At 30.6% G+C, this 72,089-nt stretch overlaps 4 protein-coding genes across 6 annotated transcripts; 1 reads left to right on the top strand and 3 right to left on the bottom strand.

Annotated features, from left to right (window-relative positions):
* Nucleotides 1-4,694: 4,694 nt before the first annotated feature.
* Nucleotides 4,695-8,765, bottom strand: LOC109788500 (putative calcium-binding protein At1g02270). Of its 2 annotated transcripts, none has more exons than XM_020347238.3 (11): nt 8,414-8,765; nt 8,053-8,253; nt 7,862-7,966; nt 7,670-7,775; nt 7,096-7,316; nt 6,910-6,986; nt 6,704-6,818; nt 6,473-6,598; nt 5,848-5,958; nt 5,626-5,733; nt 4,695-5,287 (listed from the first exon to the last, which is right to left on the bottom strand). In XM_020347238.3, exons 1-11 carry the CDS (start codon nt 8,414-8,416, stop codon nt 5,045-5,047), a joined length of 1,416 nt encoding a protein of 471 aa, XP_020202827.1. In that variant the 5' UTR covers nt 8,417-8,765; the 3' UTR covers nt 4,695-5,044. The 2 variants fall into 2 exon arrangements, with proteins under 2 accessions (XP_020202827.1, XP_020202826.1); XM_020347237.3 differs by having other exon boundaries at nt 4,695-5,290; nt 8,414-8,763.
* A 23,538-nt stretch (nt 8,766-32,303) lies between these two features.
* MEE49 (Ribosomal RNA processing Brix domain protein) lies at nt 32,304-36,038 on the bottom strand. The gene is made up of 11 exons (XM_029269265.2): nt 35,681-36,038; nt 35,511-35,591; nt 35,106-35,201; nt 34,819-34,902; nt 34,650-34,719; nt 34,422-34,504; nt 33,967-34,046; nt 33,570-33,668; nt 33,362-33,470; nt 32,675-32,764; nt 32,304-32,581 (listed from the first exon to the last, which is right to left on the bottom strand). Exons 1-11 carry the CDS (start codon nt 35,918-35,920, stop codon nt 32,543-32,545), a joined length of 1,071 nt encoding a protein of 356 aa, XP_029125098.2. The 5' UTR covers nt 35,921-36,038; the 3' UTR covers nt 32,304-32,542.
* A 22,459-nt stretch (nt 36,039-58,497) lies between these two features.
* Nucleotides 58,498-60,906, top strand: LOC109788499 (chlorophyll a-b binding protein, chloroplastic). Its single transcript, XM_020347236.3, has 4 exons — nt 58,498-58,658; nt 59,021-59,244; nt 59,870-60,384; nt 60,705-60,906. Exons 1-4 carry the CDS (start codon nt 58,603-58,605, stop codon nt 60,720-60,722), a joined length of 813 nt encoding a protein of 270 aa, XP_020202825.1. The 5' UTR covers nt 58,498-58,602; the 3' UTR covers nt 60,723-60,906.
* A 1,178-nt stretch (nt 60,907-62,084) lies between these two features.
* LOC109788502 (putative inactive purple acid phosphatase 29) lies at nt 62,085-65,807 on the bottom strand. 2 transcript variants are annotated; one of them, XM_020347241.3, is made up of 4 exons: nt 65,227-65,797; nt 64,478-64,872; nt 63,725-64,187; nt 62,085-62,430 (listed from the first exon to the last, which is right to left on the bottom strand). In XM_020347241.3, exons 1-4 carry the CDS (start codon nt 65,597-65,599, stop codon nt 62,417-62,419), a joined length of 1,245 nt encoding a protein of 414 aa, XP_020202830.1. In that variant the 5' UTR covers nt 65,600-65,797; the 3' UTR covers nt 62,085-62,416. The 2 variants fall into 2 exon arrangements, with proteins under 2 accessions (XP_020202830.1, XP_029125097.1); XM_029269264.2 differs by having other exon boundaries at nt 62,334-63,310; nt 65,227-65,807.
* Between the last annotated feature and the right edge of the window lie 6,282 nt (nt 65,808-72,089).

Below are 72,089 nucleotides of genomic sequence, written 5' to 3'. Positions count from 1 at the left end.
TAAAATAATTTTGGGGTAGTTACTTGAAGGGGCAATTCAAAAAATATTTAGGATTAAGTCAGAAGTAACTTGTTAAAAGAATACTTGTATCTTTTATTTAAAGATAGTGAGACTCAATATAGTTGGATTGAGAATAGAACATATTCTCTCGGTGGTTGAGGTGAACCAATATAAAAATACTTAGTGTTTCATCTGACTTCTCTTCTTGCTTCATCTAACTAACGTTATTACTTCACTATAGAAAATGTGTGAGTTTTTGATATACACTATTCAACCCTTATTCTAGGGTTTATATTTTCTCCATATGTAAAAACTTGGGAACCAACTTTCGAGATAACTCAGTTTGGAAGTCTCAATCTTGTCTTCGTGAACATAGGATGTATCTTGTATGACTTAGCTATCCTGGCTAGACCTTGGTAGTATGTCCTCCTAATGAGAATATAAAGAGTCTGACACAACATGTACTCGTAGGCTACTTTACATGTATTGCTAGGGACAATGAACAAGTGTGATATTTTTACTAGTACTACATGGATGATAATATGTAGTCCATATTCTTTGCATAATACATTATAATGTATTTGTTATTATTTATTACGATATGACTAAACAACTGATGATAATGGTTATTTGTGTGTGTTATATCTTGTTGTATGTGTTATTAGTGTTTGGATAGGCGATTTACGTTCCTACATCATGAGCTAGAGTAAGATGTTTCTCACTTCCTTTCTTTTGTGTTGTTTTTTTTTTTTTGTATTTTCTATAGGTGATCATGAGTATGATATTGGGGATGCGGGTGATGAGGCCTAGTCCTCAATGATGGATTGTGCTCTGATAAGACATCTGACATCGAGGCATAGTTAGGATTTAACTCATGTTATGTGTTTGAGAACTTTGGTTTAAATTCCTTTGTAACCATGTTAATTCCTTTAAGTCTAGTTTATGCTAACAATGTGATCCTCTCTACTTATATGAATTTTGAATTCATTTATTATATCAAGGTTATTCATTTTCATATTATTTATATGTTATGGCATGTAGGATAAAGATTGTCACATAAATTTACTCTTGGAATAAGTAGGTCTTATTTATATATATATATATATATATATATATATATATATATATATATATATATATATATCACTATAATCTATATTTATATTTTTTTATGAATATATCAATACGTATTATATCAATAGTGTAGATAAAAAAGAATTTTTAGTAATAAGTAGTATGTTATTATATGATATATATCACTACATTTTTTTTTGTTGCAATGAATCATATATTATTAACAAAATATATAACAAAAGTTAGACAAGTTTACAATTTTTTCAAATAAACATTATTTAAATTTCATTTTATTTTATATCGCGTAAAAAAATTACATAAGTATTTTTCATGTGATTTTCTTCCTTCAACAAATCACGGAATTAGAACGAAATTTCTATCAAATAAAAAGTCATAAATTTAAAAGACATTATCGTATTTGGTATCTACGAAAATGTTCAGATGATTAAATTTCTGAAAATGCAAATTAACATCACATTAACTCAAAATTTTGAAGAAAAAAAATAACTAACATAATAATAATAATAATATAAATGAATATTTATATATTAAACACAAACCTACTTTAGGCAATAAGTTTTTAGGCATTTCCTTTCGATGAGAAAAAGTTTGGAAATTTTTTAAATTTTTTTATCTAATTTAATTTTTATATTATTTATAAATTAAATTAAATATTTAAAATAAATTATTAATAAATAAAAATAATATTATAGGATAATATAATTTATTATCATAAATCTAAAATATGATTTATATGTTTAAAAATATCTCTTTATATAAATTTTAAATATGATTTATATATTCAAATTATAGATTTTAGTTATATATAACATAAATCGTACATATTAAAATACTAGTTCATATATATTTAAAGATTAAAGTAAAAATGAATAATAAAATTTAGAGGCTTAATTAATATTTTGATAACTTAGCATTTTCTTACTTTTATGAATTACTATAACACCACTCGCCACTTTGTTGGATTAAAATTATTTTTGGTCACTCGATTTGTATTTTAGTTTACTCATGTTCTTTTTTTATTTCTTATTTCATGATTACATTATCGTTTGCACTAATGGTAGCATCACTTCTTTTCCTATAACCAAAACTTGACTTGCTTTTTGACCTAAGCCATGAATTGGTTCAAGGCACGAGAATACATTAGGTATATGCTATTCAGTTCAAGTGCAATAAAGTGTCGCCATTAACCGCGTAAGAATATAATATCTTCTTCTTCACCACACTTTCTATGAAATCGACTTGTGCTTCTTCAACGCGTCTTCTCACTCTATAACCTATAAGCGGTTATGAGTCTCTATCACTACAAATATTAATCACTAATCATATATATATATATAATCATTTAGTTATATATATATATAAGTTGAAGTGAAAATTGTTTAAAAAATCATTTAGTTAATAGATAAATCTTATTCAATTGTAGAAAAATATGTTTAAATTAATAAAGTTTATTCTTGTATAGTAAAAGTCTTCCCTTAAAGCACACGTTACGTGCAAGAAAAACTATACATCCACTCAAATACACCTATGTTGTACCCTAGCAATGTACCATATTTTGTTTTTACAAGTATATCATAAGTGTATTTTGATTTACAAAATGATACAAATAAAATATTTTAAAATTAAGGAGACTCTCCTAAATATTTTTCGATAGAAATTAATTATGGATAAATTAATGAATAGTTTTGTGATGTAAATAACATATAAAAAGAAAAAACAGGTATTAGGGTCGATCAATCTTTCTTCTACATTTACATTTTGGGCCGTGAAAATGGGTGCAGAATTTAAGTCCGTGACTCTGCGTAAATGGTTTTCCTACTCCGGGGTCCAGATATTTAAAAAAAAAAAAAAAAAAACTTGAGATGTTAGAACAAAGAGAAAAGAATAGCTATTTGATTTGAAGAATATTTTTTTATTTTATAAATAAATTGACAATATGATGGTAATTCCTTAAGAAAATTGGAAATAGAAACAAAAGAGAAACATGATTTTTTTTTTAATAAGGAGGGCTAAAAGCACAAACATGATTGAGCATGTGTTTTCTCTCCTTAAGTTTAGGTAAAAGGAAAAAAAAATTACAAATAAAGAATGTTTAAAAAAAATACAATATAGACCAACTTAGGTAGATACAAGTAGTGAGTAAAGAGGGACTCACATAATTTCATCAAGTGGTCAGAGATCAAATCTTACTTCTTGTGAAGGCAACAAAACTCAAGTTAATAAGATGTCACCTTTTTGATATTTGTATAACTTCTAAAAAAAGATTGTTCCTATGTTCGACGAGGAATACTTTTTGATAATAAATATAAAAAAATTCAATATAAGGACATGAAAGAGCCTCTTTCTTGTACTAGTATTAATAATAAAAAAAATGTGTTAAACAATGGACTGATTTCATGACTCATAAGTTTAGTGGATTATTTTCAAATTTGAGACACAAAGAATTGAATCAATTTGACTCAACTATTGAAATATATAGTCCCATAAAATGTAGGTTTGGAATCTATTAGACCTATTTAGTTCAATATTTTTTTGTAGAATCTAAATAAAAGTAAAAAAAAAAAAAATACACCTCCCTTTTTTACTAAGTAATTTCTTACCTTCCTTTTATTTTTAATACTTTCTTAAAATATCTTTTTTTTTCCTTTCTTCTAAATTCTAATAATCTCTCTTTGGGTAGTATAATAATAGTTGTTTCATCTCTTTCGAAAACGTTGCTTTGAATGTAAAATTGTTTTAAGAAATATTAGTTCACACAATTTATTGTGAGATGTAATTTTTCCAATTTTATTAAGTTCTTAAAACATCATTAAAAAAATATCTACGAGAGATTGATGCGATAACTCATATTTCTATATTTTTTTCCTTTGTTACTAAAACTTATATTTTTCGGAAAACATGAATCATATGGAAGGAATTGGGTGAGAGAAAATAAATGGCCAACAAGAAATGCAGCGAGGATCATGTGTTAGCCTTGTTTTCTCTCTTTATTTCTTTTATTACTAAAATTTTGAAATAAATATCACTTTTTTTATAAAAAAAAAGTACATATATCTTCATTTTATTTATTTTTCTAAAAGTTTAGAAAACGGATGAATTTGAAAAACATGAAAATGGAGAGGATTTTTTTTTTTTTTTTTATCTTTCCTAAAACTTGCACGATCACTATTTGGGAGCATGAGCCTTACGTCAGACCAGCAACTTCGAAAGAATTGTCACTGGCATTCCTGTGGGTGGTTCAGAAAATCAGGGTTCAGTGAGCAACAATATATGTTTAAATATCGATTTAGAACTACTTTCCATGGAAAAACTAAAAAAAAAATACAATTATGAGTGTTGTTACTTTTCTTCGGTTATTAAGTCAATTTTTTATCCATGATTCTAGAACATAAATTTCAGAACAATGAAATCAAAATTGTGTACAAGAATATTATAGAAATAAAAGTTGGAAAAAATTAGGATGTGTGTTTAGAAAAAAGATGCAAAAAAGTAACCGACAGGAGACTTTCTTAGCCAAAAAAAAAAAAGAAGAGAGAGAGCAGATAATATGGGCTATAGCCTGTTTTTGTCAAAATCAATGGATCCAAACAATGGGAAAATGAAATAGAGAATATAGACATCCATTTATATCAACAAAAAAAAATAAAATCTTTACATTGTTATCCCATTACCAGAGAAAAAAGCATGGCCAGGGCTTATCAAAACTGATTACAGCATCCACTACATTAATTTGACTCCACACATATACAAGACAGACTAATGGCATGGCATGTTTGTTAAGGAACACAAAAATCAAAGTGAAAACTTAACCACTTTTCTTTACCTTACCCCTATACCAAACTTGTCGCAAAATTGAATATTTTTTCTGTGGGTTATACCTTATATCTCCACAATTTTTTTTGGTCAATTCTAAGAAGATTTATAGTATGAGTGCCAGCTAGCTAGCTAACTAACTATAGTTTTGTGAGGCAGAACATCTCATCCTTGCTGGTGAAAACACAGCTGTGAGTCTAGCATGATCAGAAAGAGAGTAGTCTTCTGGCCATTGTCCTCTCTCCACTTCACGCGGATACAGCATCGCATTCTTCACTTGAAAACCAAGGGCTTCTTGCTCCTGTTCTGTGTTACCATGTTCCATGCATCCATTCAAATTTTCCAACACATGTTCTGGACATGCAGAATTCCAAATCTTCTGCTGTAATGCAAACACCATTTTGTTCAATAATAATAACAGACAATGTGCTAAAGAGATATTTGGTACTGCCTCGGTAAAAATGTTTGTCCCTTCAAATAAGATTTTTTTCAAAAGTGTCTTTTGCATTAATTTAATCTTACTAACTAAATTAACTAATTTTCTTGATTTATATGAATTACTTAAAAAGCCTTATATATAGGAATTAAGATAGTATTACATTAATTCTGATGATTTTTGTCACAACTTTTGCTATCATGCACACTGAATTAGGCACATGCAAGTGCATGCATGCAGGTGTATTTGTAGATATCCAAAAATTAAGAGATATAAAATACCTTGAATTCTTCGAAGTCGATGACACCATTTCCATCAACATCTGCTTGATTCCATAGATCTTGCAGCTGTTGAAAGCATAGACCATAGGGCACACCAATTAACTTCACCTGAAAATGTTATGGTAAGGTGCAAGTCTTTCTCAAAATTTTTTTATTTTTTTTTTGGTTATTGCTATTGGAAATTTGGAATTGACATCATCACATATTAGCAGATACAAGTACCTGACGGAGTGCTTCAGAGAAACTAAAATATGTAACAGAATCAGCGTAGTTGTCACCCTTCAGAAAGGCAAATGCATCATCTTCAGACAGTGAAGCTTTACGTAACTGGAACTGAAATCCAAAAGAAAAGAAAAGAAAGAATAAGCATTAGATTTTGAGATAAAATGGTCATGCATATATTCTCATTATTTCTTCACAGAAAATTTTATGATTATGAATGCCCATAAGAAATCGAGTACAAGGATGTAATTTATTGTTTGTAGATTTTAGATGTTTTTTGAGATCAAAGCTCTTCCATCAGCATTTTTTACCAAAGCTTCCCATAAGCAGAAATCTAAACACGAAATAACATTTTAACAGTAGAAGACTTCCAATCAACGTAAGCTGGCTGTCAACCAAGTTTACAAGATCATATCAATAAAAGAAAATTGTTAACAAGTACAACTGAAGTAGAATAATTCAACTTCTATGAAAAGGTCATCCACCATAGGAACTACTTCTTAAACCTACCATATGTTTCACATAACTAGAGTAGTTGACTTGCATATTTAATCTTTTAAAACTAAAATAGTCATAAACACAAAGACTATAAGAAAATATATTAAATTGGGTGAGTCATACTCACTTTTAGTATACTAAATACAGCTTCAGCCCAACTTGTCTTCAAAGGTTTACGTGCTTGGTTGGGATTGCAAAGCCAAATGAAGTCAACACCACAGATATTTCCTCTATGATTTCGGTGACTAACCCACTGCAGGAAAAAAAAAATTCAAGATTAACAAAAATCTACCAACACAATGCTTTTAACAGCAGAAAAGCATATGTACAATTACACATAATATAATGACATATTTACCTTGTGGGCATCTGCATAACTGTCACTGTATTGATTAGCAATATCATATGATGATACAAACCCCTGTGACCTAAGGAACTTGTAAACATGTCCACGCTTGCTTCCATTCCAGTCACTGCATTAGATAGATCATGAAGTTCACACTATTAGGACATCCATTCCTGTAGAAATACTAACATAGCAGGAAAATCAAACAATAAACTCACCCACAGAGTATAATAGGCATTGGTTTGAGCCTGTTTTCTCTCTGGTACAATTCCACATATTGCAATATTTGGTAAACCTAAAAGAAGGCAAATGATAAGTCTAGATTTAGGATTGAAAGCAAGTTGACTTGGCTACAACAATCATCAATGAATAAGAAAAAAGATTAATTTTCTGGGGACTCATACCTGATTCAATCTCACCACGCAAAGACTTGAATCATGAGGAAATAACAAGTGAGTGTTCACAATCAGAAACTCTTGGGGAACACTTCCTTTTTGGTTTTGTGCAAAGGGTGTAACTGACTGAACATGTAACAACTGAGCAACACGATCGCAGCAATCGTTAAAAAGCAACTCTCGATAATCCACAACTCTTAGACATTCTGTATCTATAGCAGTCAGCAGACCTGCATAATAAACATGAGTTTTTGAGCCAACGAGCAAAAAAATTAATTCAAGATATATAGATTTTGGATAATGAAAGAAAAATACATATGAAACAATCTCCACAACCACGTCTAACATTCGCACTAAGTCCAAGGTTTTAAAAAAATGTTCTACAACTGCGATTTTGATGGCAACATCAAGATTTTAAGTCTTGCAATCCCATCAGTTGGGATATTCTGCAATTTGAAAGATTGCGAACCACGATTGCAATTTAAAACCTTGGTGCTTACCACTATCAAACAATTAAGTATTACAATTGGGAATCCAAACATTAAAATGAGTATGAAGATGAAAAGCATTTTGACACACTTACCATCTCCACGGTTGTTGGTTCGAGCAAGCTTGAAGAGATGGTAGCCAGCATCCCCAAGTCTCTCCTCATACATGTGAACAAGTTCTTCATTTCCAACCCAAAACTCCTACACATGAAACAAGCGTCATATTATAGAGCGAGTGAGGATTGGTTAGCCCAAAGGCATGTATTTTTACAAGAGACAACTGCTACCTGGAGGCACATAATGGAAGATGATTCGGAAAGCAAGCAATCAAGAATCCTTTCATTCCTGTCCAACCAAAATGATCTGAAGTCACTTTCTCGTGGGACTTGGTTCTGTTCACAACAAAACACACAACAAACTCAGTGAAACCCTCCAACACACACAACAGGATTTACATGAATGTAACACAAGACAAGACCTTTGGATCAATCCGTTTGTAAATCGGAGCCAGAATGTTGAAAGTGGTAAATGAAACGCAAGAAGGGTCTCTATCCACCTCAGCCACTGATGAAAAACACCCACTCTTATTAATTCTGGAAAGATCTCCATCGCTGCTATACCCATTATGAGAAGAACCATTGCCTTTTCTCAAATTGAACTTAGCACCTGCAGCCACCACCTGAATTCCACTCAAACCAACATCTCTAATTAGCAACTCCAAGCAAAAAATCAAAATAACCCCTTTTAATTTATTTCAAATAAAAAGCACCCCCATCCCCCGAAAAAAATTAAAATCAAATCAGAGAAGAAAAAAAAAGCCTTATGAGAGAACCACCTACCATTCTGAAGATCCTCGCCACAGTCAAAAAAAAGTTAAGGTTTTGAACTTAAATTAATGTGCTTTAAGATGAAATCTGAAATGGGTGACAGAATATGTGAGTGAATTGAATAGAATGAGAATCTAGGTTGTTGTTCTATCTCGTATGTGTTTGCAACCGCCCTTCTCTCTCTTCTCTTGTGGTGAGCAATTAGGCAACTATTATATATAAATAGAAAGAGATTTGATTTTGGGTTTGGTTTGGTAAGTGCAGAAGAAAGAAACAAGGAGACAGGACAAGGACAGTACCGATCGGGGTTTCAGCGTTACAGCAGTGTGCTCATTCATTCATGTGATATGCTTTATCACAATGGAATCTTAAATCTTTTAATCTTTTTGTGGTTATCACTACACTTATTGGGTGAACACTTCACTTTATTACGCAACGCACACGTCTTCACCACCTCACATTAATCATAACTTCCCCAACTGGGATTTCGGTTTTCTTTCTTAAAGTAATGTCATGTGATTATCACTTTTGGACCCTTCGGTTAAAGGTTATTATTCTAGGAATGATAAAATGTATCCGAAGGAAGGCTATTCATAAATGTAATTCGCTTATATAGATATGAATATGAGAAGAATATACATTTACAAAATTGAGTGGTTACATTACATATAGTATCTGATTAATCAATCATCATATCTCTATAATTTTATAATTCATATTTTACATTAAATTTTAATAATTTAATTATTAAATTTAAAATTTTAATATATAAATTAAATTTATAATTTTTTTAAAATTTTAAAAATTATTTAATATTTTATTGTATTAATTTCAATTTACGTGTAAAATACTTTTACATATTTAATTTAAATAGAATAAAAAACAAATCATAAATAATCAAAAGTAAAAAAATAAAATTTTAAAATAGAAAGCAACCATTTATCATTATGCAAAAAGAATCGTGATTAATTTATGAAGATAAAATTTTGATAGATGAAAACAAAAATTTAAGTTAAGATTATTTTTAGAATTAAATAACAAAGAGATGAATATAATATTAAGGAATGAAATTACTCTTGATAAGTAAAAATGAAAGCCTTGTATTTCTTTTATATATTATTATAAACTTATAATTTGTAATAATCCTAATCTATAACTAATACATGGACCGTATTTATTTTTAGATCATTTTACCTCTTAATTTATATTATAAAAATAATTTATTAATTGTATATAAAGTTTAGTTTTAAAATAACTAATAATTTATTTTGTGAATCGCATATAGATTAAATGTTTATTATATATAACTAAAATTTATAATAAATTATATATAAATAAATATTATATTTAAATATATAAATTATATTTAAAATTTATATGAATTGATATTTTTTAATCATATAAATTATGTTTTATATTTATGATAAATAATTTATATTATAGAACAAGATTACTTTTACCTATTGATAATTTATTTTAAAAATATTAAAAATTAATTCATAAACAGTTATGATAAAAAAAATTAAATAAGAAGTTAAATTATTTTTAAAAAATATCTTATAAAAAATTACTTAAAAATTCTTGTGTAAGGTATTGCTCATATTTAATATAAAAATTGATTGTACATTTACATTTTCTATTTCATATTTACTTTTTTTTTTTTTTAAGCAAAAAAGATTTAGTAAAAAGAGGTACTTTTTCTTATTTTCACTTTACTTTCTAAAAAAATTATATAGAAATATAAAATGACTCTCTTTTCCTAATTAATATAAAAAAATTTAAATAATTATTACAAAGGATATCAAACTTATCATAATATATAATAATATAAAAAGAATTTATACATTAACGATATTCTCCGATAACCATAAACTAATTTTTTTTTAAGATATGAAAATTATCCAAATTTTCAACAATGTTTTCTTCCCAATGAGTAGAGATTATAGTTTTACACAATTAATAAATCGATAAAAAAAGAATTTACAGTCAACTAATTAAAATTATAATTTGTATAATTTTTTAAAATATTTATTATAAAAGTCAATACCCTTAATATATACAGTAGATTATGATTGTGTAACGGTGTGATTTGTGTATTTTTGTAGTTAATTGTGTTTTGTTATGAATCAAATCTTATTGAATGAATTAGTTAAAGGTTCTTCACTCATTCATATTTTATCTTAATCAACTCGAACCTTCAGTTGCACGCCACGGCTAGACGTACTACATAGGGTCGTTTGATTGAGTGTAACGTTGGCGTTAATTAGTATGCTCTTCTCACATTTTTAAATTAATGTAAAGAGGAGAGATTCACTTAATTGAAAAGGTATGTGAAAAAGGTGAAGGGAGAATTAAATTAAAATATGGAAAAGAAATAAAGATTAAGGATTTAACTTCTTTTTTTTAAGTGAAAGAATATGTTTTGGAGGATAAAATGTATTCATAATTGTTGATTATAAAATTAGTTTATTAAAATTTGTGATAAAATCAAATTTTTATAAAAATAAAATATAAAATTAATTATAATATTAAATATTAAAATTTTAATCAATAATTATTATTATATTTTATTTTTTAAAGTGCAATTCTCTCATTTTAGATCCAAAGATTAAATTTAGTTGAATCACTATGATGGTTCATGTTAAAAGTTAAAATAATATATACAATATCTTATTCAAACTTTATTTATGTTTTTATAAACTTTGATTAAAAAAAAGCTTAAATATGTTATCTCTCAAATATAATAATTATGCTTATGCAATCTTAATTTCTTAAATTTTAATTAAATAATTTTAGTCTTTTAAGTATTATAAATATTTTATCAAAATTGTAATTATACAGTTTTTTTATCTGTTTAAGTTACATGTATTAATAACTTTAATAATAATAAATATATCATTTAATATATAAATAAAAATTATGATATATGTTATTTAAATAAGTTAAAAATTATATAATTACGATATTCAACAAATTAAAATCACATAATTATAATATTTGAGAGGCTAAAATTATTTAAATAAAGTTTGAGATCAAAATTGTATGATTATAATATTTAAGAGACAAAAATTACTGAATTATAACTTTATGAATCAAATGACATTATAATACTAAAGAGGTTAATAAATTTTAAAAAAAATGAAATTAGTTATATTTATTGATTATTTAATATATAATGTTTAAAATTATTTCCTATACATAATATTTGCAAGAATTTTTAAACAGTTATAATAATAACAACGGGATGATAATTAAAAAAATAAGAATATCATATTAAGATGGATACATTTATTATTTTTTATTATAATATATTTATTACTTTTAGGTTATAATATAATGGCTTTGTATATTCATTTATATTAAGTAGTATTTTTATATTAAAATTGGTTTAAAATTTTATAAATAAACAATATAGTAATTAAAAACTGTCACATAACTAATAAAGTGTAAGTCTCAAATGCTTTTCATTAATCAAAATAGTTTTTTTTTTCATAAAATAAAAGGAATAAAAAAAATCTAAATCTTTTTTATAACCCGAGTTAAAGTAATTATAAATTTAAAAAATGTGAAGCAAAAATTAATTGAGTGGAAAAGCTCCCTACCAAACATTATGAAAGCAGATTGATTATGATTGAAAAGAAAACCAGTGAAAGTATATAGAAATCATACACGGTCCTTAGCTTTCTATTTTTTTTACATTAAATATTAATGATAAATGTGTTGAAAAAAAATTTTAGCCCATAGAAATAGATTATTATAGGAGGCGGAATTGAAAACAAGTATATCTATCTCCATCATATACAATTATCTTTTGGCCACGGAGAATTCAAATCAAATCAATCACTATAAATATTATCAAAATAAATCTAACGAACCATTATGGTCCTTTCACTAAGGGTATATAAAATATAATAATAACAATTTTTTAAAAATAAATTATAACACTATATATATATATATATATATATATATATATATATATATATATATATATATGTAGAGTCATCCAAAATAATATTTTCTAGTGTCAGTCAAGCACAATAACAGTTACTCCAGCAGATAACTCTAACACTAGGACAAAACTCTTCGTTTGGCAACGGATCTCAACTCCAAGCTAGCCCTAATCTACTCCTATAAAATGTATGATCATCGCAATCTATCCACATAGAAACAGAAAGGTAAGCTAAAGTTTAATAAACAACCACACAAGTATAGAACAATAATCTATACTACATATTTATCCAATCATGTTCATAAAGTCACATCATACACTCTATCCAAATCTATTTATGCATAAAATGCAACACACCAATCATGAAGTCAAACATCATACACTTCATCAGAACAACATTCATGCAATAACATGCAACTCATGACAGATATTAATACATATCAATCTTGTAATGCATCGTCACGCATATACCTAGGAGATCTCCCTAACAGTAGAGTAGTGTAAGTGACATCCCAATCCAACCAAAATCACCCCAACCGTTTTCACGCCCAATGCACTTGCTCGGTCACAGCTAAATAAGATAAAAATCCTCACTCAGGTTTACTCGGATGATGTCACTTACATAATTAGAAGTCCGGATCCACCGTCAGGTATATCACAGCTGGGTACAGGCTTACCACGACCTTGGCATGCATTACCAAGTCACTTGTGGAGTTCGTCCACCAATTATCCGCAAGGATCCACGCACCTTCTCCAGTACTTGGTTAAGGAAATAACCTTCGACCTCATACTCCGCTCCAACACTAGCTAAAGACTTAGAGGAGACTCACCCAACCCAATGGCCTACCTGAGCACCACTCTCACTCAAATCTAGTGACCAACCTGAGCATCACTCTCATATCAATGGTCTATCCAAGCACCACTCTCAAGAGACTCTATGTGAGCTCTTTCAGTTCGAAAACATTTTCCCTCTCCTCAAGTCCTAGGCTAGACTCATGTCATAAGGCATCACATGCAATTATGCATCACACATCATACATGGTCTACCCACCATCATGATCAATAATCATACTCATACTATAAGGCATCACATGCAATAATACATCATACATCATACATGGTCTACCTACCATCATGATCAATAATAATCCTCATATGAACATATACACATGTCATATCATATTTAAACATTCATATATATCATTACCAAACATACATATGAATCACACCTCACCATACATCATATATCATACATACATGATCTAAAACTTAAACTTTAAACATGCATGAGCATCAATTTCAATCCAAAAACATCAAACCCACTCACGCCTGGTGCAACCAAATCACACCCGACCTAACATACAACCCGAGAGCCTTAAGCTCTTCCACGCTCGGCACACTCAACCTGCGCCCAGCCTAATTCCAGTCAGAGAGTTCAAAAACTAATCCAAACCAGCAAATCCAGCCACATGCAAACACAAAAACACAATGCACATGCTCCATACAACTCAAAAACAAGTTTAAAATCAACATGCACTCATTCGATGCATCAAAATCATCAAAACTCCAATTTTCCCAAAAATCCCAAAATGAACAATTTTTCCAATCCAACCATGGATTCTCAACATTCATGCATCGATTGAGTTTCTAAACTCACATGCAACCTAAACAACAAACATTCTAGCTTCTCTCACCTGAAAATTGGCTCAAAATGGCCAAGAACTGAGAAGAAGTAGAATTCTCTTTCGAGGCTCAACCCGGAAACTTCAATCCTCCAAAAGCAAGCTTTCTAGCCTGAATTCCAAGAGAAAATAGAAGACATTAGTGGTCTAGAGGAGAAGAAGAATCATACCTAGAGTCCTTCTCTCTAAAACTCCTCTCTAAAACCTCTCTCTAAATTCCCCTTCTTTCTCCTCATGTGGCCTATTTATAGAAGTCTGGAGTGGCCAGAACGACCCGTTTCGAATCTGGAACAGCCCGTTCTGGACTCAAACTTCATGTGTAAAATTCACATATAGAACAACTCGTTCTCAAACCAAACGACCCGTTTTGGGGTTACATTTTAACCCATAACGGCCATGTTTGGAACAGTCTGTTCTCAAACCAGAACGGTCTGTTCCTAACTAAGGTTTATAAGTCTACTTAATAGTTTGGAATAGTCTGTTCCAGTTTGAGAACTACCCGTTCTAGGCTACTAAATTACCTTTGTTTTAGTAGTTTGGAACGATTCGTTCTAATTTAGGAACGTCTCGTTCCAATCTACTAACTACGTTACAATAAACATTTAAAAAATCAAGTTGGTGCGTTTATTTAACCATAAATGTTTTAGGATCAATTTTATGAATTTGAACTTCGTTTGATCAATATGGTGATAAAATTGAGTTAATTTAACTTGTTAATTTTAATATTATATGTAGTTAAGTTGTAAAATTAAAAAGTTTATAATTACAATAAAAATATACTTTACTGAATATATTTCAAGATAAATAATATCAATATCAATATAATATTATGTTAAACAAATTATTATTTATTAATTTAAGTAATTATGTTATTAATATATAGTTATTTTTTAAAAATTATCAAATATATGATATTAGACAAAGTTAGAATAATTTGATTAAAACATGTGACTAAAATATATACAATCTAATTTGTTAAAGTTGAAATATCTGTTTTATGTTTGTTTTTTTACTTATATTAATAAATATTTCATATTAATATTATAATTAAAAGATAAACTCCTTAAAAATCCCTTGTTGGTGGAAGGAGTCATGAACATCCGTATCTGTTCAAAATTTATAATGAAAAGACATGTGGACATGTGGTAGAGCATTAATGTCACAGTTCGACTGTGAGTGTTACATGAAAATTATTGATAATGGTCAATGGGTAGTTTTGTAACAAAAACTTAAAGTATTTTTTTAATCATGACACAAATTATTTACTGTTCAATACAGTAACTAATATTGTGAGTATTATCTTAATTTTTATTATTGTTATTATATTGTTTTTAACTAAAAAATTAAAAAGAAAAGATTTTTTTTATTAAAATTACATTGACAATATGATGTACAAACTCAATAATAACTTGTGAATATTATTTCAATTTTCGTTATCACTAAGCACTTAAAAGAAAAGGACAAGTTTAGTACATACGTACAATAGATGCAAAATAATATATATATATATATATATATATATATATATATATATATAATAAATTAATGAGATATAATTGTCGATATAATTTTTAAAATATCCTAAAAAATAAATAAAGTTATTGTATATAATTTATAATTAAATAAAATTAAAAAAATGTTTTACATGATAAAAAGATAAATAGACGTAATATTTATACATGATGCATCATACTACATTGTATAAGATGACGGTTTTTTTTTATCTTTAATTAATTTGTTTTTTAATTAACTTTATTCAACACGTCAACATTTTTTATTTTAGTTTTATATTTTTTTATATGTTATTTTTGGCTAAATTATATATTTTATTTTTTATTTTATTTTTTTCAATATATAATTTTGATCCTTATATTTTTAAATAAAGACATTTAGTTCTCTATTTTAAAAATACGGAATCTTAGTTTATCATTAATTAAATATTTGTCGATCATTACATTTTTAACGTTGTTAGATGACATATCACCACTTAAATACTTAAGTGACATGATATTTAATGACATTACATGTTAGAATAAAAATTATAAAAAAAACAAAAAAAAACTTACCAAGTATCTTCATTTATATTTGTAACATTGTATGTGTGAGGTGTTTTAGTTATATGTTATATGTGATTAATTTTTATTAGTTGTTAGTATGTTGTTTGAGAACTCTGGTAGTTAAGAGACCTTGAAAGTTAAATTATCCTTGAGTCAATTTTAGTTAGAGTTAGTTGGGTCAATTGAAATAAAGGTATTTAATATTTTTTATTAAATGTGAACCTCATAAGTTCATGTTTTAAGGAAAACTATAGAGAAATTAGAGAAAAGGTATTTAGAGCTTGATAAATCTTTTCACTCCCTCATTTTCCTGATTTCTCTCAAACTCTTTTTACAACTGATTGAAGTAGGTAGATTATTGATTTGAAGCTTATAGAGCCAAGAATCTCAAGTCTAAGTGGTGTGATTTTTTCTCCCTTCTCCTCTTCTCAGTTGATTGAATAGAGGTAAGGGAAGTTTTGTATTTGAATTTTGATGGATTATGGTTCTTAATGAATTGTTTAGATTCCTTACTTGTTGGTTGTTGAGTGAATCCTTGTTGAAATTGTGGAATTACATATGTTGGGTTTATGAATGATGTATTGATGGTGGAATATGATGATCCTTACTTTAGAGTGAGTGCATTTTGTTTCTGATGATGGAATTGTGTTTTACATGTTGTTTATATGTTATATACTATAATGTATGTTGGTGTTTGCTAGATTTCAAGTGGATTGGGCAAAAACAAGCATCTGCTAAGTGCAAAACTTGTCATCATGTTGGATGTGCCTTCATGGTGTTGGGTGTGACTCAAACCAAGGGTGTTCTACCTTACTTATGTCAAGCGCAAGATTAATGGCGTCGAGTGTAAGGAGAGAGAATTATCTCTAACTTGGTCACATCAGACATAGATTTTGCTATGCTAAGTGTTAAAGAGTGGGGGGCTCTTTGCCTCATCCACGCCAAGCGTAATGAGTTTGACGTTAAGTGTGAGTGAGACAATAAGCCTCTTGTCTCAATGACGTTGAATGCCCAGGGGATGGCATTGGACGTGAGGGGATGACATTGGATGTGAGTTATAGGATTAAAATATGATATTTTAAGTTGTTTTATAATTGAAGGATGATGTCTTGTTTACATGATGAATGTTGCATGAAGATAATTCATTATGCATTGAGTTGAAATAATCTATATTGATAATTATGTTATTAAATTGTGAGTTGATAAATGAATAAGTTATAAAGTTGTATGATGCTATAGTTGATTAAGTTGTGAAGTTGTCAGGCATGTGGTGATGATATATGTATTAATTGAGACACATAAAACTAGGGGAGAATAAATTTTTTTTTAAAATTTAAAATATCTCATTTTGTACATATAAGTTGTGGTGCTTCGAGAGCCCAAATTGAAATCCTTCGGTAAGTAAATTGGTTTCTAAATGAGTAGTTGTTTTAAGTTGTCTCCTCTAACTTTTATGTGATATCCACATGAGGTCAAGTTGAATTATACGTGTATAAAATGACCAACTGATTAAGGTACAAGGTCGAGGGCTTACTCCCCAACTAAGTACTAGAAGGGTATAGTATTTGGGGGGTAGTCAGTAAACTAATTTCATAAGGGGGCTTAGTGTTGCAATTTAGCGCTATCTATACTTGACCTGGTTGTGATAGGTCAAACATTGTGATTCGATAGGATCTAATCACTTAAATTGTTCACTTCAGTTGTAGGAGATCTTTGTAGTTGATATGTATGATGATGCATTAGTTGATTATATATGTTTATGTTGAGAATATTGATATGTGGAAGTTGTTAAGTTGTGTTGTGTTGTAAGTTGTATGTGTTGTAGTTGGTGATAAGTTGAAGTTGCATTGAGAGAAAATTGTTTATGTTATTGTATGTTGAATTATTTTCACAAGCTTACCTTTTATTTTACTTGTGGTTGGAACTACAATGATTATACTTGGTATGAGAGTAAGACAAGATTAAAAGGTTTGTTTGGTTTGCTGGTGGAAAGCCATGTTGGTGATGATTTATTTTGGTGATATTACTCTGATGTAGCGTGATCGGTGTATAAACACTTAATTGGGGATTAGGAATTATTGTGTTACAATGGTATCTTTTTGTGTAGATTGTATTATGTATAGGGTGTATATGTAAACCCATTGAGTGGATTTATGTTTTCTAGTTGATGTCTATGATTTTATTTTTTTTTAAGTTTTCAACCCTATAATACATATATCTATTGCATGAAAAGTCAAGTGGTTGTTGTATGATAATTCTAAGTTAGTTGATTATAATTTAATCTTTTCATTGTATAATAACAGAATTATAGTAAGTGTAATGACCTGATATTTATTTTAACAAGTAATTAACGTTTATTATATTAATATTTGTATTTTTTTTATATTTTTTAATCTTCAAATGACATGTCATTAAATGTTACATCATTTAAATATGAATATATGTTGAAATTTAATGATTAACAAAAGTTAATCTGATAAGAAAACTAAAATTTTATATTTTTTAAATTAGAATGACTAAGTATCTCTATTTTAAAATAGAAGGAATATTAAAATTACGGATAAATAAAAATAGAGGATCAAACTTTAATTTAAAATAATTATATTTGAGATATAATTAGACGTTAAATGCAGACATGTTTAATTTACTGTATTACGAGAGATTAATTCATTATGTTAGACCTACTTCATATTAGTTTAAAATTATATTTTCTAATATAAAAATAAATAAATATAAAGGCAAAAATAGTAGTATATGTAGCTTTTTTTCTCCAAATTAAAAAACACGTGAGTAAACAAAAAAGTTGAAAGGTATTCATCCTTTTTTTTAGGGAAAGTTCAAAGGTATGGTGGAAATAATGTAATATATATTTTGCATTTTTCTTTCTTGTTTGAGAGAAAACTTTTAAGATGGGCCCTCTACTTTTTTTCTCGCTTATTCTATTTTCAATTTTTCATGCATTTAAAACAAGAAAAAAAGTTTTTGAAATTTATATTTTCCTTTTTCTTTCTCTTTAATTTATATTATTAATGATGATTTTTATAACAAAGTAATTGTCATTATCGATAAACTGGTGAGAGAGAAAAAAAACTTGGTATCTTGATTAAAAAAACAAAATAACGAATATTTTCTGTTAATTTGTGTGATTATTAGAGATTATGTTTAATTATTATAGGTAAAAATATAAAATAGAAAAACCCCGTGTGGCTCCATTAAATAAGAATAAATGAGTAATTAATAGGGAAGTTAGAATTATGGAGTGCATGACAGTTACATTTTTTTTCTTCTCAATTTTATCTTTAAGAGACATATAGATGGAAAAAGATTGAAATATAGAGTTCAACCTTTCCACAAGCATTTATAAGAGAAAAAATAAGAAAAAAAAATAGTATTTGATTGGAGGAGAATGGTGGAAAAGGAAATAAAATCTCTTCTAATCCAATTTGAACTCCTCTCAGAAAATTCGAAAGAAAGAAACTTTAAAAATTAATTTATATTTTTGTTTTTATTTAAATTATTAAATTTAAAATTATAAAAATATAAAATAAATTATTTTTTTTTAAAAAAAATTCAAACAAGAAAAAGTTAGGTCACATCTTCTCTGAAATAAAATTTTTAACTCTTCTCCTCCCCTCTTTTTCCTTATCCTTCCCATCTCTTCCCTTCATTAAATTTTTTCTCTTCTTTTAAAACAAACACGCTATTATACATAAGATAATCTATAAAAACTCTCTTTAATTAGTTTCTCTAAATTTTTATATTTTAACTCATCCATAAATTAATTTTAATTTACGAAGATTTTTTTTCCAATTTTCTTTTTATTATTTATGAAGAAAAAAAACTTATCTAAGTATACCCATCTAAAATAAAGTGAATACGGAAAAACGATATTCCCTTCGCATATTGTTATGGATTTTTTTTTTCAAATTAGAAATTATTTTAAAGTTCAATATATATATATATATATATATATATATATATATATATATATATATATATATATATATATACCTTTATTCAGACTAGGAATGGATATTCCAATGTTTGTAGCATTAAGAGATAATAGACCAACTGAACTTGAAAATCAAATTTTGGCTATGTTTGAAACAAATTTACATAAAGGACCCATATATATTAATAATTACCCAAATTATTCAGTAGCCCTTAAAAGTTTTCATAATACAGATAATAATTTAATTTTGGATGTAAAATTTTTTGAAAATAAATGGAATAAAAATTCATATCCAGTAGCAGTAGTGTATAGAATATATTATAAAGTCATGAAAACCCATTTAGCCCCTAAAGCTTTATTAATGTCTCCCAAAGATGAAACAACTATGCTTTTAATAAATCCTGAAAAAATAAGTGTAGTAATTCCTAAAACTTTAAAGCATAATGAAATAACCACTGGATTAAAATGGAGATTAGAAGATATTTTAAAACCAGATCCTCCAGACCCAGTAGAAGTAGAAGAGATAATTGAATATAAATCAGGAACAGTTGAAGTTTCTTTTACTCCTTTAAGAAGAATAAATTCTTTAAAAATAGGAGAAAGCTCAAGAGCCTCCCCTCAAACTTTTCATACAGCACGAAGATCTTTAGATAGACCTAGTTTTGTATATCATAAAACTATGAATTTAAAAGGCATTAAACCAGATCATACAGTACCACCCCAGAGTATGATTGGGAAGAACCTAAAACTCATAACTCGCCATCAAATACTGAACTAGCAGGAGAAGAACATATAGATCACTCCATAAATGTAATTAAAAAATACGAAATAAATAAGGAATTATTAAAACAAGAGTTTTTAGCAGAAGAAAATAAAGAAAAGAGAAAATGGTTTTTTGATACGTTTACACAAGAAGAATTAAAAAAATTTAGAGAAAATTATTATAACCATTTAGAAGAAATTCAAGAAAATATTCCTTATTTTAAATGGTTTGAAGAATATTGTCTTAAAACATTAACAATAAATGTTCTAAAAAATGCTAACAAAATATGGAAAACTAAGTCAGGAGAAAAAATAGGAGAAATACCCCCTTTAGAAGAAGTGCGATTCCCAAATATAGAAAATAAAGAAGTAGTAGCGTCACCCTTTAAAATGATAGGAAGAAGAAATTTAGATGAAAATATAACAGTTTTAGATATACAAAATGTGCATAGTCAATTAAATTATACAAATCAATTATTACATCAAGTGGCAATAATTTTTTTTGAAGAATCCGAAACAAAAAATGCAAATCCTTTAGGAATAAAACCTTTAGAAAGATCACTAATAACCCCTACAAATTTACTGATAAAGAATATAAAGAATTTAAATTAGGAAATAATACAGATAATTTATTAACAGAAATTAATAAAAAATTAGAAAAGTTAAATATAAAAAAATATTAAGATATTAGAAATTCCTCAAGAAGAAATAGGAAGTATAAATCTAGAAGATTTAGAAAATGATATATTTAGAATACAAAGAAAATTTAATCAAAATCCAAATACGAATAACATGCCCACTACTAGAAATTATTATAGAAGACCCACCCTTCCAGATATACAATTTGAAGAATGGAATTTAGAAAGTCCTTCTGCCTTTAATGGTGAAGGAATAATTGAATGGAACATAGATGGTATGACAGAACATCAAATTTTAAGAAAAACCCATGAAATGTCAATGGCTGCCTCAGCCTATCGAGCAAAGCATAGTGAAGCACAAACAGTAAAACTATTAATAGCTGGATTCACTGGATCTTTAAAAGGCTGGTGGGATAATTATCTTACTCAAGATCAAAGGAGTTATATATTAAATATAGGTTGAAGATGGAGTAAATATACCTCTAATGGTAGAAACATTAATAATATCTATAATACAAAGTTTTATGGGAGATTCTAATATTTTTTATAATAAAACAAATACTCTTCTACACAATTTAAGATGTCCAACTTTAGGAGATTTTAGATGGTATGTAGATAATTTCATAATGATGGTAATGACTAGAGCAGACTGTAAAGAAAACTTCTGGAAAGAAAAATTTATTGCAGGATTGCCTCCAGTATTTTCTACCAAAGTTAGAGAAAAACTGAGTCAAACATGTGATGAAAATTTGCAAGAATTAACATATGGAAAAATAATTACTGTAATAAAAAACACTGCATTAGAAATTTGTAATAATATGAAACTAGAAAAACAAATTAAAAAACAGAAAGAAAGTGGAATAAGAGAATTAGGAAATTTCTGTGCTCAGTATGGTTATGAGGGCATAACACCTCCATCAAGAAAATTTAAAAAGAATATTAGAAAACCTTTTAAAAGAAATCAAGCTTTTAGAAAAAATAATTTGCCTTTTAAGAAAAGAAAATTTTCTAATAATAAAAATAAAAATTTTAACAAAAACCAAACCTTTTCTAATAAGAATAAAGGAATAGTTTGTTTCAAGTGTGGAAGATATGGTCATATGAAAAAAGATTGTAGAGTTAAAGAAAAAATAAATAATTTAAATATGTCTGAAGAATTAAAAGAACAAATTACAAAAGTTTTACTGTATGAATCCGAAAGTGAGAATGAAAATAGTAGTGAATAATACATTGATTACCTAGAAACTTCAAGTGAAGAAGAAAGTGAATGTGAATGTGATGAAAACCCATGCTCATGTTCATTTAATATAAATGTAATAACCTCCAAAGCAAAATTAATATTAGAAATGGTAGAAAAAATTCCTAATGAAGAAGAAAAACTAGAATATTTAAGTAAATTAAAAGATTTAATATTAGAAGAGAAAAACTATGAAGAATCTACTTCCACTCCTAAATTTAGTGGATATGACTTTGCACAAATATTAAAGAAAGCTTCAATAAAAGAACAACCTATAAATATTAAAGATTTACAAAGAGAAATAAATGGATTAAAAGGAGAAGTTAATATTATAAAAACTCAATTGGTTGAAATAAAACAAGAAAACTACCAGCAAAATGAACTAATAAAAGAAATCCTAGAAAAAGATAAGCCATCTACATCCATAAATTCAGATGAAAATATAGTTATAAGACAAATAAAAATAATACAGCAAAAATGGTTAATAAAAGCCACGTTAAAAATTGGAAAAACTTATCATAAAACTTTTACAGCCCTAGTAGATTCAGGAACAGATCTAAATTATATAAGAGAAGGTTTAATACCAACACAGTATTATGAAAAAAAATAACTTTAAGAGCCGCAAACTCTAATAAATTAAAGGTAAAATATAAACTTTCAAAAGCCTATATTTGTAATAAGGGAACTTGCTTTAAAAATACTTTTATTTTAACCTCCGATATAAGTGAAGAAATGATTTTAGGAACACCTTTTTTAACTCAAATATACCCTTTCACAGTAACTTCAGATGGAATACAATTTAAAGAATTATTATTTGAATTTATAAAATCAGCAACAACAAAAGCAATACATAATGTAAAAGACATAACTGAAGATAATTTTTTAACCAGAATACAAGCAAAAACAGAACAAATAAAATATTTAAAAAATGAAATAAAATATAAACAAATTGAAGAAAAATTACAAGATCCAAAAATTAAAAAAGAATTTGAAAAACTTGAAAAGGAAATAGTAAAAGAAATATGTTCAGATGTTCCTAATGCTTTTTGGGAACGAAATTATTTTGAAATTGAATTACCATATGAAGAAGGATTTGTAGAAAAGAATATTCCTACTAAAGCAAAACCAGTACAATTAAATAAAGAAACATTAGAATACTGAAGAAAAGAAATTCAACAATTTCTAGTTAAAAAATTAATAAGACCAAGTAAATCTCCTTGGAGTTGTGCAGCATTTTATGTACAAAATGCTTCAGAAATAGAAAGAGGAGAACCTATGATGGTAATAAATTATAAACCATTGAATAAAGTTTTAAAATGGATAAGATATCCTTTACCTAATAAATCATAATTAATAAGTAGAATATATAATGCTACAATATTTTCAAAATTCAACATGAAAAGTGGATATAATCAGATAAAAGTAAAAGAAGAAGATAAATATAAAACGACATTTGTAGTACCTTTTGGCCAATACGAATGGAACGTAATGCTCATGGGACTTAAAAATGCTCCCTCTGAATTTCAAAATATAATGAATACAATATTAAACCCATACTCAAAATTTGCACTAGTCTATATGGATGATGTGTTAATATTTTTAGAATCCATTGAACAACATTTAAAACATTTAAGAATATTTAAAAATTTAATAAAAAATAATGGTATGGTTGTATCCCAAAAGAAAATTAAATTAGCACAAACAAAAATTAGATTTTTGGGACATGATATATATCAAGGAACAATTACCCCTATAAAAAGAAGTATAAAATTTTCAGAAAAATTTCCTGATGAAATAAAAGATAAAAATCAATTACAGAGATTCTTGGGTTGTGTAAATTATATAGCAGATTTTATTCCAAAAATTAGAATTTTGTGTAAACCCCTTTATAATAGGCTTCGCATATATATATATATATATATATATATATATATATATATAAAGACACCAAATTTACCTAAAATCTCCAATAATGTGCATATAGTAATAACACGGCGGTGCCGGTGCAATTCTAATTACTAGTTTTATGATTTTTTTTCTAATTCTAAGACTATCTATTAACATTTTTCTCTGTTTAATAAAAATAGTTGCATAATTTTCTTTGCTTTGATTGCTATACACGTTATTCTACATGCTACAGAACATACCCAAACCCTAGTCAAATACTTATTTAATTATCCCTTTCTGATCCTTCTATCTTATTATTCTTTAAAACGCAGATTCTGGAACAGACCTTGTTCATACGAGTTGTATAGACTAAAACAACTAAAAGTTTTGATTAAAAAACAAAAACTAAAAGTTTATACATAATTATTTTCGTTAAATAATTACATAAAAGTGTATGTACATGAAGAAATCGTAGCGTGTTCCATAATTGTTGATTGGGTTAATTAACATTTTATGTAATTAACTTTTGCAGATAATAGCTGCACAAAGGGACGCGGAATATAATGCAGCTTTTATGCTTAATGTTACCTTTTTCTCTTTTTATCCTTAATTATTATGAACAATAAATTATAGAGGTTATGGTAGTCAATGATTATAAATATTTTATAATTACGATATGTTTAGTAAAAAAAAATTGTATCATTAGTATGAAAAATTTTGATTTGATGGCAAGTGACAATATTTTTTTTTTCTCTCTGAGTGATTGCAATAATTAATTTTTTTATTATGTACAAGGCACCTCAAAGAGTGGGATAACTGATCCCAAAATTTAACGCAGCTGCATATACAAAACAAAATTTAAATTTTTGATCTTACTTATCAATCTTTATTACTAAACATGTGTTAATGGCAAGTGACAATATAGTAACAAGATTAATTTGTCTTAATGAAGATACTTGTAAGAGAATAAATAAATTATATGTCGGTGACACCCTATCCTATGAATTGATTAAGAGAGATATAGGACAACGTACCAACCACTTGCGTGAAACAAGGATAAAAAAATAACACAAATAATTAGACTTATTATTTTGGGGTTTTCTAGCTATTATGGGCGCGTACGGCTTCAGAACTAAAAAAATATATGTTTGAGATTTCTTTTTGTACTAAAAAGAACCGACACGTTTGCATAATTTTATTATTAAAGTATAAGAGTCGTACTTTTTCTTTAACTGAGTTGCTTAACTTGTTTTTGGACCTTCATATTTAATTTAAAAATTCAACAAAAAAGATATTGTTAAAATTGGATGATGTTGGATTGAAAGTTTTTTTATTTAAATTTTGCATTCAAAAATTTATATTAATCTAAAATATTTGATATATCTTCCATACAAATAAAAATTAATCTAATATATATTTTTTAAAATATGATTTTTATTATTGTTCAATTGACAAGATTTGATATAAACACTTATGATAATATAAAGTTATAATTGAACTGATTGGATTGACAATTATTTTATATAATTTTATCAATAATTAGTATAAAATATATACTTTATGCTCCTTTATATTTTTAAAAACAAATAAAAAGATAATAAAAAATATAAGAATTATAGAGTAAGTGACTATTTAAGAAGTGAGAGGTTTGGAGGAAGAAATATAATTGAATTAGTTAAAGGTGATTATAACTTGTAAAAATAAAATTTTAAAAATTGTATACATGAAAATAGAAAATTCCAATAGATGTTTGATTTTCCTTGCTCCAATTAAAAACTTAACTAACCTTAATCGGTACCATTTTAAGAGTAGTTCAATTTTAAAATTCATTCTTGTTTAAAGGATATGTGATGTCATCTTCAAGACCTACTTTGTGTGGAAGCCGTGCTAGTTGATTATAAACTCTACTCATCTAATTAAGTAGTGTCCCGTAATTGAAAAGGGAAGGCTCATGTCTTGGTCATTAATCAGCTGAATTCAATCCATATCTAGTGATCCAAACAGATGAGTGAAATGTGAATTCAACTTGCAAGTCTTTGCAACTTGATTTTTTTTTAGTGTATACGTCTAAATTAGGTTTATTGATTCTTAAACGTGTGGACCCAACCTAGGGCAAGCTTTTCTATCATATCATAAAAGTTTTTTATGATAAGGTCCAGCTCTCCATCCATCATCCTTAATCTCCTTTCAAGGCATAGTTATAAGGATAAGTGCATTGGAAGTTGAAACCACTAAAACCATGTTTAAAATCCATTATTCTCGTAGCATGTTTGTATAAAGGTCTCCAACAATTTTAACATGCAAAAATCACGTTAATGTAAACATATTTTGATATTTATGGTAAAATGGTTTGGCAACTTTCGAGTAAAAATTGATTTTTTCTAATAGATCACATATATTTTTTTATTGAAAATTATTTGAGTTGGATAGAATTATTATAAAAGGTAAATCTCTTCCCGTCACGTATTTAACACATCTACATATCAAATACTATAATTCAACATCACTATTTAAGTTTCAACAATCTTGTACCAATTGATTTGTTTGCTACTACTCGTCAATATTACATTATTACTTTAACATCATTTATACATTTATATTAATAATTACACTTTTAAAAGTGACTTTTATCAACACTATTAAGACAATATTTATTATATTTGGGTTCAATTATATATTTTTTATCCCATAAAAATGACAATTGTGCAATTTTGAATTTAAAATTATAATTAAGTGAATTAAGTATTCTAATTGTTAATTTTAGTTCTCTACCAATATTTTGTTAAAAATCTAACAATTTTGGTTAGTTTAAATTACACTTTTTGTCTCTCTATTTTTAAAAATATAAAATTTTAATCTTACCGTTATTTTAATGTTTTGTTAATCGTTAAATTTTGACGTTATTTAATGACTTATCCTCACTTAAGGAACATAATATTTCGGGACATGACATAAAGATAGAAGCTCTAAAAAAATTAAGACTAAATTATATTTTTATCCTTTGTCTTATTATATAGATTTATTTTAATCATTTATCTTTTAAAATGTCCATTTTGGTCCTTTAACTCCTAAATTTAAGTCAATTTAATCCATTTGGATTTTTTTTACTTAAGACTTGAAACTTATCTCAAAAGATTTACTTATATGAAAACTATTGGATACAATTGAAGCTCAAACCAAATGTATTGTAAACGTGGTGAAAATAAAAAAAATCAAAAAATTTAATTTTATATTATTTTTTAGTTGTTCATAAAATATATTTTTCATACAATTTTCACTATATTTATAGTCCTTTTAGATTTAAAAGTCAATTGTTATTTATAGTTTTCATATAGACGATAAGTGTCACATTTTGAATCAGTCAAAATTGATTCAAAATCATTTTGCAAAATTGAAAATAATTATTATTTTAAAAGGATCAAATTGACTCAAATATAAAAAAAAATAAAAGAATAAAATGAAGATTTTAATAGATAAAATATCAAAATAAATATAAAAAATAAGATAAATGTGAGACTCGTAAGCCTTTCTACCCCCTCTCATTTTCCTTTCTTTCTCATTCCCTTTCTTGACTAAATCATTAGTGTTGGTGATTGATTTGGAAGGTTGAGTTGGTGAGAAGCAAGGAAAGTAGCAAGGTTATTGTTGGAGTCTTCCTCTCGAAGCATTTTCATTCTCTACTTCTTCTTCATTCCTATGGGCTTGGAGCTCGGATTTTCAATCCAATACGAGGTAAGGGAAGCTAGCACTCAAATCATTGTCATATTTTGGGTTGCATGTAGTTGGATCATCATCTAGGATGTGATTTGAGGTTGAGTATTTGAGTTAGGTAGGTTGCATGTTGTTTGGGATTGTGGTGTTCTTGAATGAGTTGGGTAAAAATGGGTGATCATGAAGTTTGATGCATGCATGTTGAAATCTTTGTGGTTTCTGGGTTGCTTGAACGAGTGTAGTAGTAATCATGGGTGTAGATCATGTTTAGAGGGAAGATTTGTGAAAAGAAGGTGAGGATCAAAGGTTGAAGCCATGGAAATGCAGTAAATTCTGCACCCATCGTTGTAGCCATGGTTCATGGTCGCAGCCATGGGGTAAAAGAGAGAGTGGTAGAGATCTATCGCTGTAGCCATGGTTCATGGCTGCAGCCATGGAAAAAGAGAGAATGGCATAGATTCACCGTTGTAGCCATGGTTCATGGTCGTAGCCATGGAAAAAGAGTGGCAAAGATCCACTGTTGTAGTCGTGGTTCATGGTTGTAGTCATGGGGAGTAGACTGAGCTGACAGAAATCCAACGCTAAAGCTCTGATTTGAGCGTTACAATGGTGAGGGTAGATAACAGAATTTGGTCTTGAGGTCTTCTTGAAAGTTGTATCCTTAGATGTTAGATTTCCAATGATGCTGGAATCATCCAAAAAGGAGGTCTAGGACTCCAGTTATGGCCTTTTTAGTGAGTAAAGGTCAAGCTGCCAAGATTTAGGCTAAGTGTTGCGGTTTTTAGAATTTTTAACAAGGTAGATGATAGAATTAGGACTTGATGTCTTCATGAGAGTTGTAGGAAATATTCTTATCTTTCATATGAGATAAGTAAGAGCATGATAGGAGTAGTATAACTTCATATATTTTGTTTTATGTGAAGGCTTCCATTTCACAATAAGTGATTTTGTTAAGTTGAAAGTTGTTTTTGAGTTTTTAGGTTGATTTATGTTGCTTGTGTGTGTAAGTTGGCATGATAGATGGGTTGTAAACACGTAGTAAGAGTTGTATTATGTGATGAAAATGTTTTGTATTGATAATAGATGATAAAATATTGAATAATGATGTTGTTGGTGATGCTTTTGTGATGAAGATGGGATGTAAACGAGATGTATGAGTAGCTATTATGTGTTGTGAATGTTGTAAGTGGTTAGAGATGATTGCATAACATGGGTTGATGTGTTCTGTGTTGAAAGATGATGTTGTGTAGCATGATGAGGATACTTAGTAGTGAGATGTGAGATGTATGTTGTAGTTGAGTTATGAAGTTATGTAGTTGTGTAGAGGTGCTAAATGAGTTGAAGAGTTATACGTTGAGTGAGTTGTTGTGTTAAATAAAAATGTGTTGAATATGTGGTATGTTGTTAAAGTTGCTTTATATTATGTGTTGACTGTTTATATGTTGTGAAATATGATGAGATGATCTAGTTGAAAGTTGTGAAGTGCATGATGATAATGTCGTGAGTTGTAAGAAACATGATGTGAAGTGTGTAGATGTGTTGAGATGATCCAAAATTTGTTAGTAGACTGTGTTACTAAGTTGTTAGATGAGAGTTGTATGTTGTTATAAAGTTGTATGTTGTATTATGTGTTGAAAAAATGTTACTTAGTGATGGTTGAGCTATAAGTTGAGAGTTGACTGTGTTGTTTAAAGTTGAAATGAGTTGATAGTTAAGTTGATGAGATGATAACTGTGTTGTTTAAAGTTGAAATGAGTTGATAGTTGAGCTGATGAGATGATAACTGTGTTGTTGTGTTGTGATGATGAGTTGTTGATCACTATGACTAGGAGAGATATTTTCGAAGTTGCTCATCACATTGTGTGGATTGAGAGTGTTGTGGTGCTCTAAGAGCCCAATTTGTTGAAAAACCCTCCTTGAAAAGTTGTCCATTGGAGTGGATGATATGTTGTTCTCTTCTAGGACTTAGTTGGTCCCATGTGTGGGCAAGGTCAAGGCACACATGAATGAAGCGACCACGGTATAGGGGTCAGGTCGAGCTATACCAATTATAAGCGGTTAATTTGAGTAAAGTATGAAGTTGGGAACTTAGTTCCTAACCGAGTATCGGAGGGTTGTAGTATTTGGAGGATAGTCAGTAAGTTAATCCCATATGTGGCTTAGTTGAGCTAGATAATGTCGTGGTAGGCCTAAATCCAACTGTCCTATCATGACATAGTACTATACTTCCTTATTTAAATGTCAAAGTCTGAGAAATCGTTATCATGTTGTGACTTTTTATCGAAATTTGTTATTTACCTAGCAAGCCCAAAAAAAATTTGTATTGTCGGTTTTGTAGGAGTTAATGACTTAAACTGCTCACCTTGTGGTGTAAGAGATCTTCGAGTTGAAATTCGTGACGACACATATGTGTTGATAAGTTGTATGTGTTGATGAGTTGTAAATGTGTTGTTGAGATGTGTTTTGCATGATGAATAAACTATTATTGTTCACAGTGATGTTAAGTTGCTAGTGTTGTAAGTTGCTTTCCTATATATGTGTTGTTTATTTTCACTAGTTTACCCTTACATGTTTCCATGTGGTTTGAACTGCGATGATCATACGATGTATGAGAGCATGACATAGATAGGCTAGGAGATAGTTGCTAGAGACCACAGAAGGTGCCTGGAATGGATGTTCCTTTTGTAAGTTACCTTATAGTAGCATATTTTATTGTATATAATTAAAAAAAATTTTGGTTGCTTGCTTAACAACTTGTGTTCTAAATATTCTTATTATATTATTTTAGTATATATTTCAATAGTTTGTTGTGTTGTCTCGCAGTGTAACAATCGAGGTAGGTCGTTACAATAAAAGACTAAAAGTATAATTTAGCTAAAAGATAACAAGCAAAAACTTATTTGTATATATTTTAACGAGTAATTCATACTTATTTATTAAAAAATATTATTTTCATGTTTTTTTTAAAAAAAATTTATCTTCAAATGTTACATTACTAAATGCCACATCATTTAAATTTAAATATAAATAAATACTAAAATTTAATAATTAATAAATGACAATTTAATTAAAAAATCAAATTTTCACATTTTTTAAATTAAAAAAATTAAATATCTTTATTTTAAAATAAAATAACCAAGATTATAGACATTGAGTGTGAAATTCAACCTTTCTTCAAGGTGGATTAAGTCAATTACACTAGCACAACATTGAGAGCGCACGATGATATATACCACGTAAAAACTATCCTTCACTATTTACAAGTAATTTTTCCCGCTATAATTTTTTTTAAAATCAAAATAACTTGTCAAATTCTCTTCAACACATTAATAATTAAAATTAATTAAAAATTTTAAAATTTTATTAATATTTACTTAATAAATAAAGAGTTAATCAACTATACATTGCTAGTATAAATTTTTTTTACACTAACAACCAATCATATCTTTTAATATCATATCAATTGCTTATTTAATAAAATAATAATAAAATAAATAACTTTAAAAAATATTATTAATTACTAGTATAAAGTTTTACACACTGACGGTGTATCAATAGTAACTCATAAATAAATCACACATAAAATTTTATGATCATAAATATAATTTAATTAGTAAAAAAGTGTCACAAGTATATTAGGAATTATGTTACTAAATGCTAACCCTCACATTGACACAATTATGAATTAAAAATAAATAAAAGATACGGTAATGATTATCGGAAGCCATAAGTGAGTGGTGACCATTTATAATTCCGTTCCCGTGAATCCATCCAACCAGAAATTTTCTTTGGGCGGCAGTCAAACAGGCCTGTACGTGACACGTGGAAATAAGTTACAGGCGATCCTAATTATACAACTACATCCAAGTTAAGGATCGCCAATGGCCACGTGAACTCATATCTATGACTTAGTAGCCTCAGCACATCCACTTCATCACATGCTAATAGAGATAAAATGATGCTATGACTTGTTAGCCTCAGCACATTCACTCGTCACATGAAAGACCGTTATAGAAGCATACCATCTCAAATTTAAATATTGTATTGCTTTCAAGAAACCTGCATATTTTTTCTCTATCCTCAACCACCAATAGATGTAAGGTCAAAATTGCTCACTGGCTTACAGAGATGATAGGACTTTGACCCAAATAAAATAAAATAAATGATACACCAGAATTGAGTAATAAACAGGTTGAAATATTACAACAACCTCAAGATAACTAAAGCCGCAAAAATGATATCCAACATGCAACGTTCCCAAAGTCATAGGAAAAACCTCCTTCGGCTTGTGTCCATTTCCGGCTAAGAAAATAAAATAATAGGCAAAGTTAGGTAAATAGGTAAGCAAAGTCAGACCACGAAATTAAAGAGTGAGTTGGTTCGCATATAAATTACCTTGTGAACCCATTCATATTCCCCACCCTTAGTATCAAATGTCCCATGCTGCAGGCTAATCAACTTTAGCGTGAAACGAGGGCCACATTCCTGCATTTAAGTGAGGTTGTAACAAAAGCAAGTTTGGAGATCGTTAACAAGACAAACTGAAAAAATAAAGCTGGTGCTAAACTTGAACAAATCAAGCTTGAAGAATACTTAAATCCTTGACAATATCAGAAACAATAGACATCATGAATGTAAATGCAAATAGAGAATAGACACGTCACCCATCTCGAATGTAAGCATCCATATTTTCTCATGTAGACAACTTTTAGTCTGTTATAATCACTCATGATTAACTTTTTAGAGTCTACATGTGAATACAGATTAAAGAACTGACATGAAATAACAAAGCATCACTCGATCTTCAAATATTCTCTTCCATAATACCTACTGATCAAAATATGCTAAATCACCGAAGTCAACAATCTGAACCACCAGTTCTATTATCTAATACTTACACATCACTTCTCGTACTATACCAATATTTTCACTTATTTTGACACACAAGACAAGCATAACAGAGCAGTGAAAAGCATAAATAACAACTATATGTGATACAGAGATTTACATTCAGTAGCCAACAGCCATCGAGTTTTTAAATGCTGGTAAATGAAAAGCAAATAAAAAAAACCCAACACCAACCTGAAGACGGGCAATTGTTTTCTGTTCAGGAACATTCTCACTCTTGCCATCTTTGTCCTTTTTACTTTTTGACTCGGCCTTTTTAACTTCTTTGGTTTCAAAAATGTACCTTAAATGTATGTGGTTGAACATAACAAAATGTCAGGAAATGAAATCATTAATATTTTGAAACAAATGACAATATTGTATGCTTTATGAATATATATACCGATGATGCCGGAAGAATATGAAGTCTCTCTGGTTGTGGAAGGTGACTACTCGTCGGCCTTTATGTTCTGGATCTTGTGGAAAAAGTGACTGTATCAACCTATTAAAAAAACTCAACAAATAGCGAGAGTTCAGTTCAATGCTTATACTAATCATTATTATAAAGAAACAGGAAACAGATGAGATATTTGTTGATGAAAAATGATATTATTAAAATAGAAAAGACTTGGATTCATTTTACATTTTTATTTCATGATACTTGAATAAAAATAACTATAAACTACAAAAAGTATTTCAATCAGACCTTGCACTTAAATACAACAAAAGTATTATAAGAAAAAGGCATTACAAGTAAAATATAAATGTTAAAAAAACATAGAATCAGAGAAAATGGTCACCTTCCAACTCGATGCCCTAGACGTGTTGTGAAGTTATTCAATACAAGCTCAGGTTTGTGACTCGTTGGAGTTCCATGATTCTGCAAGGGGCAAAAAATGCATGCAATAAAAATTAAATCTTTTTTTTTGTTACATGCTTAATCTCAAGACAGTCACATAAATAAAATCAACTACCAATAGATTTCATGTGATATTGGTAACACATGTTGCAAGACCTTTAAGAACGTATTCTTTATAGTGAAGCAAAAAATGAAAGGGACAAAAAATTAAGTTTCAACGTAAACTTAACAATTAGTTTGTCACAACATATTTCCTTTCCTCTTCTTTCTAAGATTTCAAAAAAATTATATTTGTTTATTTACTCCAAAATTTAAATTAAGCAGATTAACGCATACCAACATCAATCAGAAGACTGGATACTATGTATTATACTATTATATTTATTAACATGAAACCTTGATATCCTTGCGCAAAACAAGCTTGGAGAGCTTAAAATGAGCAGTAGGCCCATTAGGTATGCCAATGACTAAAAGAGCATCTGCAATACATAGGAGCAAAGAATTAAATACTTGTAGGAACATTTTGCCTTGAAATCTAAAGGAAAAGGGCATGAACTATCAAAAACAATCTTTAAATATATAAAATCTGTATAGATTGTGTCTTCCTGAGAAAGCTCCACTTACCTGGTTCCCTACGATTGGTGTGAACAACTATAACAGAAGTGAAGTCCTTATTCTTAGCATATTCTACAATCTGCAATCCAAAGTGGAATTAGAAAAAAATGCCCAAACTAGTTCTAATGTTCTATGTTTTACCCTCACAAGGGGGGAGAGACAGTGAGATACACAGCACCTTTTTCAGATCATATGTTCCTCTCTTGTAGTAGTGTGCATTTGGTATAACCGAAAGCAACTCTGATATAAAAGCAGGTCCCCTCTGCAGTTCAAGCCATATTTTAACCAAAAGTTGGAAAACATGTTATACAATATAGAAGACAAAATTTCCTTGACAATGTTCTGCTCCTATAAGTGTGAACCTAAAATATAAAAAATAAACTAAGGAGGAAAAAATTATTGCTTCAAAAAGTACTTATGCCAGACTAGACAGGGATTACAAACAATCGCATATTGAAAACATACTGTAGAGTTGAAGCGGCAAGTGGTGATTAGTATCTTGGGAGTTTGTTGCTGATTTAAAATTGAACTGAATTCATCAGCATCGTTTCCGGCAAATAACTGCAAACAAGTATAATTCACTAGTCAACATAAGTAATTTAAAAAAAAAAATGTTTGAATAACAGCAACGCTACTGCAAATTCAAAATAGCAAAAACCAAAGCCCCTAATCAAAAACAAGTTTCCTACACAAATCCAACTCCTGTTACCAGCCAACTAACAAAACCAGATTAATCAGTTCGAATTAAAATTGGAGCAATCAATTAGCATCATCCAGGCAGAATTAGCACCAATTATTCTAATATAATATAATATGACATTAAAATTAAGGATAACATCACAATTTTCGCAATGAGAAAGCAACACAAACCTCTTCGTCATCAGGCCTGCAAACAGTCTCGTCGAATTCCCTGGTGTTCTCGATTGTGCGAGGAACCTTCTTCTCCGGAGGCTGCGGAGAAGCAAATAAAATAAAATGACGGAAACAAATTAAAGACGAAAGAAGAAAAGAGAAGGGATGGGATTGGGAGAATGGAGAACCTCCTCGCCGAGGTCGAGAGCTCGCTTGGCAGCGGCGTCCCTGGCCTTGGCCTTGGCGCGCTTGTCGAGCTTCTTCTGGCGCTTGAGCTTGGCGTGCACCTCCGATCTCTTGTCCTTGTTCTTTATCATGGAAGGGAGCAATTGCTCCTTCTTCTCCGCCGACGTTCTTGTTTTCTTCTTTGAACCTTCTTCGGCTTCTTCCACGTCATCGCCATCGCTCTTCTTCCTCTTTCCCCCCATCGAGTTAGGGTTTTCGAAGCACAAAGAAAAAGGGCGGTTTTAGTGAGTGATTAGGGTTTCTGAGAAACGCCAATTGCTTTGCTTCGCTTCTCAGCGCCTATTTCAGTATTTCCTATTGCCCTATATTAATCACTGTATTACTTGTGTGAGAGAAATGAAAAAACTAAGATTTATAAAAATAATAAAATAAAATAAACTAGTAATTTATTTGTGAATTTATAATAAATTTTATATACAGAGACGTGTTATGTTTAAATATATATAAATTATATTTAAATGTGTATAAATAGATATTTTTTATATATAAATTATATTTTAAATTTAAGTTAAATAATTTATATTATGACATTTGATTATTATTAATTACTCATAATTTATTTTAAATATCAAATTTTAATTTACAAAAAATCTAACAAATAAAATTTAAATTAGATTAAAAAAATTAAAAAATATTTATCAAATAATAGTTTTTAAGAATACTTTAAGTAAAATAATTGTTTAGGATTAATATTATAGGAGTTGATTAAGATTTTTTTAAGCGAGTTTTATCATTATAGAAAATAAAAAAAGTTTATTTCTACTATTTAATCATTCAACGGCTAAATTAATTCATGTTTTAAATATTTTAAACTTAAAAAATTAAATAATAATACTCATAAATAATATGAATAAAAAAATGATTTTTTTTTTCAAATAAAAACAAAAGTACCCCTAAAAAATCAAGAGTTTGGTAAAAACAATGCAACACAACACTGATGTTGCACCTTTTAAAGCTCAAAATGCCTCAGGTTTCACTCAAACCTTTTTTTTTATAGTTGCAAGAACATAATGGTCTTCCACTCTTTTCAAACTACTGGAGGGTGGGACTTTTGAATTACTACAAGCCATGCTTTAGATGCAGCATCATGGTTCTCAACACTCTAAAAGAGGGGTATCATTACTCACCATATCAAGCAACTACTCTTAGATCAATAAGATGGTTTACTTTTAAAATATGTTCCTAGGAAAGTTAATAATGCAGCACATGTGCTTGCTAAGACTGCAACTGGGAATTTATGAGTCCAGTTTTTCCATTATATTCCTCATTGTATTACTCATTATTAAAATGGAAAAATAAATCTCCATTGTATATTTTTTTTATGACTAATTATTGTTAGAAAAATGAAGTTAAATATATTAAAAACTATTATCAGAAATACACTGTTTAATTAAGTTATTTATTTAAAAATAATCTAATCTCATCTTAGTAAAAAATATTTCTTATTATTTTAATTTATTAGTTATATCAACACTAACTAATTATAATTTATTTGATTATCAAGAAGTATTCCTCATCGAATACAGGAATAATCTTTTTTAAAGGTTTAATGTTAAAAAATATTAAAAATCTAAAAATAACAAATTAATTTTGCAAAATTAAAACAAAATAAAATCATATTTATAAAAGAATTCAAACATATTTAAGTTTTTATATAAAATAGACAATAAATGGATAAAAAAGTATATACTTAAAAAGATAATAATTAGTTTAAATTGGCCAAAAAAAAAATTTGAATTTGAATCAAACCAATCCAATTAGAGCATGTATTATCCACTTCATCCCCCAACTTAGCTCGGCCCCTATATGTGACCATTTAGTTTTGTCCTAATTATTTGGTATTATTTTATTTTTTTATTACAAAATTGTCATTTTTTTTAATTTATCTTTTATTTCAAATATTTGTATGAGAAATATAAAAAATAAGTTAGGTTATATATAGTTTGGGGTGGAAATAAGTCAGGACAGACTAGATTTTGAATATATAAACTAAGATTGTTCTGCAAAATTAAAGCATAAACCTTATCTATTATCTATTATAAACTTTTTTTATAGGTCTGACCTAGTTTGACCTTTTTAAAGTCTGACATCCTAACTTGGCCTATTAACCCATTTAAAAGTCTACTTTACATTAATAATGTTAAATAGACTAATAAACTTAATTTTTTTAAAAATCAACAAAATTATTTTTAAATACGTCACTACATATTATTTTTTAGTTTGTGTGATAAAATATAATTTACTCAATGTTATTAAAATTTAAATTTTGAAATATATACAATGTCACAAAAAAGTGAATCATTTTCTATTAAAAGAATAATTTTTGTGGAATCATGTATGTTGATTTACACTTATGCATAGACTGTAACCCTAATCTATAATGAAAAAGGATAATTGTATTAAAGAAATATTTTAAATATTTTCTATATCTAATTTGGTATATTGTAATTAATAAGTGGCTTATATTTTAACAAACTAAAATAGTTATGATAACAATTTACAAACTAAAAAAATACTTATTGTACATGAGGTGATCTTAGGAATATTGAGTACATTACAATTCATAAAAAGAATAAATGATATCATTTTCTATTAAAGGGACAACTCATGTACATCCATGTACATTGTCGTACATTCACACATAGGCTATGGAAAAAGGTAATCTTATTCAAAAGAAAGTTTCTAATTTTTTCAATTAACTTGTTTGACATATTTTCAATAACCAACTTTTTTTTGTTCCAAAAGTCATGGGAGAAATGGGTTAGTTTTGGAGATCAAAATACATCCTTTTTCCAAACACAAACTCTCATATAGGTTGGAAAAGAAATAAAATGAATGGTTTATTTTTGGATGATGGTTCTTGGTGTACTGACCCAAATATACTATGCACATAGACAATGAGGTACTATCAGAATCTCTTTATATTTGATACTCCAATTAGTAGCAATTCCCTACAAGTTGATTATATGCCTTGTTTGAGTTTTGATACCAAAGACATACTTTAGCACCAATTTCCTTAGAGGAAGTTCAAAGTGAAGTTATAGGGATGAAATCCTTTAAGGCTCCAGGCCTTGATGGGTTTCAACCTTTCTTTTTTAAATAATACTGGCATTTTTTGGGGAATGATATATGGCTTATGGTCAAAGAGGCTTTTAATATTGGTGCAGTTGATCCCAAACTTTTGGAGACACTTATTATTCTCATCCCCAAGGTGGGCCATCCTACCACTTTGAAGGAATTTCGTCCCATTAACGTTTGTAATATGACTTACAAGGTGATTACAAAAGTGCTGGTGAATCGGATCCAACCATTTTGGCATACCCTTATTGGTCCCTTTCAAGGTAGTTTTATCTCGGGAAAGGGACTAAGGATAATGTTATCCTTGCCCAAGAGGCCTTACATCATATTCATAAGGTTAAGAACAAAGAATGATTGGTTGCAATTAAAATGGACCTTGAGAAAACCTATGATAGGGTCAACTAGGACTTCCTACAAAGAACTTTGTTGGAGTTTGGATTTTTAGGACACATTGTTAATCTTATTATGTGGGGAGTTTGTGGGTCTAGTCTTTCTATCCTTTGGAATGGTTCCAAACTAGATCCTTTTCTACATTCTTGACAACTACGACAAGGAGATCCACTCTCACCTTATCTCTTTGTGCTTTGTATGGAAAAATTAGTCCTCATGATTAATCAAATAATTATAAGTAATAAATGGAAACCCATATCTACCTCTAGGGGTTGTCCAACCCTGTCACATCTCTTATTTGTTGATGATTTGTTATTATTCTATAAAGCTATATGAGCTTAAATGCAGGTGGACTCTCCACTTTGGATTTGTTTTGTGCAGACTCAAGACTTTAAGTTAATTTATCCAAGTCTCGCTTCACTTGTTCTAAAGGAGTTTCGAGCTTTGCTAAGATGACTTAGCTGGTATCCTTGGCATAAGATACGCCACAAATATTGGCAACTATCTTGGTTATCACTTACTGATTGGACATGTGATGAAAGCAAACCTTCAACATATAATTGATAAAGTTTAGGGACATTTTTCCTCATGGAAGAATAATCCCTTAAATGGAACAAGCCGTCTTTGTCTTGCTAAATCTATCATTGCCTCTATACCCATATATACTATGCAATCTATGTGAATACCACAAGTATTTGTCAAGTTGTGGACTAGTTGCGTAGATCCGTGCTTTGGTCTAAAAATGCATCTTCTCGGTCTTGGAATTTGGTTAGTTAGAGTGATGTTACTAAACCAAAAATTGTTGGGGGTTTAAGCATGCGAGATACTCGGTTGGCTAACATCTCTTTGCTCGGAAAGTTAATATGGGACTTTCTTTACCACTTGGATAAACCTTGGGTTCAAGTTCTTTCTCACAAATATATTCATAGTGACTTCATCCTTCAACCTACTATTCCTCAGGGCAATTCTTATGTTAGGAAGAGTATTGCCAAAGCTGTGACTGCCCTCCAAAAAAGGTTTGGACCACGTCTTGGTGGAGGTCTCTTTAGTCTTTAGTTTTCTAACAAGTTAGGAACGTGCCCATTATGCCAAGAGGTTCTTTTTGTCCACATCCATGATTCTCACCTTACTGTAGCAAATTTATGGAATAATGGGAATTGGAATTTGCAAGGGTTATACACACCCCTTTCTTCGAGTGTAGTAAATTTTATTCTTGAAGTACCTATTCCTTCTACTCCCACTGATGTTGATGTTCTTGCTTGGTTGAGTAATAATCATGGGACTTACACAACATATTCAGTATATGCCTAGTATCTTAACCACCCTCCCTTTTCCAATCATGTTTGGAAGAGAATTTGGAGAATTACCACTCTTGAGAAGATTCATTTCTTCTTCTGGCAAATATTTCGTGTTGTCTTGCCTATTAATAACAAACGTTATGCTAGCCATCTTTCCACTAGTGCAATGTATACTAGATGTTTTGTAATGGAGGAAACTATTCTACATGCTTTAAGGGACTGTCCAAATTTCAAAGAGGTTTGGCTTTGCATGGGGGTTACTTCATCTAACAAAATGACATGCCAAAATATCCAGCTCTAGATAGTTGGAGTTATTACTTATGAACCTTACTCTCACATTCTGTCCATTCTATGGTGCCTTTGGAAGTGAAGGTATAATGTTGTATTCTTAACAAAGAAATGGAATTTTAATTATGAGGGTAGCTTGATACGATGTACAATTACTAAACTTGAATTGTATTGCAATAGGCTGCCTAAAGTAACAATAGCAACATGGACTCCACCTAATCATCCTTTCATAAAGTTGAATATGGATGGATCTTGGATAGTTTCGAATGTCATGGGAGGAGGAGGCATAATCCGTGGAACCCAAGGTGAATGGATATTTGGATTTTCTTAAAGTATACGGCCTTGGAGATCTTCTTCGAGCTAAGATGTTGGCACTCAAGGATGGTCTTCAACTTGCATGGCTACTAGGATATAAATATGTCCATTGTGAAGTTGATTGTCTGGATTTGTTGGAGACTATTAATAATATTAGTAACCTTGATATGGAGCTGCACATGCATAAAGATATTGTTGTCAGATTAAAACATCTTTTGCAACGCACATGGGAGGTTACTTTTGATCTCATCAATCGTAATGCTAATGGTTTGACATATATATTAGCCGCAAAAGGAGCAAGATTCTAAAGTTCTTTTGAGGAATTTGTAGTTCCTCCTCCCTTTTCTTTAGAAACTTTTTTATATGATCTAGTTGGGGTTGACTGATTTATTTTTAATGTTTGTTAATTTCTTTTATCTACCAAAAATAAAATAGTTATGATAATACCCGTTAAGATTATTGGATTAACTATAACAAAATTTTGTAATTTAAAAAGATGACATAATTATTCAATACAATTAATTTAATACTAATACAAAAAATAATAATTTAAAAGTAATTCAATATAACCAAGACTAACAGTTTAATACTACCAAAAACAATAATTTAAAAGCTAACACAATTATAATATGACAACCAAAAAATGTGTATCAAGTAACACTAAAGTTGTCAAATCTTCAAGGTGATATTTTCATGTCCTTCATCCACCTTCAAAATAAAAATAAAAAAAAACATTAAAAATAACTATTTTATTAAATATAAGTAAAATCCATGTAAAAATAACAAACTTTTACCTTTGACTTTCTCTTTAAATTATATTTGTGTCAAAGCCAATCTCCACCATAAATGAGTGTTTTCAATAAATTTTTCATTTAATTTTAAGCGAAATTCATCAATTATTCTACCTCCAATACTAATTGTTGATTCTAATGCTACAACTGAGATTGGAATAACAAGTATATCAACAACCATCTTTGACAAAACCCTATATTTCATGTTGTTGTTCCACCACGAATTCAAGGTGCTGAACAAGTTATTATTACTCCTTGGAATATAAACTCATTCATCAAGATAAGTTTGTAACTTTGATTTCATTGGAGGAATAACTTTCTTTTCACACACCATGCTCATAATATGGTCAAATCCAGTTATGATTGAAGAATTAACTTCAATAGAAGATGCATAATTATTCCCACCATGACCTATTTTTGTAGAAGATGATTCTCTCAAACTCAAAGTCATATACTTATCATATAATTGCTCCAATGACTTTTGAGCCTTCACTACATTCTCTTTAGCAACATCCCCAAGTTTATATATCAAGGGGAAACATATATTAACAATATGAAATTTGACCCTAGGATCTAAAACACTTGAAATAGCCATAAGTAAATTACATTGCCCCAATACTTGTCAAACTTCATTTTTATTGGAGTTGTCATCTCTCTCATAAAAAGATCTCCATCTTTAGTTGCACTATCAATTACCATTTTCACTCTTCTCACTTTTGTAAGATATAAATTTGTAGTAGGATACTCATTTCATGAAATTATATGCGTAGCTAGATTAAACACTTCCAAAAGCTTACAAACTTTTTCAACTTTGTTTTAATCTTCAAGTGAAGGTGCATAATCATAATATGGCTCCCTTTCCTTGTAAGTTGCAAAAGCAATCTTAAACTTCAAAGTAATTGACAACATTTGATATGTGGAATTTCATTTTGTTGGGCAATTGATAATTAGTTTTTTTAATCTTTTAGAAGCTTTTGTTCAACAACATCACAAAAAGCCTTCAACTTAGAATTATTGTGATTGATATACTTAACATTTTCATGTACATTGAAGGTAATAGTTTTAAATTTACCCAATCTAGCTTGCACTAGTAGATTCAATATGAGCACAACATCTAAAGTGAAACAATGAACCATCCACTATGATGCACGGATACGATACAAGTATCGGATACGATACGTATTCGATACGACAATACGTCAAGTTTTGAAAATATAAGATATGATATGTATTAAAAAAATTAAATTAATATATATAAAATAGTAATTACAAATAAATATCATTCAAAATTCAAAATTAAGAATACATTTCTAGCTTTTTAATTTTTAAACATTACTAAAAAAATTATAAATCATTTTTTATTGTCAAGAAATAGGAATAGTAGCAATTTCATCCCCTCCTTGACCATCATCTGTAAATAAGACAGCTTCCATTTTTGGTTCATCAAGAGATAATGATGCCACTTCAAGATTTTCAACACTGTCAAAGCTACCCCATGCATCTCCACTAATGTCCCACATTCTAGTACTCCCTTACATGTATTCTTCACTTTTCCTAGACAAGAGTCGCAAATTAGTATGTATATAAACCAAGTCTTCTACTCTTTTAGGATTCAACTTATTTCTTTTCAAGGAGTGAATGAAGGAATAAGTACTCCAATTCATTTTGCAATAAGATGAAGAATTAGATTGTACAAGAAACTTTAAAGAAAGCTTTTGAAGGAGAGGGGCAGAAGAACCATGCATTACCTACTAGGATTTAGCATCTAATGTCCATCTATCTTCAATTGAGTCAAAAGAAGCAAAATTATGAGCTTTTGATGAAAAATTAGCATATTCAAAAGAAACCTTTCTTCTTTCTTTAGTTGTTGTGAAAAGCTTTTTTAAACATTTATTTTTTCATAGAAATTTCTTCATCCTCGAGTGGGAAAATTCTATTTGGAGCCTCTTTAAACCATTCATCACTGTAGTACCTGTGAATAAATAAAAAAGTTAATAGATAAAAATATTTAGTAACTATCAAATTATTTATAAATAAATAATAAAAGAAAATAAATATTTAATAGGCTAATTTTACCTAGGATTCAAAGAGTGAGCCATGCAATGGAGAGGGGTGCAACTCTTAGTCCACTTATCAATTAGTATAGAATAAACAACTTCATAAAATGTTGATGTATCATTTAACTATTTTCCTTCATATCTATATATAGACGTCTTTTTTTTTTCTATCATACTATCCCACATCTCATAGACCAAATGATGTGTGGGACTATCTGTGTCACAAGCCCTAAGCATACTATGAATAGGTTCGGTGAAATTAAGAATATATGTAATTTTGTCCCACCACACATCATTCAAAATAAATTCTTTTGCAGCTTGAGCCTTACCCACATCATCTTCTCTATAAGAGTTCCATTCTTCACTAATAACCATCGATTGCAAAGCACCTTTCAAAAGTTTAAATCTCTTTAACATCACTAGAATAGATGCAAAGCCTGTTTCAGCTATAACAAGCAATTTTAGAGGTGAAAAGTGATTAAAAATTGTCAATCTCATTGAGTGATTCATGATAAAGTTCCTAACAAAAGAAACATCATCAACAACTTGAGTAATCCAATTACATTCAGCATAAGCTTTCTCATTCCTTTTAGTGTTTTTGGAAGCACATATGTTCTTCAACGCAAGGTTCAATCTGTGAACAACACAAGGAGTCCAAAAATATTTAGGAAAAGAAATTTCAACAATCATTCCAACACATTTGCATACAGAAGCATCATCTATTATAATTTGAACAACATTTTGTTCTCCTACTTCTTTTATAACTTCTATCATCTTATCAACCATATAATGTTTGTTTTTAATCTCATCAAAAGGATTAATAGCTTTTAAAAATATTGGACCCCCTTCACTTGTAGCCATAAAATTAATTAAAGGCCTTCTTTGGACATCTGTCCATCCATCAGATATTATGCTAACACCTTTTGCATTCCAAGTCGATTTAATAAGTTTAAGCAACCTCTCAACTTGTGCCTTCTCTTGTTGTAAGAGAGTTGTCCTCAAGGCATTGTATCCAGGAGGGAGAAAATCATTAAGCATGTGATTTGCAGCAAATGAATAAGAATTCACATAATAGAAATTCCTGGCAAAGTTGAAGGGCAATCTAGAAGAATAAAACATTCTAGCAATGAAAGCTTTGAGATTATCTCTGTACTATCCGTACCTCTATGCCGAGCTCGAGCTCGGCATCATAGCGCGGAGTGACCTCGGACACGCGCTAGGCGACATCGACTTGCTATCCAATTAGGTCATAAACTGATCTCAGGCCCAAGGCCCAACAAAACCCTAATACACACAAAGGTACGTGCATTACTTATATGAGACTCACACACCCACAAACACTAACTTTAGCATTGGAGTCTCTTTTGTAGGTACCACCCCATCTTGGAGCAACAAGCGTACCAGCGAAGGAAGCTCACCGATCTTACCCAACAGATCGTCCCCTACGACCGATCTCCGGTAAGAACATTTGGTGCTCACCGTGGGGCCGATCAAGACAGCTCTTATCGGCCACGCTTATGGTATTCACCCGAAGCCATAGTAGACGCGCAACAGACGACGTAGATCGCACGACAAGCATGGACAACGAAGCAACATTGGGAAGGCTGATCGAACAAGTCGAGCAGATGAGGCAACAACACACTGCCGATCTGCAAAACATCCGTGCCAAGCACGAAACTGACCTAGCGGCACTGCGTACCCCGAATGAGGCTGACCTAGCGGCGCTGCGCGCCGAGAACGAGCGTATCCGCGCCCAACTTCTTCGGTGCCTTTCTGATCAGCCCCCTCAACCGAGTAGTCAACACGAAGAGGAGGGGCACTCGGTCTCTCAACCCCCAACCGCGCCTAGGGCACCGACTCCCCGACCTGCCACACATCGGTCTCACGTGCCAACGAATAGGTCGGCCCATGAAGTCAGCAACGCTCCGGCTCAAGCTCCTAGAAATCAGACGAGCATTCGCCGCCATCCCTTTGTGGACGGCATCATGGAGACACCTCTGCCTTTTGGCTGGAAGCCCCTCCAAATCGACCGCTATGATGGCACGACGGATCCAGATGAACACATTGACTTATACGTCACACAGGTAACCTTATACACTAATGAAGATGTTATTCTGTGTAGGGTTTTTCCAACCTCGCTCAAGGGATCGACACTCGCTTAGTATACCCAATTGCCAATGGGATCAGTCGATAGCTTCGACACTCTGGTGAGGCGATTCACGGCGCAATACGCAACAAGTCGACCTCATCACATCACATCCGCCGCCTTGGCCAACCTCAGACAGGGCGACGACGAACCATTAAGGACATTCATGGAGCGCTTCGCTGGCGTCTTCGTCAAAATTAGCAACTTAAACCCTAAGGTCGCACTACACTCCATGCTCATGGCGTTGAAGCCAAGACCTTTCATCAACAGCCTTTGCCGACGACCTCCTCCCGACATAGACGAGCTCCGAGCTCGCGCTGCTGGGTACATCTAGATGGAGGAGCATGCTGAGTTCCGCAAGGCAATTCGCGATAAACCACAAGGAAAGCAAGACCAAGGTCAGGCCACAAACATTTAAAGTTGGCGACCTTGTTTGGCGATTACGGGGAGAAGCAAGAACAGACCCCTCCAAAGGAAAATTTGGAACTTGGAATTCCACCCACCTCAAATTTTATTTCTCTTAACTTGTAAATTCAGGTGATGTACTCTTTTTCCTCCTCAGCCTTTTTTCCCACTAAAGAAAATGGTTTTTGGCCAAGGAAGGTTTTAACGAGGCACACCTCAGAAATAAATCAACAAAGCAACTCCATTCCCATACATTTTTGGTATTGGCACATTAACCATGACGACTTGCCAAGGTCGAGTTCGAACCTTGATGTTAAAGTCGAGTTCGAACCTTCAAATACAAATTACGTTGCCAAGGTCGAATCCGAACCTTGATGCTAAGGTCGAGTTCGAACCTTGAGATCACATTTTCTTAACCAAGGTCGAGTTCAAACCTTGATATGCCAAGGTCGAGTCTGAACCTTGAGATCACATTTTCTTAACCAAGGTCGAGTTCGAACCTTGATATGCCAAGGTCGAGTCCGAACCTTGAGATCACACTTTCTTAACCAAGGTCGAGTTCGAGCCTTGATATGCCAAGGTCGAGTCCGAACCTTGAGGTCACATCTACTTAACAAGGTCAAATTTGAACCTTCAAACAACAAATTTGGGAACTCCTCAGAAGCCCCTTTGCTCTTACATCACTCGGTGCTTGGGGGCAAGTGTACTGGCCAGCCGAGTTGGTGACTTGTCCCTCACCGATCTGCTGACTCGGTCAAAGGTTTACCAACCTAACCAAGCAGTAAGCTCATTATTGCCGAGCTCCTCAGCCCGACCATGAAACATAGACATCGGAACACCACATCGGCCCAAAGAGGTGACGGTTATGACACATGGCATCATGACAAATAGGCGTACGCGAAAAGTCACGACCCCTTGTCGAGCTTGGTCTTAACTCCTCAACCTACAGTCTTCAGAGCTCGGGGGGCTAGTGTACTATCCATACCGCTATGCCGAGCTCGAACTCGGCATCATAGCGCGGGGTGACCTCAGACACGCGCTAGGCGACATCGGCTCGCTATCCAATTAGGTCATAAACTGATCTCGGGCCCAAGGCCCAACAAAACTCTAATACACACAAAGGTACGTGCATTACTTATATGAGACTCATACACCCACAAACACGAACTTTAGCATTGGAGTCTCTTTTGCAGGTACCACCCCCATCTTGGAGCAGCAAGCATACCAGCGAAGGAGGCTCACCGATCTTACCTAACAGATCGTCCCCTACGACCGATCTCCAGTAAGAACAATCTCTATTTTCTAAATTAAATGCTTTCTCTAAAGGACCAACTTTTCTCTTTTTCAATAAAGAACTCTAGTGCATTTTCTCTATAGGCAATGGGACATGCTTGGGTTTCACTTTATTTTTAGCCAATTCAATAATTGATTTCAATTCAACCAAATATTGATCATTTACACTTGCACATAGAAATTCCAGTTCCATAAATCCTCAACAAATGAGCTTTAACTCTCGAATAAGAACTTTTATAAACCTTTTGACAAAAATTACAAGACCAACTCTTATTTCTTCCTCTTTTTGAACTTTTATCTAATGTGCTAACATAACACCAAATAAGAGCATGATCATCTTGTACAACATTGGCAGAAACGAACTTACTTAAAATTTTAGAATTGATATTAGAATAAGAACTAGAAACATTTGGTGTTGACATTATAAATAAATACTTTGTATGTTTCTGCAAAAAAAAAACAAGTATATATATGTTAAATTGTTAATTGTTAAATAAATTATACAACTGAAAAATTTTAATTACTTTGAATCATAAAAATATAAATTATAAAATATTAGGTAATTTCACAAAAGGCATTATCACTTGAAAATATCAAAATAATAAATTAAATATTATAAAATATTTTTTATTTATAATTTTATATTAATATAAAGAAATTATATAATATTGAGTATTTAAGTATTTAACTTATTTTAATATTATAATTTCATCTAAATTAATATATATTAAAAAAATTAAAATTAAGAAAGATAATTAAAAAATTTTAAAAAAACATTTATGTGAGATTGAAATTTTGTTAGTTTAAAAACTAGAAATTTAAATTTTGTTACAATTTTTTTTATACATTTTGGAAATGCTAAAAGAGAATTAAAAAAAATTCTAATTATTATTAATTTACAGTTTTACACAAAATTAATTTTTTTATAAATAAATCATCAAATTAAATGTAAAAAAAACGCATGTAGCCATGTGTACATGTACAAAAGGCCAAAAATAGCATAGTGCACACTACACACCTGTTAATCAAAAAGGAAACAAATGAAACACATGCTCAATGAGTGCTAACTACACACAACAACCAAAAAGCAAAAAACTAAAAACTTTCCCCAAAGTCGAGACTCAAGAGAAATGGGTGTGCATGTTCTTTCAACAAAAACAAGAAAAATGGGTGCCTGACTGCTTGGGTTGGGTGGGTAACTGGGTAATGGGTATCAGAAACCTTACAGGAAGAATAATGAAAAATCAGAGATGAAATTCTTTACCTGGGTCACTGGTGTTTGGTTGTTTGCTGAATCCGATCTAGTGCCCAAACGCTGCAATGCATCCTAAACTCGCTTTGGAATGCAAACGAAAATTTTGGAATTGCATCCGAGGATCTTCGTCTCAAATTTATGTGTTTTTCTTGCTTATTTATGCTTGAGTTTTGAATAATGGATACATATCACAACAAATCTGTAAAATATTTTTCCTTTTTTTAACAAGATCACTCTAGATACGGTTGAGATATGTATCGCTAACGTATCGAAACGTATCCGTATCGGATATGTAACCGATACGGATACAGGATGAAAACTTACGTATCCATGCTTCTAAGACCATCCAAAATTAATTTAGCACTTAATGATAAGTTCTCCTTTAGAGTTCTCAAGCACGCATCATAATAAGATGCATTATCAATGAATATTGAAAAAAATTAATTTTCAATATCCTAAGCCTTTAAACATTTAAAAATTACATCAACCACATCAATTCCATATCTTGGAGTAGGAACTTTCACAAAACTCAAAACTCTTTTTTGAAGTTTCCATGTTGCATCAATGAATTGACCGATGATAACCATATATTTAGCTACTTGGTAGCTTGATTTCCTCATATTTGTTGTTAAACTAATCTTGCTCACATTTTTCAACAAAGTCTTCAATTGTTTTTTCTTAGCCTCATATATCATTAAACAATCACGCCTTATTGTTTTATGACTAACCTTTTGAAACTCATAATTTTTATATTTGAAGCCCCACATCCAATCCTCACCCTCAACAATGCTAAAAGGATGCTTATGAACCATAATACCAATGACAATTATTTTTCTCATCTTTTCATTATTGTATCTAACATTAGAGCTCATAAATAGAATAACATGATTAGAAGGCTGAAATGGAATGACAAATTGTTTCTTTTCTGCAATTATGTATATCCTTCTTTGCAAACAATTCTCAGTATATCACTTTCAAATGGCTAGTGCTAGCCCCTATCCTATTGGTTGCAAATCTATCTTTGTAGTATTTGCAAGCAACTTTTTTTATGTCTTTATTAACTTCAACTACATCAAAATCATTCCAAACAATTGATTTTTTTTGTTGTCTTTTTCTCTTAATCACAACATCACTTTCTTGATCTTTCTCACTCTATTGTGCATTGTTTTCCACCTGACTTGGATTTGTTGGTATTGGTTCATGTGCATTTAGTCCATTGCCAGTTGAAAGGATAATGCAACCCCTTCGTTGTTCTCAAATAGTGAAGTCATTCCTTGACACTAAAGAAATAATATAATCGTGACTATGAACATGAATTCAAGTCTTTAATATAAAAAAGAAACATTGCATCTTTCTCAATCCAAAATTGTGAAACTAACAAGAAAATCATATCAATGGGAATCATCTAATTAAAGAAAAATATAGAAAACAAAAATAAAAAGATGAACAAAGTTACATGTGAGAGAAAGAATGCAAATTTGCAGACATGTAATTGATTATTTTTGTATGAGTCGATGATGACTATCAAATATAAAGATCGAACATTAAAGATGATATTGATGAAGGATTGGAAGTGAATTGCGAAACTACAAAATGAATGAAGGATTGAAGGTTTGATTTTTTGATTTTTTATAAGTAGGGATACATAAAATGTTTAAGTGGAGTGATAAAAAAATATTGATAATATTGTTTGCTTAATTGTTTTATAAATTTATTTATTTATTTATATAATTATATTGTTAATAATATATTATATTAATTTTTATCGTATTATATAAATAAACAAGTTAACTTATCATACTTAACAAACTTTTTTATAAGTCTAAGTCCAACTTTTTAAATAAATAGACTTTGTAAAAAGTCTAAAACCGACCATTTTTATTAAATAGATCAAGCCAAACTAATTTTAAAAAGGTCAGACTATAAATCTCTATTTAAGTTTTGACATATTCTCATCCCTATATATAATATAGGAACTTATGTTCACTAATCAAATTGTTTAGTATTGAAATCTTAACTTTATTTATGAAATAGATTGGAGGAATACATAACTCTAATATTAAATATAACAATTACTTAAATTAAACAAAATGTATCTTTAAAATAAGATTTTAATTTATTATAGAATTATTTGAAATAACTAACTTAATAGTTTTTTATCTTGATTTTTCCTACATTTTTTTTATAATTAGAAATAAAGGTAGCAGTAATATTATTTTATATGAAAAGAGAAATTAAATTAAAAAAATAGTAGTTTTATAATAAAAATTGAAAATAAAAAATTAAAATACAAACGGGTCTTAAAATTCTCACATATTTCATTTGTATAAATTTAGGGATTTTTTAACCAGTATAAATGTAGTTAAATTAATTTCAACTGTTAATTAATTTGTATTTACCATTATTTACGCAAGATTGTCGAGATTATACGCTACGCCTTTGATTGTTCTTGCTCGATGCCACAGATTAAATTTTTATGTATCAAACTCCGACTCCTGCAGGAAAATTTGTTGATATGCCACACTTTTACAGGTTTCTATTTTTTAATTAAAAATTGAATTTTTTTTTACAGAAAAAGAAAATGAGAGGAAGCATTCGCAATGTTGTTAAAATTCATTTTTGTTTTTGACCAAAATTAATTAGTTGATTTTTTATTTTAAAATTAATTAAAAATTTGAATTTAGATTTTTAAATTGATTTTAATACATACATGCATATATACATATATATATATATATATATATATATATATATATATATATATTTTTTTTTGAATATGGAGAAATCAACTATGGAAAAAAAACATGAGAGAGAAGTATACACAATATTGTTAGTTAGTCACGAATATAAAGGAATTGTCATAAAAGATGTAGATGATGGAGTGACAAAATTCCCTTCTCACTATGTTTAAATGTTTCATCCACTAAAATAATCATTTTTTTTGTACAAAACAATAAACTTACACGAGAGGACAACCTCTATAGAGATTTTGGATATTCTTTCAAATACATAAGTGCAACCTTGACATATTTTAGGCAAAATATATGTATGTCTTGTTTTATATTTCATAGTCATGTGTGTACTTGTTGATGAAATTAGTGAGAAGGTAGAATCTAAATCTTCTCAACAAACTTTATTGATTCTCCAATCTTCATTCATGGACTTCAAGCTTTAAGAGTCAAATGAAAAAAATGGAGAAACTAAGAGAGTGATGCGCCACAAAGAGAATTTTGTTGATGGAAATTTTTCAGGAGAAGGTCCTTCAAGGAGAAAACTATACTTTAGAAGAGAGAATTTTGAAGGCCTAATTCTCATGTATCTCAAAAGTGGCATATACATAGGAGGAGGAATGTATTTATAAAGTTTAGTAGCTTGTGGTGTAAGTTAAGTTAATCATAGTTACATGTAATCAATGTTAGATTAACTTATACTCAAGACTACTAACTCTAATTACATTTTTAATTTTAAAATTTCATCATAAAAATGTTACTATCCTAGATCTAATAAAGTCAATGGTTGCATGTCACATGAAAAGATACAAATGGTGTGACTAAATGTCAATGACTTAGATCTAGAAGAGTCAATGAGAACATGTCACATGACAAAGTGTTAAAAGTGTGACTAGGTGTGACATATGTAACTTGTTGGAATTTGAATGAACCATGAGAGCTAGTGGTTCACACAAAGTGGATGTCCACTTTGGAGCCTTCAATGCTCCCTACTACTCTCTCATGAGTCACAAGTCAAATAAGCTCATATCTCATTACTAGTTACATGCCTTCTAAAATACTAATTACACCCTTATAAAAAAAATTATAAGGAAATAAACTTATACACTAATTGACCCAAGAATATATGGTCAAAAATAATAAAATATTACAAAGAAAAATATACATAAAGAAGATATGAACTAAAGAATTAACTTATAATTCAAAAGGAGCTTAAATCTTTCTACCTTCATCATCATGAGCTCATTTCTTTTATATCATTTTTGACATAGCCCTTGAAATAAGATCTTTTGGGGAAATATATCATCACATGTTCACTTGAATTGCATGTTATTTTTCTCTTCGATGCACATGCTCACTTGAATAGCATGTTATTTCTCTCTTTGGTGTACAAATTGAAAAGTATTTTCAATGTGTATAGCAGTTTGTTTGAGTTATGGATTGACAAAGATGACTTATAAGTTATAACATAGACGAATTTAGAGTCATGATGAAAAATGTGAAGATATCCTAAAGTTCCCTCACATGCAAAAGAAATGGAGTTCATAGAAAATGACCAACTAAAAGATGTAGAATATGTTTGCTTAAGAACAATTTTGAATTCCAAAGCTCAGTTGAACGGAGAAATTATCTCACAAAACTTCTTCATTCAATTGAGAAAAACGACAATACAAACATGCTAGAAGTTATTATTGAATTGTCGGACACTTAAGAAGAAAAAAAAATGTCACTAACTTCAAGAACAATAAACTACGTTTTTCTTAATATAATTTATTCTTTAATAATTAAAATATAAAAAAAATTCCATGCTTTCATTGTTTTTAATTTAGTTTGTGCTTTAATTATTTAAAGATATATAAAAATATTTTTAAAATTAAAAAAAATAAAATTAAAAGTACCCAACTTCTCATGGCTTCTCATGGATATGTATAAGTGAGGTATGTGGATAAATTTTCGTAAAGGGTGTCAATTTGATACATAAAAAATTAATGTGTCAGTGTGATAAAAATTTCTTCTTAATTGTATAGGTTTTCTTTTTCTTTATCATAATATTGATAAGAATATTTATCGATTTCACTAGTAGCTAGTCTCTTTCAGAATCTTGATTGTATTAAGATTATTTATCTCAATTTTGAGATCTTGAGACTTGAAGATCAATCAGAACACTAGTTGAACCAACAAATGTTGTTTTAAATAGGTTGAAGCTTATTTCTAATTTTAAGAAAATATAATTTAAACTGTGATATAAGATATTATAATATAAAAATTTTCTTTATGATATAAGCTTTTTTTTTATAATTATTAATATTTTAAAAATATTAAAATTTAATTTAGAGAGGTTGATAAAAAGAATTGATATTTTAAAATGATTGAAAGATAAATTTTTGATTAATTGTAGCGTGTTAAATGCATCTCTAGCTAATTGAGAGGAAAACTACTGAGAATATCTTAAAAAGAATGAGATATTTTCTCTCCAACTTGTATATTCTAATAGTTATAGTTGTATACAAACATTTTTTTTATCCTTAGTTATACACATTTTATCTTTTAGTTTATACATTTAAAATTATCCATTTGAGTTCTTATAATACAAGTACTTTTAGTTTTCTTGTGGTTTTATTGTTTAAAAAAGTCATCGATAGTAATAGTAAATCACGTTGTAACGATCCGGCTGGTCACTACACACCACACCGTACACCTGAAACCGGACAGAAAAGAACAAGTGTATACATATAGTGTCTAGAATATACATATATACATGTCCAAGTCTGACTAGATCCAAAATGTACAAAAATACATCCAGAGCTACTACACCAAGTAGCAAAAACACCAAAACATTCATACGAAGTAAGCTCTATCTGTCAGCTACAGACCTGCCACAAGCCACCAACCTATCTCTGCCCTGCTCCCATACATAGTATGATCATCGCAGTCCAAACCACATGGAAACAACAAGGGTAAGCTAGTGAAAGAAACAACATACATATACATAAATTTAAGAATAGTAAACAGCTACAACTATCAGAACATCAATTAGCTTAACAACATCAGCTATATATATATATATATATATATATATATATATATATATATATATATATATATATATATATATATCAACACACATCTCACATCATTCATCAATAACAACAGTACACATCGATAAATAGTAGTAAACACACAATGCGTTGTCACGCATATCAGCTCGGAGATCTCCTACCACAGCTTAGCCTTACGGCCTACAACAGCTCCTATCAACACGGAGCACAACACCGACTTAGCGGCTATAACAGCACCGACTTAGCGGCTATAACAGCACCACAATAGTGGCTAAACACAGCATACCGCTCAGCAATAAACAGCACAGCAAAACAGCTCACAGCACAACACCACCAAAATCAGCATACAGCACAGCTAAGTAGTATTCAACACAGCTTACTACTCACAACTCGGCTAATCATTCTAGAGCGCAGCCATATTATAAATCAGCATTTAAAATCATCAATAACAGCCCAGGTCAGCATAGCGAGATACATCTATTACAGCTTAATATCATTTTTCAGCATTTACATCTAGTCAGCACAACATATTTATCAATTACATCTCAACTCAGCAATTACAGCATTAACAACATACCGCACAACACAACTTTTCATCACACGACATTGGCAACATTAATCAGCATAAACAACATTCAGCACAGCTCAACTTAATAGTACAGCCTATCGTCTTACAGCACTTCTAAGAATCTTACAGCAATATACACATAACACAGCTCAACATCCTCAAACATCAATTTCAGCTAGTCATCACATCATATTCCTCAATTTCGGCTTAGTTCAGCATAAAACAATATTATCAGCAATTCAGCGTATAACTTCACATCCTCATACGCGCCCGGCGCACTCACGGTCGCGCCTGGCGTGGCACAACCAGAGGGCTCCAGGGGCTAGCGCGCCCGGCGCAAGCGTGCCTGCGCCCGACGAGACTTAGTCAGAGAGTCCAAAGCTCTCTCGCGCCTGACGTAATACCCGATTACGCCCAGCGTAGGCCAGGCAGAGACCTCCCTTGGTCTCGCGCCCAGTGCAAACCAAATTGCGCCCAGCGCCCTCGAGGCAGAGACTCCCAAGGAGTCTCACGCCTAGCGCGACAAGGGCCGCGCTCAGCGCAGCACATCAATATCATCATTCAACTCAATAATCATTCATCACTAACAGCTTAAAACAACATGATCAACACCTAATACGACCCAACCATATTGTTTACAACTCATCTATCTTGTCAAATTACTCACCCAAAACAAGAATACACCTAAGCACCTAAAACAACTTTCAACTTAATCAAATCACTAAATGTGAAATGGCAACCATCACAGCAAACAGCGCATCAGGAGTTATACTACTCCTACCATGCTCATCCTTAGCTCATATGAAAGATAATCAAATTTCCTACAACTCTCATGAAGACACCAAGTCTTAATTCCTTCATCTACCATGTTAAGAATGATAAAAACCGCAACAGCTATAACCAAAGCTAGCAGCTCGACCCCTCTTCACTAAAACAGCCATATCTAGAGTTCTAAAACTCCTTTTTGAGTGATTCCAGCGCCATTGGAAAGCTAACATCCAAGGCTACAACTTTCATGAAGACTATAAAGTCAAATTCTGAAAAGAAAATGCGCGCCCGGCGCATTAAGTGCGCGCTCGGCGCAATTCACCCAGAATTACCCATTTCAAGTCGAGCCCAGCGCGAAGAACTGAGCCCGGCGCGAATTCAAACGGGAACCCTTACCTGCTTCGAAAATCTCATCAAAACCTGCGAAAATAACTAGCAATCCAACATGCAAACCATCCAAAATACCACATTCTCATCCTAGAGTCCAAAAATACTATCTTTTCACCCATGCATGTAACAATCAAGAAAAACCCAAATTTCTCATGAACCCCAAAGTCCCCAAAACTCAATGTGTCACCCAAACAGCCAAGAATCCGAAATCAAAATCAACCACACGAGTTCTTAGACTCATTTCAGCCAAACCACAACAAGAAAACTAACTTCTCTTAGCTCGGTGAAGAAATCCGAGCTCCGGGAAGAGGAAGGAGAAGAAAAGAGGATCCGCACATGACTTGCTCCGAACGGCTTCAAGTTGGAGAGAATGCACTCCTTGATCACCCACAGCTTCAGTTTGAAGAAGAGAAAAAGAATCCCTAAAATCAGTAGGGTTAGTGAGGAGAAGAAAGGATTTGAGTGAGTAGAGAGTGAGAGTTGGAAATAGAGAGTTGAGAAGGAGAAAGAAGGGGGCAGCCACAGGTCTCACACACGTGATACAAATATGAACTTGATATGTATTATACTTTATATATAAGTTTTTATATTTGTATTATTTTTACATTTTGATTTTTAGACTTGTACAATATTTACTAAATAGTTTTTACATTTAGAAGTTACTCATTTTAATCGCTATATAAGTAATTTTATTTTATATTCTAGTCTCTACTAATACTATTTCTTTTCTCCTTTTTTTCTCATTTCCTCATTTTGTTCTACACTTTCAAATTCAAATTCAATTTGGTGTTAATGTTAGAGAACTTTAAGATATAAAATTAAAACATAATCAAAAAATTGTTCATATAGCATTGACATGAATATCCAAACAAATAATGTAATATATGATTAAAATGATCTAGAATGAGTTTGATGTATCATAACCCTAAATGCTTTATCTAACATAATTAAAATAAAAGTAATGTTATTTGTACAATAAAAAATTATAGAAAATTTGTATATATAATATCACCTTTGTAATTATTTCTTTTTATTATTTTATTTATTTTGAAAAAAATAATTCTTTTGGACATATATTAAACAAAAATAATTAATTTCATTCTTAAGAAAATTAATTAAATATATTTCTTAAAATATTTTTAAACACATTCATAATATATAATACTCTTATTTATTATATATTTATAACTAATTTTAGATTAAAAATATTAAATAAGATTGACATAATTAAAATTTGTTTATATTTAAGAGATGGTTAAAATTTGTTTATATTTAAGAATATATAATACTTCTTTCGGTTTTTTTTCATAGTCGTTTAAGATTTTGCACGGGATTTAAAGAAATCATTGATATTTTAGTTTTCAAAAATGTTTATTACTTACTTTTCAATTTTACCCTTATTTTTTTTTTTTTTGCATTTTTTAGACTGTTGAACTACTCCATTAAATAGTTGTCCCTTTTTTTTTTTTGTTTTTTTATAGTATTTTGTTGGGAACATATTGCTCTTATAAATGCACATTAACTTTATATGAGTAGTTGGAGAAAAATTAGGTAGACATTAAAAATAAATACACACATGGTTCAGGAAACATGTATTAATTATCAAGGGTGAAAATAGAAGAAAAAAATTAATAACTTATTGATTTTAGTAATATGACAATGAAAAAAAAATAACTAATTCTAACAAAACGACTATGAAAAAAAAAACGGAGGGAGTATTGAGCACAGTTAACATGGAAGAATCTGTCTTGTGGTGCCAGTGACCATTTAAGCCACAGAGACTAAGTTTCTTGGTCTGACAAATGTGAACCACCAAATTCTGATTTTTCCAAGGTAAACCTATCCTATGAGATTCTGCATGCCACGTGGCACCCCACCATCTAATTTCTCGTTCACCTTCCTATCCTTTAAGATAAGAACACACATTTAACAAAATTCTATTTTCTTTTCCCCCTCATCATTTAACCACATACATCAGCACAACAACTCACTAAGCTAAATCACTTCATCTATCTCTCCAGGTGAAAGCCTGTCATGGCTTCGTCATGTGCTTCCTCTGCCATTGCAGCTGTTGCCATCTCCACCCCAAGGCAAGTCTCCCACGTGCATGCCCATTACTTGTAATGCAAACATGCATTACCTGACTCATATGTTTCATGCACTGTCCTAGTTATGATTATGAAATCTACTTATGCGACATCTCCAATGAAGCAACCTCCCACGTCACTATCACATCAGCTCTGACCCACTTTATGAGTATTTTAAATTTTAGTAGAGTTATTTCTATAAGCAACTTTGTTAAAATTTAAGCAACTCATAAAATGGGTTAGAGCTGATGTGGCAGTGATGTGGCACAGGAGTTGCTATTCGAGGTGGCTTCATCTTTTATTCAAATTCAACCTAGTACTAATTAGTGAAATATATTGAAAAAAAAAAATGAAATTGCATGCAGTTCCCAGAAGAATGGTTCACTCTTGGGAACCACAAAAGCTTCTTTTCTTAGTGGGAGGAAACTGAAGGTGAGCAATTTTACAGCACCAGTTGGAACACGATCCAGCACTACAGTGTGTGCAGTTGCTGACCCTGATAGGCCTCTGTGGTTCCCAGGCAGCACCCCTCCTCCATGGCTAGATGGCAGTTTGCCAGGAGATTTTGGGTTTGATCCTCTCGGTCTTGGTAAGCACTCATCACTAAATTTTCCTGTTACTGAATAAGCTCAAGCAGTATTCATTATTCCTACGAAACACTGATACTTTTATTTGCTTCATATTTCTGTATCTAATACGTATCCAATTCAGATACTCTTTGATACTTTACTGATAACAACGTGTACGACATAGAAGCTTGTATTTGCTTCACATATCTGTATTACTAATACATATCTAATACAGATACTCTGGGATATTTTACTGATAGCTACGTGTAAGACATAGAAGCTTGAACAATACAGAAACATAAAAAATTATCCCTTAATGAACAAAAAAATGAAAATTGTTATATACTTCTCTTTATGGAGGATATCAAAAAAGGAATGAGATAGACAATAATTGTAGACAATAGAAAATGATTTATGTTGACAATGATTTAATTTTGATTTTGTTTTTATGCAATGTCCAAGAAGTATGTTCTTAATTTGGATTTGTAGAACTCTAGATGTTTTATAAATTTTTATACATGTGTAGTATGTATCTAATACATTTCATATCCTATATATTTTAGAATAATCGTATCACTATATATATTATGGTATCTATGCATGATAACTAGTGAGTAACCACAAAAGGGGGTTGTGATTCAACAGGATCTGACCCTGAGAGCCTGAGATGGAACGTTCAAGCAGAGCTTGTGCACTGCAGATGGGCCATGTTGGGAGCTGCTGGCATATTCATCCCAGAATTCCTGACAAAGATTGGTATCCTGAACACCCCTTCATGGTACACTGCTGGAGAGTTGGAGTACTTCACAGACACCACCACACTCTTCGTAGTTGAGCTCTTTTTCATTGGGTGGGCTGAGGGTAGAAGATGGGCTGACATCATCAAGCCAGGCTGTGTCAACACTGACCCCATCTTTCCCAACAACAAGCTCACAGGAACTGATGTTGGGTACCCAGGTGGGCTTTGGTTTGACCCACTTGGCTGGGGAAGTGGTTCTCCTGAGAAGATCAAGGAGTTGAGAACAAAGGAGATCAAGAATGGGAGGTTGGCCATGTTGGCTGTCATGGGGGCATGGTTCCAGCACATTTACACTGGCACTGGTCCTATTGACAACCTCTTTGCTCACCTTGCAGATCCTGGCCATGCTACTATTTTTGCTGTAAGTACATCTTGCTTGCTTAATTTATTTGATTTTAATTTATTAGGACACATTTATATATACTTTTCTAGTAGCACTTTTAGGAGGAAAAAAATACCAAGAAAAATCAAAATAATTTTTCATAAGTTAAAACTAGTCTATGTGGAATTAAAAATAAGATTTTTAGAGAAGGAAATAGAAGAAAACTTCAACAAATTAACTTATGAAAATAATTATTTCAATTTTTCTTCTTATTTTGCTCTCTCCTAGAAGTATTTTTAGAAAAGGTTATCCAAACATATTCATCTTATTTGTGCTGAATTTATGTGTTACTGCTACAGGCTTTCACTCCCAAGTGAGAAGGGTTGGAACAACTTTAAGATTGCAAGCCTTGGAGAAACCCTGGAAAAACTGTTTGACTAAGTAGTAAGGCTTAAATGTCTTTAGAAGGGAGTGTTTATGTTGGTGAAAGCTTGTAAAATGGCTACTTCTATTGTCATGCACAGATTCATGATTCAATGTACAAATACCTATTTAAGTTTAGATGCACTGAATGTAAATTCAGGAAGTAATCACATTTTTTGCATGGATGATAGGACTGCAATAATATCGGATGGTAACTAGCACAGGGGATACTAGATGGTCCTTGTTAACCTGCTCTTAATCGATAATAACTTAACAGAGAAAATACACAGAAAAATCTGAGAAAATTAAGCATATGATATTATCTTTATCCCCTTTTTTATTGGAATTGGAACTTAGCCCTGAAACCTTCACAATGAATTTACCAAATGCACAACTATTAAGGTTTTCTCTCATTGAGAACCACGTCTAATATCATCATTATCATGCAATGCTAGGTGCAATGTATCAGGTGGAATGTTTAAAAGATGAAAACAAATCATATCAGAAAAATAACAAAGCTACCCACATTAATTTCCAAATATAGGTGACATGCCAGTTGCTTTGGATGCATGGCGGTAAAGCTTGTGGTAATGTTTTTAGTAGTAGCATAATTAGTTGCTCTTACCTCCTATTTTTAGTCACACGAATTTAAAAGGATTTCTTTTTAAGGATAAATACAACAACAAGAATAATACTTTTTTAGTCTTGAGTTTCCTTTATCCTTATTATAAGTTAATTTAACTTAATTTAGAGAATGTTTGGTTGTACGGTCAGCAGACTAAAATCTTTAAAAAGCATACAAAGGCCACATAGATAAGTAGTTTATTGTCGACATGAAAATTTGAGTGATTTTTTTTTTATTATGGATATGTTTGGATTAATTTTCCCAAAAAAGTACTTTTAGAAAGAAAAAAAAATTAGTTTCTCTATAAGTTAAAATTAACTTATATATAAACTAATTTGTAAAAAACAATTCTTATTAATTTTTCCTAAATCTTATTTTAAACTTATTTATAAGTTAATAACTTATGAAAAAATTTGTTTCGATTCTCTTTTCTATTTTTCTCCCCTATAATTTGTTTTTGAAAAAACTCATCCAAATATATGTCATACAGCAAACCCAAACATATATCCTTAGTAAAATTTGACTGCCTTAGTTTCTGTTTTCTCTCCTGATCATCAACAATTGCAAAGGCAAGTATGCTGTTCATCACTATCAAGTATCATGTAGCACCTTATCAAAATATCCACGGAAGTTGAAATATACAGTTAAGTAATGGCATTATCCCACAAATGGGTATATAAAAAGTAAAAGCTTTCTCAAAGAAACCATTTTTGGTCATATATAAAAAATTTTAAGTCAATGATATTATCCTACAAGTGTGTATGTTGTATGGATAGTTGCAATTACATAACATACAATCACTTTACCTCGTTTATCAACCTTCCACTCCTTTTTTACTCTTTAACAAACTAACTTCTATTGCAGTATAGAATCATAGGATATGTATATCAAAGAGTTTCAAATTTTCACTAATAAACTTTGTCGAATCGCAACTCATGAATAAGTTAAAAATATATAGCCTTCATGTTGATTCCATTATTTGTCTGCATCATTTTAAAATTCTCAAGTACTGCCATTTTGTTTTTATCCACGGTTACCTGCAACGAAAATCAAAATAGACAATGAATTCAAGGAGAGAGCTTGGTGTAATAAAATAATAAAACAAAGAAATTATGTAACACAGATGCCCTAGCTAGTAGTGTCCGAAAAATAAAGAAGAGCATCACAGAGCAGTCATAGGACAATGAATTTTGAGGGATATATTGCCATGGATGAGGAAAGACGAGGGGGATTTTGGTATATTTTCACGCATAGATTAACATGAGCCACAAATAATTGAACCTTTTTATCCACAGTGCTCATGTGCTGTCCAACTATAGTATATGTCTGATACATTTATACCTCTCTTATAAATACTACAAACCAAAAATGGAGACCAGTTCCATTCTGTGTATTATCTGTAAGTTTCCGTAGAATATACAATAAGCACCCAAGATTTTGGGGAACCCTACCTTATGGGAGAGAACAAAGGATAAAACATAGATACAATACTATAATTACTGTTGTCCGATTAGAAATGAAATTCACCTTAGTACATAATACGCGTTTATTTCATGAAATTCTTTATTATGGAAATTATCACTCCAATTTTTATCAGAGATCAACACCTATAGTATTACATCTAAGTTTTATATGAGAACAAAGTCAGTTAAGTACTTCAGTGAGCATCACACACTACTCATGCGGGACTTAGGCACTGCATAATACCCAATTAATCCCTATCAATATAAAGCTCCCACGGAAGATATCTTCAAAATAAATTACAATCCTACAACAATTCTTATCCTACATCGGCAGAACTATTCCTACATGTCCTTGCAATTCATAAGGTTCACTCTTCAAATCACACTTGTGATTTTGCTCTTACATAAAAATTGGTAATATGGTTCTTCTCCTCCCACTCATCACTATCCAGACCTGAAAATTTAAGCATCTCAGAATGTAAAAAGCAAGAGAAACAACTTCAACATCTTTTCTTTACATCCATTTTCTTCCAAGTTTAGTTTACCATGGTAATAGTTTACATTGTACTCCTAATACTATTTTCCTAAGCTCCTTGAAAAGCTTTCAGTTGACAGAACAATGGTCTTCCTTATCTTCTTATCCCCTTGTCTTGAGCTAAAATTTTTACATCAAGATACTAATTTTTTAATGGTTCTTTCTGTAAAAAAAAATTCCTATATTTTCATTTTCTTGTCACATTCTCTTTATGTCCAACCGACATACCTTATAGACAATTCTAAAGAAGTAAAGATAAATTTCATCCTTTTCGTCTGTGACATGATTTAAGAACAAGAAGAATAGTACTACAACGATCACAGGATGTCTTACCACCAGAGCTTTTGCTCCATAGGACCTCGCCATCGATTCTGGAAAGATGTTGATCATCAAGGCGTTTCCATGTTTTAATTGACTTGACATCTCCCCAACTGCCTTCCCTCGTTTTATTCAAGCTAGCTACCACCACTCTTGCTCTCCTAGGCCACCCTGCCTTTCCATAAGCATGGTATCCGAACCCCCCAGCATAACAAAGTTGTATGTTCATTAGATTTCCGCAGAAGTCATTGAGGTGGTCATGGCCAGTGAAAACTGCCTTCACATCTCCTGCTGCAACCAAGGTTGTGAAGAAGCCAGAGTTCACAGAAGGAGAGCTAATGCCATTGCCATCTGGTTCCAGTTTCACGCCTGTGAAGTTTGATGAGTCAAAACTAGCATATTCTGGTAGAGGGATGTGGAAATATGCAAGACCAGGAGCAGCTTCTTTTTGAGGCTTTGGTCCACTAATGTATGCTTTCTGTGGAATAAAGAAAGATTATAAGTAGTCAATCCAAATGTTAACAATAAAAGGAACTGAAAAATAAGCACATGTTTAATGAAGATCCACAGAATTATAAATAATTACAAAATTGGCACATAGTTTTCATTTTGTTTTCTATTCTCAAAGGTTTGCAAATGTTGAAACAAAGTGACACATTTGTAATTATTTATGAAAATAGAAAACATGTTTTTAAACCAAACAGGAAAAAAAGCCATATAGTGAGAATAATACAGCTAGGTAAGAAAATGGAACGGATAAGTCAGCACCCTAAGTTTTGCAGACGTTCTTTGGAACCAAAGTTGCTGGGAGGGCTTGATCCAATCATAACCAAAAATTGTAGGAACTTTGGAATAATCTCCACTATCAAGAAAGTACAGGTTGAGCACTGATTTGTTTTCGAAATGAGTGCCTTTAACTCCTCCAACCTCCAAGTTATAGTTCCCAAAACCATCAATCGTATGTACTTCATGAGGGTTGAATTTAGATAAGGTGTTTTTCATCCCAACAATATATTTCATCACTCCTTCCCTAGAGAGGGTTCCTTCCTGGTCATGGTTGCCCAAAATAGCTACCCAAGGAATATTTGATGCAATTGCAGGAGCAAATGCAGCATCCATTGATTTAGCTGAGTCCGAGGAATCAAACCCAAAGATATTATCTCCTGCCACACCACAATAAACATGCACCATAGTTATAATTATGTCATGTATCAACAGTCATAGAAACTTGAAACTGTAACTTAGATGTGAAACAAAATACTAACTCAAATTCAATTCATTTCTATCCGGTTTACAAGTAAATGGAACAATATGCTCTTTGCCTTTGATATGTCATCAAATCACTAGGGTATAAAACATTATTGGCAAAAACTACAAAAATTCCACTTGAAGGAATGAAGGGAAAGGGTCTCTTTTCCTAGAACAAACGAAAGGAAATCTAAAAAGCAAAAAATACTACAACTAGAAATCAAATGAAATGATGACTAAAAACTAAAAACATGACAAGTATGGAATACCAGTGAAGACAATAAGATCAGGCTTCTCAGCTTTGATCATTCTGTTAAGAAAGACAGTGGTGTTGAGGTCAGAGCAAGAAATATTCTGGGAAGGGAGCACATCCAAACAAAGTGTGGTCTTGCCATTGGCATAGTGCATATCTGCCACCTGCAATATCTTGAATTTTCCGTTTTGGTCAAACCTTAGCTTTTGGTTCTGTAGTTGTGCTGGTGGGCTCGCTGGTTCTGTAGCAGAAACACATGTAGTAATCAAACAAAACCATGAGACTGTTAAGACCAAAACCATGAGGAAATCTAGACCCTTTTTCCCCTTGGTGCCAAAAACATTTCTTTTACTTGAGATCATCACTGTTTTGGGAATTTGGGAGCCCATCACTAATCAAAATCTCAACTTTGTACCTGTGCTCTGGTGGGGGGGTTAGAGTAGAAGATATTTAAATTTGAGCTTAGAAAGAGCAACTTCGGAAAGTAACGTAAGGTCCTTTTTCTTTTTATCTTTTTGGTAATGAATAATGATAATAAATCAGTTTCATTGCTTTGGTCATGGAGATTGGAAGGATGCATAGTATTATTAGTACATGAACAAGGAACAAGAAACAAATCTTAGGGGATGTCTTTGTCTAAATGCTAGTTGATAATGTAATAAGTATGCCAACTGGCAACTGCTAAAGGATTCCTTGAGTGATGACAAATGCAATAGTCATAACATGATACTGTTTCCTCCATTAGGTAAATGTGTACTGCATCCATTTTGTATTTCTCAAAGGGATTTTCTTGCCATGGGAAATTTACTTGGAAAAAAAAAAAACTAGAAAAATACTTTCAAAACAATGAAATTCATTTTAGGCGACTGATCAATTGTGAGTTGCTTTTTGAAAATAAATAACCAAATAAAAAACATTACAGTACATATCGTAGAAGCTACAGTTAATATTTTGATGTAATGGTAAGATTTTTGCTATGAATTAAATTCATGAGAAGTTGGCAGGTGCATTATGTTCATGGAAAAGAAAAACGTGTATGGTGTAACAGCCCAAGCAACCCGCATGTAGATATTGTCCGCTTTGGCCCACGGCCGCACGGTTTTGCTCTTGGCGATGACACGCATGCCACCCCAAAAGGCCTCCTCACAAGGAAGGTATCCACACCCATATATATGGCATGCTTCGTTCGCCTTCCTAACCGATGTGGGACTATATCCACCCCCCTCAAGGGAGTCCAGCGCCCTCGCTGGCACACCGATCCGGGCCCCGGCTCTGATACCAATGTAACAGCCCAAGCAACCCGCATGTAGATATTGTCCGCTTTGGCCCACGGCCGCACGGTTTTGCTCTTGGCGATGAGTGTCATCGCCAAGAGCAAAACCGTGCGGCCGTGGGCCAAAGCGGACAATATCCTCATGCGGGTTGCTTGGGCTGTTACATTGGTATCAGAGCCGGGGCCCGGATCGGTGTGCCAGCGAGGGCGCTGGACTCCCTTGAGGGGGGGTGGATATAGTCCCACATCGGTTAGGAAGGCGAACGAAGCATGCCATATATATGGGTGTGGATACCTTCCTTGTGAGGAGGCCTTTTGGGGTGGCATGCGTGTCATCGCCAAGAGCAAAACCGTGCGGCCGTGGGCCAAAGCGGACAATATCCTCATACGGGTTGCTTGGGCTGTTACATATGGGGCAGCGGAATGATAAGTGTACAATAGTACTGAAAAACATGTAACTTTTATGACGCACCTAATTATAGCTAACCAATCACAGACAGCCCCATAAAATAAATTTAATATTGTTGGAAGTTGGAAAGCTAGAGGGTATTGCATTTATATCTTTTAACTTTTAACAGGGCATTGAATATGTCACCCTCTAGTTGATTATCAAGCAATTATTATCTGTGAAACCTGTGCAAAAAAATATCTCAATTCACATGAAAACAAATGCCATATGACAGAACAAATGATGTGCATTTTTTTTTTTATTTTAAAAATTTCCCCCTCGTGTTTTGTTTTGTCTGAATATGCAAGAAAGGTGCAAGTGGTAACAAAAGGCATAAACTTAGAAAAAGCCAAATAAGTTATACTTCCTATTGATATTATTTTTCAATTAAAACTTACTATATTTTATTTAATACTAATTGTTATTGATTTCAATTACTTAAATAGTAAGTTACAATGATAAAAATAAAATTTCAATTTTAAATAAAATATAGCACTAATAATATTTAGTTAATAGTATATGCACGAAATTTTAAGTTTAAATATAATACTTTTATTGTGGTGTCCTTATTTTTATTTTATATTTTTTTAATAAAATCTTTTCACTTTTTTGTTTGTCTTTTTTATAAGATTATCTTCTAATTGTTAGTTGTATTAATTATATTTTTTAAAAATACTTGTATTTAGTTAACAATTTTTTAGATTAAAATAATAAATATTTGAAATTAATTAGATAAAAAATTATTTTTTTATTTGAATTGAAGAAGATAAACAAACACATAATATAAATATATCTCTCTTTCAAACATTAATTAATTAGGCAAAAAATTGATTAAGTAGGGAAAAGATTGATTTAAGAAAAATTAGAGAAATTAAGAATAATTTTGAAAGTTTAAATTATTTACCAATTCAATTTTCTTAATTAAATTAACTATTTTTATAAGAGTGTAATTTAATTAAAAAAATCTTATCATGTTTAATGGTAGAAAATTAAAATAATATTCGAAGCCTAAATTTGAATCTTTTTTGTAATTTTTGTAATTTATATGTTTAAAAATAAAGCCAACAATTAGTTTATATGTTTTTGTGTCTTGAACTAGTTAGTTTAATCTTATTTAATTCGTAAATAGTATTCACTTAGCTTCACAAGTATGCATCTCTATGCGGACGTAACTACACAAACGACAACCAATGCTCCTGGTTACGGTCAGGATTCATTCACTATTTAACCCTCATTCGGAATCAAACTATTTCAAGATTGACGTTTATAATTATAAATCACTCGAGTTATATTATCCTCATCACAAATTATTCATTCCTTCTTTTACCATATGAAATTCACAATTTTATTTTTTCTATTATTAATTGAACAAAGTTTAATCCTTTTATTAAATATTTACCTATTAATCGTTAAAATTATAATATTAATCATAGTTTAATATTTAATAAATAAAATAATAATTAATATTTAATAAAATTCTAACTAAATTTCATTTGTATTTATCATTTTTATCTCATAAAATAATAAAATAAGATGAAAATAGGGCGAAAAAGAAAATCAAAAGTGTAATTTTGTCTAAATATTTGTCCATCCAATTTTCATTATAAGACACTTTTAATCAAATATAAATCAATATAAGTAGTTATATTATTTAATTTTACTAGTTTACAACAAAATCATGATTTACCAATTTTACATTTGTCATTAAATTATCATGAGGTGAAGAAATTACCAATACCAATAAAAATAATAAATGAAAATTGAAGAGTTTAAGAGGTGAGAGAGAAAAACACATATTCATGCAATCTTTAATAGGGGCATAAAATGAAAACTAAAATTAATACTTTACAGAAATTGTAAAATGTCTTATAAAAAGAATCATGAATTGTTTCTAAATTGTGTCTTATAATAAAGATCAAAGAGTATTAAATATTAATTATTGTGTCATTTATTTGATGTTGAGTTACGACTAACAATACAATTTTAAGGATCGACAGATGAAGTTTAATTGTAACACTGTAATTTTTCTTAAGTGTTATTGATTTTATTAATTATGCATTGATGTTTTAAATTGTTGTAGCTCATGTTAAGAAACTCTAAAATCTGAGGATTTCTTATGAATTTAGATAGTTTTGGGGGTTTCTTTGGCAAGAGTCTAGTTTGACCTTGAGGAGAGGTAGTATATAAGGTTTCTATTTAGAATTGAGCTTCATAAATTCAAGTCTTCAGAAACCTAGAGAGATGAACTAGAGAGATAAACTCTAAAATCGTAAGTTCTCTCCATCTCCAACTCTTCTCTTAGGAGGGTAATCCTTCCCTCGAGCCTCATTTGTGTTGTATGGTTGTTGATTCAAGTCAGCAAGGACTTGAATAAGATTTTCTGATTCCTGCAAAGTGTCTAGGCGTTCTTCTTCCTTATTTCTCTCCTTCTTCTCGATTTAAAGGTTCTAGAGATAAGGGAAGCTAGATTTTTTATTTTGTTGAATTGCTGAGTTGTTGGTGGATTTATTCTATGATTGTGATGATAAATCATTGCAATAATATGGTGAAATTGCATGATTCTTAATGGTTGTATTTGAACTTGGGGTTTTGGGTTCATGAAGGAGAATTTGATGATTTGTGATGAATTTGTGGTTGCATGTTGATTCTTGAGTTAGATTGTAGTTGCCTAAGTTGTTTTATGCGAAATATTATGTTGCATGTTGTGGATTTGCTGATTTTTAGGGGCTCGAAGACGAATTCCTATTCTACACAAGTGTAGAACACTCATCACGTCAGGCGTGACTTCAATTTGAGAGCTTTTGTCTCACTTACATTAGACACAAGATTGGTGGTGTTGAGCGTGAAGAGAGAAAATTCTCAGGTTGAAATGGTGTCGAGCATGAGGTTAGAGAATCATCTCAAGTTGGTTTGAGGCTAAGTGTGGAACTTCACCACACCAAGCGTGAGCAAGGTATAGGATCCCTTGTCTCGTTGGCGCCAAGCGTTAGGTGTGTAGTGTCAAGCACAATATGCCTGAATTAAACTTGTTTATAATGAAAGTTGTGAAAATGTTCTGTGATGTTTAAGTTGTATATTATGTTCTATCTTGATGCATAATGTTGAATCTTTATACCTTGATCTAGGATTAAGTATAGTTGACTATGTTGAGTTGAGCTAAGTTGCATGTTTCTTAGTTGAATGGTTAAAAGTTGAGATGAGTTGAGTTGTATGTTGTGTGGTTGTGTAGTTGTTTTAAAATATGGTTTATGCATGATGTTGTTGTGTTGTTGAGATGATGAATGTTGAGAATGATTAACAGATTTTGGCATGGTGTTGAAAGTTGTATTGTGTTGATCAATCTAGGATTAAAGGAGAAGTTATTTTAAAGTTGCATATCTCATTATGAGGATATTGTGTTGTGTTACTCTAAGAGCGCAATTTGTTGAAAAACCCTTCTTGAAAAGTTGACCCTTGAAGTGGAAACTTGTATCTCCTTTAGGACCTTAATTGATGCGATATATGGGTTAAGTCAAGACATATTGACTATAAGCAACTAATGTTGATCCATATGTGGACAAAGTTGAGACATACACGATTAAAACGATCAAATTTTGAAAAAAGTACAAGGTCGGGGATTAGAGTCCCTAACTGAGTATCGAAAAAGTGTAGTATTTGGAGGGTAGTTGACAAATTACTCTCACATGTGGCTTAGTGATACTAACTAATATCGTAGTAAACTCACACTCAACTGATAGGAATATTAGACTTCCTAGTTTAAGTGACGACATCCAAAAGACCATGTTGTTAGAGATTGATATCCCATTTGGTTGTTGACCTAATTGGATTGAAAAGGTTGGATTGTTAGTTTAGTAGGATCAGGCCACTTAAGCTGCTCACCTGTATTGTAGGAGATCTCCTACTTGTAATACGTGATAACACATGTAATTACTGTGTTGTATATGTTGTGTTGTTGAGTTAAAATATGAGTTCTTGATGTTGTGTTGTTCATATGAAATGTGAAATTGTGGTGAAATGTGTTGTTGTGTTGTAATTGTGGAGTTGATGATGTGGTGCATAAGTTGAAATATGTGGTATTGTGTTGAAAGTTGTAAGTTGGCATTATTTTATAATAAATTGAGTTGTTCATGTTGATTGTATAGTTGCTTTACTACTAGGCTAATTATGTTAATTCTTTAAACTCTAGTTTATCCTTGCGTGTTTTTATGTGGTTGGACTGTGATAATCATACTTGATATGAAAATAAAATATGTATAAATTATTGTTAGAGCTATTTGGAGGCCACATGATATTGGCCATGCTGATATTTTGTGCTATCATAGAGTAGTTAGTTATTAGTAGTTTTGTTTGATCAACACCTAGGATTGCACTTTCAATTATATGAATGATTGTATAGTTATATACACATGTATATGAATGTTTAGTTGTAAATATGTATGTATATATATTAAGTGTTGAGTATTTATTAACTATTTGATATTATCCTTAAGTAGTCATTAATTTTATTTTTTTACTAGTTGTTGAGCCGTTAAATATAAATATTATAGTGAATTGTTACATTAATAAAGAGATAAAATTAAAAGATTTTATAAAATTAAAAAATTAAAGTTATAGAATTAAAAATAATAAAACTAAACTTATGGATTCGAAATTGTAAAGGATAAGACGCCAATTTAACCAAATATTTAACATTAAGCCGTACATAGTACGGTGACCAAGCCATGCGGAATCCTGTTTTGTTTTTTTTGTTGGTAGAAAATCCTGTTTTGTTTTTCTTCTCTTTTGAAGTAATCTTATTTTTAAAAGGAGCAAGTGTATTTAACATTAAATGTTAGTGAATCATGATTATGATACGGTTTGAATTAAAACTAGTAAGTTAGTATTTGCAATACATATCTATATTTATTATATATAATATAATTAAAAATTTTAGAATAAAAAATTAAAATTTATAAAAAAAATTGCATATAAAAGTTGAATGTATAAAATATTTAAAATTAGTAAACATAAATATTTTTAAACATATAAATTATATTTTAGATTTATGATAAATAATTTATATTATAAAAAAATATTTTTTATGTATTGATTCTTTATTTTAAAATATTAACATTTAATTTATAAATAATTATGATAAATAAAATTGAATTACATAAGA

The sequence above is a fragment of the Cajanus cajan genome, chromosome 5 (assembly GCF_000230855.2).
Source record: "Cajanus cajan strain Asha chromosome 5, NIPB_CcT2T_4, whole genome shotgun sequence".
Classification (NCBI taxonomy): Eukaryota; Viridiplantae; Streptophyta; class Magnoliopsida; order Fabales; family Fabaceae; genus Cajanus; species Cajanus cajan.
Note: the sequence above shows the minus strand (reverse complement) of the source record. Positions and strands in the feature narration are given on the sequence as shown.

Coding starts and splice junctions, on each gene's coding strand:
- LOC109788499 (XM_020347236.3), top strand. CDS start 58,603: ATGGCTTCGTCATGTGCTTCCTCTGCCATTGCAGCTGTTGCCATCTCC. Junction 58,659..59,020: donor GTTGCCATCTCCACCCCAAG/GCAAGTCTCCCA, acceptor AATTGCATGCAG/TTCCCAGAAGAATGGTTCAC. Junction 59,245..59,869: donor GTTTGATCCTCTCGGTCTTG/GTAAGCACTCAT, acceptor GTGATTCAACAG/GATCTGACCCTGAGAGCCTG.
- LOC109788500 (XM_020347237.3), bottom strand. Junction 7,967..8,052: donor ACAAACGGATTGATCCAAAG/GTCTTGTCTTGT, acceptor TGTTGTGAACAG/AACCAAGTCCCACGAGAAAG. Junction 5,959..6,472: donor CTGTATTTAGTATACTAAAA/GTGAGTATGACT, acceptor TTTGGATTTCAG/TTCCAGTTACGTAAAGCTTC.
- MEE49 (XM_029269265.2), bottom strand. CDS start 35,920: ATGGGGGGAAAGAGGAAGAAGAGCGATGGCGATGACGTGGAAGAAGCC. Junction 33,669..33,966: donor CTAGGGCATCGAGTTGGAAG/GTGACCATTTTC, acceptor TTTTTTTAATAG/GTTGATACAGTCACTTTTTC. Junction 33,471..33,569: donor ATATTCTTCCGGCATCATCG/GTATATATATTC, acceptor CATACATTTAAG/GTACATTTTTGAAACCAAAG.
- LOC109788502 (XM_029269264.2), bottom strand. CDS start 65,599: ATGGGCTCCCAAATTCCCAAAACAGTGATGATCTCAAGTAAAAGAAAT. Junction 64,188..64,477: donor GAACGTCTGCAAAACTTAGG/GTGCTGACTTAT, acceptor TTTATTCCACAG/AAAGCATACATTAGTGGACC. Junction 63,311..63,724: donor ATGGAGCAAAAGCTCTGGTG/GTAAGACATCCT, acceptor TTAAATTTTCAG/GTCTGGATAGTGATGAGTGG.